This window comes from Cyclopterus lumpus, chromosome 15 (assembly GCF_009769545.1).
Source record: "Cyclopterus lumpus isolate fCycLum1 chromosome 15, fCycLum1.pri, whole genome shotgun sequence".
Lineage (NCBI taxonomy): Eukaryota > Metazoa > Chordata > Actinopteri > Perciformes > Cyclopteridae > Cyclopterus > Cyclopterus lumpus.
Genome location: NC_046980.1, coordinates 12,092,391 through 12,143,347, shown reverse-complemented (window position 1 = coordinate 12,143,347; position 50,957 = coordinate 12,092,391). Strand labels below are relative to the sequence as shown.

General features: G+C 40.2%; 2 protein-coding genes across 2 annotated transcripts; both read right to left on the bottom strand.

Annotated features, from left to right (window-relative positions):
- Nucleotides 1-1,250: 1,250 nt before the first annotated feature.
- On the bottom strand, nucleotides 1,251-9,023 carry bmp5 (bone morphogenetic protein 5). The gene is made up of 7 exons (XM_034552071.1): nucleotides 8,525-9,023; nucleotides 5,821-6,013; nucleotides 2,828-2,976; nucleotides 2,320-2,517; nucleotides 1,776-1,852; nucleotides 1,539-1,649; nucleotides 1,251-1,400 (listed from the first exon to the last, which is right to left on the bottom strand). The coding sequence occupies exons 1-7, from the start codon at nucleotides 9,021-9,023 to the stop codon at nucleotides 1,251-1,253; spliced, it is 1,377 nt and encodes a 458-aa protein (XP_034407962.1).
- Nucleotides 9,024-11,072: 2,049 nt separating this feature from the next.
- col21a1 (collagen, type XXI, alpha 1) lies at nucleotides 11,073-38,945 on the bottom strand. The gene is made up of 29 exons (XM_034552082.1): nucleotides 38,849-38,945; nucleotides 29,128-29,255; nucleotides 28,401-28,961; nucleotides 28,080-28,245; nucleotides 27,771-27,999; nucleotides 26,578-26,751; nucleotides 25,059-25,136; nucleotides 24,136-24,219; nucleotides 22,589-22,651; nucleotides 22,130-22,183; nucleotides 21,989-22,042; nucleotides 21,825-21,878; nucleotides 18,423-18,476; nucleotides 18,271-18,324; nucleotides 18,097-18,150; nucleotides 17,732-17,785; nucleotides 16,447-16,491; nucleotides 16,302-16,355; nucleotides 16,166-16,219; nucleotides 14,619-14,672; nucleotides 14,387-14,458; nucleotides 14,006-14,041; nucleotides 13,327-13,371; nucleotides 12,651-12,683; nucleotides 12,413-12,559; nucleotides 12,238-12,292; nucleotides 11,958-12,149; nucleotides 11,800-11,877; nucleotides 11,073-11,663 (listed from the first exon to the last, which is right to left on the bottom strand). The coding sequence occupies exons 2-29, from the start codon at nucleotides 29,222-29,224 to the stop codon at nucleotides 11,476-11,478; spliced, it is 2,883 nt and encodes a 960-aa protein (XP_034407973.1). The 5' UTR covers nucleotides 29,225-29,255; nucleotides 38,849-38,945; the 3' UTR covers nucleotides 11,073-11,475.
- Nucleotides 38,946-50,957: the final 12,012 nt, after the last annotated feature.

The window sequence follows — 50,957 nt, the reverse complement described above, 5'->3', positions numbered from 1 at the left end:
GCACTGCTCGCACTACCAGCAGCAATGCCATTCCTCAAGAGCATGTCAACAGGCCTCGTGTGTGGACCCCTAGTTTATATCATTCTTGTCAAACATTTATAAATCTGAGACGGTAGTCTGGCAACAGTGTGTAAAACATCCGCAGAACTCCAAACAGGAATACAAAAAGACAACTTGAATTTCAAAAGGTTGGAGGACTTGCAGCTGGAACAGGAACAAAAAGTCCCAAGATTGAATGCATAACTGCATACAGTTGCGGGTGATATATGGAGCAAGAAAAGCTGTGAGGTCAAGTAAAGGCAAAGCAAAAGAGGAGAGTTTTTTTCAAGTGGTACATTTATTAAAATACAGAGCACTCTACATGAAGATATACTTTCCCCCAAACATAAGATAGAATTAGTGTGGCGCAAAAACATTTGCAGTGTTTATGGAAGAGATTTACATAACCATTGTTTAAAAAAATGACATAACTTGCAAAACATTCATAAGTGAACACTCAAACTATATGAGCGTTTCATTCCAGACTGACATAATCCCCGTCTGTGAACACTCTCTTATGAAAAACAAAAAAATCTGGCTTGGAAAAGGAGAAAAACAGTATCAGTGCTGAAAGACTTTAGCTTTGGGCAGTTTGGTTCACATTAGAGAATACTCTCTCTCAGTCATCCAATTTGATTTACAACATTTCCAACAGCCTGTTGAAGTTGTGATCATAGTGCTAATGGCATCATCTTGTGGCTCGGTTGTTTGTTATTTTAACTTTTGATGCTACATTATTCTGTACGTGTCATTATAATTGTGGGTCCATAATGAAACTAAGAGACTAAATTAACATTGAAGAAAAGTGCCAGTTACTGACATCCATGTATAATTTGAGCTCAGTGGGTACTGACAGCACAAACGCATTGTAAAAAGGGAAAAAGAAGCAGAAGGGGAGGCGACCTTATGCACCATGATGAGTCCAGTGAATAGTTAACTCATGAAAGTTATCATAAAGACGTAACTAAGAGGGAGTATATGCCAATGGACACGAAAGGTAACTGATAACTGACGTAAAGTAAAATCAACATTTTGCCCTAATCATTTAAATATCACAATATTCAGTGCTATTTTAGAAAAAAATAAAATAAATTAGGTAATACAACTTTATATACATAATACTGTACATCACATGACACCTGCAATAGATGTGTTTTCCAGCGATTCCCATACCAGATCACATAAATAAAAAATGTTAGTTAGCTAGGTCACTAATGGCATCCACAAGACCTAACTACCATATTTCTGTATTTCTTGAGGATAACGTTTGAGCTGTCATCAAAGTAAAGCACTGATATTGCGTTGAGCTTGGTCGGGGCACAGCATGGCTTTGGCACGTTGTCAGGAAACATTAAATGGACCTATACATGAGAGCATGAAGTAGGTTTAAAAAAGGCAGTGAGTTTCAAATGAATTATAACTGCTGAGAACATTATGGTAGCTTATAACGGGACTTTCATTCCTTTACGCATATGCAATGCGCTCTAAAGAATACTTACCAGCGTTTGCACAATTGCATGATTTGTTGCATTCATGTGTGCGTTGAGTGGAAAAGAGCATTCCCCATCACAGTAAAAGGCAGCGTAGCCCTCAGGTGCGATGATCCAATCCTTGACAAACAAGGACAAGCTTTCTTTATTTAGGACGCTTTATAATCTCAATCAAAAGGCATTCTTCATTGTGTTACTGTCATTTGTCAAATACATGTTTTGTGATGTGAAATACTTTTGTCTTACCTGCCAGCCCAAATCTCGAAAACTGACGTAAAGTTCATGCTTCTTGCAGGCTTGCTTCTGTTCACTTGTGTTGTAATCTGATAAAAGGAATACAAATAACAGGATATTAATAATGAACACAAAGTACATTGGTGTATGTTTTACGGTAGGATGATTAGCACAACAGTGGCATTGAAATATATAAAGCTTGTGAACAAATGCACTGGGAATATATATATATACAGTATGCAGTCCATAAATACAGACCTTTGGAAGTACATCCCACAGTTGGGCTAAATTGTTGTGATAAATTTGAAATAAAATAGGAGTTTTCTTTCCTACATCAGTGTGCAGTCTGGCCAGTAATTGTAAAGATTTCTTGCTGCAGGAAATTAAGTTGGCCAGTCTGACAAATGGATTGACAGTCTGATAGAAAGTGGGCCATCTTGTTAGCAAGGCCAAAGGATGTCATTGCAATATAATCAAGTGATCAGATGTGTGTGGGATAAAAGACGGAATAGTGAACTATCGTAGCATCTTAATGGCATCATAAAAGTGCACCAACCTCCAGTTTTTGGTGCCCTCGATGCTTCTTGTTGATTAGTAGATTTATTGCGATTGTGGTTCTTTTTTTTACCGCCAGCAGCTCTGACAGAGCGAAGCAACACCCCACTGGCCTTGAAGAAAGCAACCAGGAAAGGCTGTTTGGACTGGGGCCCATTCCTCCCAATGATTCCAGCAGATTTTATGTTGATACTTCGACCTTTAACAAACAGAAGGTAAATATAAAGTGCAATACAAAACTAAAGGAAATATGATTTTGCATAATTTGTATGACTGCTTTCAAGGTTAGTCTAGTATCTTGACAAATACTTGGTCCAGCCATTGATCTGTGTTGTGCCATTTGTTAGTGGTAAATATAAAATAATCCACAGATTGTCAAATATACAAGTCCTGTTTATTCAAAGGTCAATGCAGACTTGTCTATTAGCGTTAAACTTCCTGACCTTTTCTATATCCCAAAAGTTACAAGTAAAACCAATTGATAGAAAGAAAAACTTCACTTCACTTGCCATCTCCAGTCTCCACACAGAGCTGCAGCCCTAAGTTCTGCTGTGGGTTCATCACCCAGTGGTTACTGGTGGTCGTGATGTCGAACACTAACCAGCCTCCATCAGATGCCTGGACCTTTTTGGAGTCGAGCAAGAACGTCTCTGCATCACTGAAGGTAAGAGAAAACAAAGAGACGAACATCTGTGTTAAATAAGCTGCAGTTAAAGTGATGCACACTCAAACAACCAGTACACACATGCAAGCAGCAACTGCTATATACAACAAAAAACAACACACTTCTCCACTGAAAATGTATTTAATTTTCAGTCTGTGGGTATGTTGGATTTCTAGATTGTTACCCCTTTTTTCTCGGAGAGATTGCAATCGAATAAACGTGGCCACTTTACCGCTGCATTTTATTAATTATAAAAACCTCAGTGCCTGCTACAGTCTAGAACAAATACAAACCTAAGCACCTTAATGATGCATAGCTTTAATGACACACAAAAAGGAAATCATATGATCCTGTTGGGGGCATATAAACTGGGTCTAAGAGGTTGTTATCAGGTATCAGGTAGACCGGGACATATAAACGAGGTATTGCTGACTGATGACAAATGGATGCTCCGGCCCAAACTCTGAAGCAGAGGCCAAACATCGGAGTGGTTTTTATTACAGTTTTATTGTAGTTATCTTCATAGTTTTGAAACCAACACTCTTCTTCTAAAAACGCCTTCATTATTTAAAACTTGTGACTTGGTGCGTAAAAGTAATTTGGTCCTGTTTGTGTGCCTTTGTACTGAAGCTCTAATCTTTAAAGAATGCAGTGTGGCTATTGATGAAGAAGCAGTGACTTGTAACACACTGCAGAGTTGTGTGGTTTAACGTCAGCCAACATTTCAGAAATTTGACGGGCAAAATAGTTATGAATTATGTATATCTGCCCTTATGTATTTTTAACACAAGGCATCATTCAACCCAAAGTTTAAAAAGCCCCGCTTGCACTGGGTTCCTTTCAAGTGGCATATCGGATAAGGCAGCGCCTGTTTAGTTTTTGTGGTTACATGGAGCTCTTCGAAGAATAGTTCAGGAATTATTCATATGTTTATTACAGGTGTAATAAAACTCAAACCTCATGTTGAATTCCACATGAGGTCAGTCGTTATGATTGACATACGGGTGAACTTCCTCTTTGAAACATACAGTATTAAGCTCATATCCTGTGATAATTTAGTTTGTGTAGGTAAGAATTCACAATTCCCATAGCCATATTCAAGAGGAAAATGCTTATCCTGCCCCTGCATCTGTGATTACTGGATGTACTGTTCCTTGTAAATTGATACAAGTCTGTCTCCTGCAAATTATGTTCATGTGCCACTTTTCTCCATTAACAATTTATGTTAAGTTAGCAAAGTTCAGTTGCAGTGCGGAACGTAGTGTGACGTTGATATAGAAGAGAGAAAGGAGGTCAGGGTGGAGCGTAGTTGTCTGACTTTAAAGGTACCCTGTGGAGTTTTTGACCACTAGTACTGTAGATATATGAAGCAATATGCTCTTTTTAGAGGTCCTCGTTTTGCTCCGTTCATGTGCTCAAGGACGCTGGTTTCACCAATCGACAGTGGCAATAAAGTACCAAAACATTTTGCAAAGTGCCAACCACGACAGTAAAGAAAAGTCTTTGCAAGCACACACGGATGTAAAGCCTGTAAGTTTCACACTCTCACAAAAACTGCCTCTGCAAATGTTTTAAAGGCAAGGAAACACATTCATTAGACCTCAAAGTCAGTATCATAAACCCTTACAATGCCCCGACAAAGGGGTTTTAATTAGCTACTTAAACCAACTAACTAACGGCTAACTTAACCATACTTACGTTAGTGTACAAGTGGAATTTGTAGAAATAACCATCTTAAAACCATTTGCTGTGATACATTTGTGTTGGAAGCTTACAAACTAATAGTGCTCATATACTATTATTTCATTGTGGTTTTCTAAGTTGAGGAAAAACTTGAGCAAAGTGGTTGTCTTAAAATGACATGCTCCAATATTGTCTCTAAGATTTCTTGCACTGGGAAATAGTTGTTCCTCTTGGTGAACACTAACTCAAACACACGATTCCCCATTAAAGCGCTCGTGAAAACTTAGCCTGAGCACTCTTTCCCTTTGAGATGGCAGAGTCCATTGACTTAGACCTTTTCAAAGCCCAGGAGGCCCATATCTCCCCTTCAATCACCCACACACATTTTTGGCAAGCAAATGTGGGCCCACTTTTAAGTACACCCTTGTGTATTCAACTATGTCATGGCTTAAACTTCCGGAATATTGTTAAGACAGGCAGGTGGTGGGCATAACAGTGACCACAGCAGCATCCGCGGGAGCCCCTTCCCCCCTATTGTGGGCCCTCATGGTTTCATCTGGGACCCGGCCAGCTTGGCAGGCAACACAAGACGAGTGATAACTGATGGACCTTCCGAGCTTCATAAGTGGCCAACTTGCTAATGGACTTCTCTTTATCCGAGAACTATATTTGTAAGGCAGACATGGTGCGAATGAAGGAGAACAGAGTTGGAGATAGAAGGGTGTTCTGAGCGACTGGAAAGTTTGAACTGTGCAAGACACTAGCTGTTGAACCATTTGCCTTTTAACTGTGAAATAAGATAACTGCATGAGGCGGAACTACTCATTGGGCCCCTGTATAGAGTGCTGTTGGACTAACATGTCAGATTAGAAAGCAGCTTTTTAATGTTTTACCTGGTAGAGGTGGAGCCAATGTAACTACTTTATATATTGTCGGCAGTTTTATCTGTAATTATTCATCGCTTTTTGTAAGCTGGTCATATGTTTTGTATGTCAAATCTCAAAAACTTCTACTTCTTTAAAAAAGACAAAACCTGTCTTGTAAATTGTTGTATAGTTTAGCACAAAAGGGAAATAAGCAAAAAGCAAGTATACCACACAATTGTACTTAAGTACAGTACTTACTTAGTTACTATCCACTACTGCTACTACTTACTTGTTTTGATATTCCTTGATGACCTGATATATTGTGACCTTCAGAGTAAGATTGTCGTAGCGGGCATGACTGCGGTCCTTATAGATCCGAAACTCTGCAGCAGTCACCGCCTCTCCTTCCGGGATCTGAGTCAGATCAAAACGGAATTCCTTGTAGTGTCTTCGTTGGTGCGAAAAATCTTTATCTTTATCCACTGGGAAAGAAAATATTTTATGATGAATTTCATTTTTTACTCGCAGCAAAGCTCACACTGATCAAAAAATATGACTTCAACTCCTGAACCGCTGCGTGCGTTGCTCTAAAAAAGAAATGATGACAGCATTAATTCACAGAAAAAGAGTAATTTATCACATCTTCTTTCACATTCCAGGTCCAATCCAAACATTTTGACTACCAACAAAAGCACTTTCCAGTTCATTAAATCAGTCAACTGAATACAGGTAGCAGTTCCCAGACAGGCCCTCTACTGTGTGCCTAACGGCATTCTCTGGCTGTGATGAATGGGCTGTCAGTTAAGAAAAACAGGCTGATTTCAATTAAAGACACTTTCGTCTGCTCCTCATGAGAGCAAAGACAGGATTCTTCAATGTCGTGTCAGCGTCTACTCTGACCTCATTTCTGACCTCACACTGACCTCCTTTACGTTGCATACAATGTGCTAGGAGTGTTTAATGACCCGTAACCTGTAAAACTAAGTATTTCTAATATAATGAGTAACATAAGATGTCTTTTTGCTCTTTGAAAATGTTTTAAACAACTTGTAACATATATGATTATTTTATATTGTGCAGCATGGAAATAAATGTGCAGCTGGACATTTTCAAGAGGCTGTATCTATTTGTGTATATATAATAAGGACCCTCAATGCAATGACTTTAATAATCAAAGAGTCTCAGTGTATCAACAATATGAATATGCTGACAAAAGATTCTTTGATGCCACTAACTGTCTCACCCCCCCCCCCCCCCCCCCCCCCCCCACACACACACACACACACACACTGCCTATAGCAGAATAGTGGCATGTGGCTGAGGTCAGGGGATTTTCTGACACCCGTAGTGATACCATGCAGTGCATTTCCCTGATATTTTATCGAGAGAGGACGCCTGTGGTTACTTAGCACAAACAGGTCAGAGGTCAGGTCTGACTTTTACCCACTGAGCGTGTTCCATTAGATTAGCCACAGGCAGTAATCTGAAGCAGAGTTGCCATTGAGGGCATTTAAGTTTAAAATTAAGATTGAATAATAATGACTTCACTCCATGGCAAGGTAGAGCCATGAGCATTGTTGATGTGTTGCATATTAATTGGATTCAGCTTGTGCTAGGACAGTATCCATAATTAGTTGACAAGATTAATATTACTAGTGTGTTTCATCTTCACTCCTCTTACATACAATCTCATATGTGGACTGTATGGATTTCAATAGCTGACTTATTTATACACTGCACGTTCAAATGGTTCCTGTACGCATTTTAAAACTGTATGAAATTCCACATAGACGTTTCTAAAACAGTTGAGGTCAGTAGCTATATTTGAGTGTACTGTAATAAAGACAGAGCCCCATTGAACACTTCACTGACAGTCCCCAGAACGAGAGCAGCGCTTTCAAGGCTGACAGTGTACATGCCCTGTATAGTGGTAAGTGGAAACAGATGGGCTCAGGCCAAGGTGAGAGATTATACTTCCAAGCAACTCTACACAAATTCACTTTTGCACGTTTTGCTCTATAATAAAGAAAATTAAATTCTTAACACTACAATAGCAATAATACATTATCTGAATTATGGAGAATTTTTATTATTTTTCATTTGGGTTTCTGCAATATATTTCATGTATTTAATTTTGAATAACTTTTCATGTTCATTAAAGAACGATAAATGCTACACATAACACAAATATGACTAGACCAATGCTTTATCTTAAGACAGAAACTCGTGAAATAAAGGCATCGTTCAATATCACTCCCCCTTTTACAACAGGAAATAATTTAGACCAATTTTCTCAAGGTCAGACAGTCATCTGATAAGGTGCTCTGAACTGCTGGGTCAAGGGTCGCTGCTACTGAACAAACACAATCATTATACATATCAGCTGCTGTTTAATAGAAAGCAGCACAAATTGGCAAAAGGTCAAAATGTTGGGCCTAATTCTGTTAAATACTAAATATTACACAGAAGACTAAAGCAAATGAACTGATGACTCAATGTACATCTTGACATTTAGATAGAAATAATGATATGAGTGAGATGAACTATACAACTTAACTAGTATGTATATAAAGTTATTTATAGGACAACAACTCAGGTTATTTCAGCAAAATATACATGTGTCAACAGCAATCAGGCCAATACTTATTTTTAAGAATTAAGATAGACCGAACTCTTTGTCTTTTAAAATACGCGATGAAGGCTTCATGCTGCAGTATTTGAGTTCCTTGGTGCATTGGACACATGTTGCACTTAATGTAACACATATTTTGTTTTTCATCACAGATACATGCATTCAGGTCATTTCCTTATTATAGCCAACCTATTAATTCCCTTTACATTGAAGGGAATTAAGAGAAGTTGGAGATGGAGCTTTTTAATACTTTAAGGTTTCTCTGAATAATATCGAAAAGTGGCCTTCATTCCAATTTCGATTAATATTGACTCCGTGACTCCAGGTGCGAAATGATGATTCCCCCTTAAATGCCACTTACCTAAATTGACAAAACTCATAACCATGTCGGCATCATTGAGAAAGTTGGTGTCTTGCGCTGTGGTGAGCGCGGGGCTGTGGCCCAGCAGAGGGGCCGCTCGGTAAGGCTGTGCCACGCGAGAGTACCCGGCGGCATGCTGGGGGCTGTAGTACGCTTTCCTGGAGTGCCCTTGAGCCTTGGCACTGAAGCTCTTCCCGGCGCCCAGCTGCGGCATCCCCTCCTCCTCCTCCACGGCCATGGCGTTGTACAGGTCGAGCATGAACAGCGGCGCGGAGGACGCCTGCTTCCCGGGAGAGAAGGGCCTCGGACGGTGAGGCAAGCCCAGGATGGAGAGGATCTCTCTCTGGATCTCCCTGCGTTCGTGATTGCGCAACCTCCTGTAAATAAAACTGGAGTGCACATGGTTGTCACTTAAGCCGCATTGAGCGCAGGACAGAAAGCTCAAGCAGCTCCACGCAAGTCCTAGGACGGCGCGGCTCAGAGGTGTACGCGCTGTCATCTTGACTAAGGGTTCACTTTGGCACGTTGAAGTTGAACTACATCGCACTCCGTGAGAAAAATAAAATGAGTTCTATCTCTGCCAATAAGGAATCATAGACTTCCCATATTAGACAGAGGCACCACAACTTTCACGGTGGTAACTGAGGAGGCTTCTTTCTTCTTTCTTTCTTTCTTTCTTTTTTTTTTTTTTTTTTTTTTACCAGTCAGCCCTTCTACAAGTGAGGTATCAGCTTGCAGTAAAGTCTCCGCTCCTGTCCAGTGCGCAAGCTTCCTCCAGCTGTATTTACTCCTCCAGGGTCCATCCAAAGCCTGCGCCGCACCAAGTATTTATGGAGTTATGACCCCCGTCCCTCACCTTACTCCTCTGTGATGCAGAAACACGTAGGTACGCCCATAACGTCGAGGGATAACTCGGAGTTTCCAGTGGATGAAATGTGTTGAAATGTGTCAGAAATGAACAGAGGAGAGCTAGACTCGTGCGCCGACTCGCAGTTTTTTTTTTCTTTTTTTTTCTTCCTCTCACCCTTGAGAGAGTGTATTGGGACTAGTTGCCCTCTGAGTCCATCCCACACTTAACTTTTGTTTTCGCATCCACCTCTAGCGGCAGCAATAAACTTCAGCACAGTTCCATGATGAATGTGTCGGCTCAGGAGTGTAAAACGAGACACTTGAAATCCGAGAGCCCGTTTTAACGAGTGAAAGAATAATGACGGAGCCTTTTAATCACCTCAACTTATTGAAGTCCGCGTGTTTATGGGACAGGGCTCCAGCTGCAGTCACCACCAACGGCAAGGATCCTGTTTTTTAATAAAGTGCATGGGCTTATGTTCCACTGGGATGCTATAATATCATTGTATTAGATGTACTAACAAACAAGTGGGCCAACTTGTGCAATATTGCTGCACTAAAAATGATCCCATATAGAAACAGATCATAGAAAAGACAAAAAGAAAAAACATCTGAAATATTGATAAGAAAATAACCAATTCAATACTATGAGCCTCATACTCATTGCAGATTTCCATCTTCATAATTCTAAGAAAAATACCCAAATGAGTAGGATAGAAAAGAATAAGTAAAGTTGACACACGGAGCCCAGAAAGGTTCTCAGAGGAGCACTAAGTAAACCGCATGTTGGAGTTGGATTGCTGGGATAATTAAAAACATAAATACTCTGAGATTTCCATGTGATGGGTGGCTGCTGTCCAAAATGAAAAAAGGAAGAACTCTTTCAGGTAGAAAACGCCTCGATATGCTGGGATCTTAGCACACAGCGCCATCTAGTGTACAAAGCACTTCAATGGTTATTTCCGAAGTTTCACACACACATTCTACAGTTGCACTTGTATTCGTGTTCCCTAGTGCCTGAGTGTCCTTAGAGGAGGACCCAGGCGATGACAAAGTAGCTCACAAAATCCAGGAGAAAGATGAGATCGATGATGTGATGGACTTCTGTAATAAACCCGACACATAAAGCCCAAAGCATAGACCAAACTAAGTTCACAAATCATTAACATGTTTTAATTCTAGTAAGAAAAAAAAGAAAGAAGAAAGATTCATACAAAAATCACCTTTTAACAAAATAATAAAATTACAAAAGCTGTTTAAGACATGTCACGGCTGAAATACACAGTTATGACTCTTTTATAAATAACAAAACAATTCCTGCTACAGTAATGAAAGGTAAGCATTGGGAACACAAATGACATATTTCAAAGTGAAATCTCAGCATGTTCTTTCTTAGACGGTGAAACTTTAAACATTTTGCTTCCTACTTGGAATAAAATGGCATGTGGTTGAATGATTGTGATAAGAGGGACATTATTAAGTTATCTTAATAATACACACTATTATCTGTTTTAAAATATAAGAGTTAAGAGCTTAACAGTAAAACTAAATGCTTTAGGAACACAGCAGGTCACAATCATCTCCAGGAAATCACAATCTTGTGCTGAAATTTGCCAATTTTACACATCATTTATGGTAAACAAGTCATTGAATATGGAATTAATAGATCATAGAACATGTGTGTTTTTTCAACAGAAGATATAGCACTAATCCAGGATGTGGTGAAAATTGAGAGATCGAAATGCAATGAAGCAACACCAGGGGGCAATATGGGAAAATGCACCAGCCACACTGCCCAGAGATCCAGACACTCATGAAGTACTACGAGGTGCTCAGGTCCGAGGTATTAAATGGAGTATATTATTATTTATGTTAAAACCATTAAAACCTCAAAGCATGTTCAAAGATATGTGGATATTGATACAAAATACCAAGAGAGGACAATGTGATAGGATCTAGTTCTGTTGAGTATCTAAGATCACATAACTGGTGATAGGTCCGCTTTGTTTCCATGACGAAACTATAAAGATGAGATCTTCCTGAGAATGTCCGTTTGTTCCACATCAGTTCTAGACTGGTGCCTGCAGTGACACTGCATTGCGTCAATAGTTTGGCCCTTTGCTATAAGGATCCCGCCTCATAATGCTACTGTAGCACATGGATGGATCACACACCCCAGGCTGACCAGGGATGCCAGGATTACCACTTTTACCCTCTAATCCATTCAGACCAGGGAATCCAGGCCGGCCTGTAGGACCTGGCTTACTGTACCCCTGGGGACCCATTGGCCCTGTCGAGATAAAAGCCATGATCAGTTCAAAGATGCACAGTGCTGAAAGGATGAAGTGTTGTTTAATGTATCCCTGCACATTAGCTTCCACCTGGCTTTGTGAGTATTTGTGAATCCGAATAGCCACATGATTTACCTGGAGGCCCCGATGGCCCCTGGTCTCCAATGGTGGTGCGGCCAGAGCTCCCCTTCTGACCCATTAAACCGGGTTCTCCTGCAAACACAAGAGTACCTGTTTGAGCATCCTGCAAAACAGCTTTAATAACACACTGTAGACTTTGATGTTGGTTTTACCTTTCAACCCATTAATACCAGGGTGCCCTGTCCGACCAGAGCGGCCCGGCTGTCCCCTGGATCCACCGAGTCCTGAAGGACCCCTGGGTCCCTGGAGCCCAGTTGGACCTGGAGGACCAGGAGATCCAGGCCGGCTTTGACACGTGGTACATCTACTCTGCTGGTTGCTCAGCAACAATAAATGCAGCTCAGCTAGGATGATTGACAATAACAAAATAAAAAAATCAGATGTGTGGTGAAATAACACAGAAACTCATCATTAGTCTGTAATGATACTCACACTGAAGCATCGCTCTGCAGATTTGCCGAATGTGGCTGTCCGACATTTGATTTGCCTGGAATAAAAATGATGGATCTTATAGATCTGTCTATTCTTATAGATCTTTCCATTGTTAGTCAATGTCAGATGTATCACAATACAAAACAGTAACGTCAGCACAATGTATAGCACATACAGATCTTCCTTCAGGTCCAGGAGGGCCAGGTAGACCACCGTCCCCCTGCAGCCCTCGGGGCCCAGGTGTGCCTGACTGACCAGACTGTCCAGGCCTCCCCACTTGACCTTCTTGACCTTTCTGCCCCGAATCCCCTGCTGTTCCTTTCTGGCAAAAAATACCACCCCAGGGTTAGCCATAGACACAACAATTCAGGTTGGATGGAGGTACAGTTATTAAAGCATTCAGTTTAACAAACCTCTCCTTTCTGTCCCATTGGACCAGTGGAGCCCTGTCAATGAAAGCCAGGATAAGTCATTTAAAACTAGGCTGCACAACCCTCAACGTTTGGTATATTGTAAGAGGTATATAAACAGAAAATCTCACTCTAGATTGATATTCAAACATTTAAATCTTTGTAATATAAGGGTTTAATATGAATTAAAATGTGGAGCAAGTTGGAGTCATGACCAATGAGTGGGTGTAAAGCTGTTGTAGCACCATCTATAGGCTAAATAGCATCACATGTTGCAGTATCACATATGTCATACAGATTTGCTACAAATATGTACCAAACATGGTTTGGATGAGGAGTTGTGCAAAATATCTATATCTATGATATGTTACTAGATGTCATAGTTAAGGAGTTATAAGTGAAGATTTAAAGGGCTTAACAAATGGCCACATGGTGGCGCTATCCACATTTAAAACAGTTTTTAGATTTCCTGCTAACAGAGAAACAGACATGGCCCATCCACAAGGGGAGTAATTAATATAGGAAGTTATTTCTTAAGTTGCAAAACAGTAAAATAGCTTACAAAATATTTTGATTTGATGATTTGATTTTTTAAATTGTATTGTGCATTTCTTTGCACTACTTCCTTCCATTTATTGAAAGTCTTCATCCAACAGCAAAGCGGATCAAAGAAACTCACGCGTTCCCCTTGACGACCATGCTCTCCTTTTCCCCCTTTCATTCCCTGTTGAGAACATTATAAGATCAACGTCACAAAAGCATTTGAAATATTTAGTTTCAAGCGCAAGTCTTGGGTGCATAAAGTACAGTACTATTGTAGATATTACTTTAGACGCATCACACTACTCATTAGATCTGATTACATTAATATGAACACACTTCATTGTTGCATTCAAGAGCCAATTATGTTGTCATGACATGAAATTGATCCACTTCAGCATCATGGAGAAAACCATGATGGAAGTCAGTAGAACGGCAATTATCCAGTGGTACTTCCAAAACACACACGATTGTTTTCCAAACCCATAATCAATCTTGAAGTTTAATTAAAAAGAATATATTCATCAACTAATAGAGGTATGCCTTATACAGACTGCTTGCAGTGATGACTACAACAATTATTGAATAAGTTCCACACTGTGATTTTAATAGTGATTTGGTCCAATTTATTTTAGGCCAAAGTCTTATTATGGCACCCAATGATGATACATTATTTAAAGCTTTCCATGTGCTCTCAACCTCTCAATGTGAGTTATTATTTCTAGAATAACATTACAGAAATCAACATGATCACAGTATGATCTGCTTGTGAGACTAGATAAGCGTTCCCGGCAGTGTAGATTTGTCTCCAATCTTACCATCTCTCCTCTTTCACCTGGATTTCCTCTTTGTCCCTGACAAAAAAAAGAAAGAAAAGTTGTGGATTATTGATTGATACGTTACATTTTGTGGCAGTTGAAAGTACCAAATGATTCACAGAAAACTCACAGTGAAGACTGATCATATCTGGGTAATAAATGTCCAAAAATAACGTGGTAAAGACATTGCTGAGAAAGACTATGTTAGTTCTTGCTGAAACAAACTGATGGTGACATACATTCTTACAACTGAAATTTCAGGTAAACTAATGGACATTCATTTTATGTTTGACCAGACTCGGTTAACCTTTACCACTAAACAGCTACAAATTATGAATTGTCATTGTCATAAATCTTAATCTGAAAAGAAAATAGGAATACCTTGCTGCCCGTCAGGCCGGGGATGCCCGAGTGCCCCTGCTGACCTGCTCTTCCTGGTTCTCCTGCACTCCCCTTCAAACGTATTCAGTTTAAATCAATCATCATACAAAGCACACTTTATGTATATACTTTAGGACATAACACTTCCAAAAATACTTTTCTACATTGTGGATGAAAACATGTTCAGACATGAAGCCACCTGGTTCATAGTCACATTTATATTGAAACATACCTCAGGCCCTGCTGTTCCTTGTGTACCTGGACTTCCACTTTCACCCGTATTCCCCTTGATTAGGAAACGCAACACGTCTTATGTTACAGAAAACATTGCAATGGCATCATATCACCTACTACTGACTGCTGGACTGCAGCTGGTAGTTACACACATATCATATACTTTGATATGATATACACATTCATATACTCTGGCAGCGCTGCACAGCTCCTTCAGCCACCGGCTGATTCATCCCCGGTGTCTGGGGGAGAGATACCGCAGGTCCTTTCTCCCCGCTGCTGTCAGGCTACACAACAAGCTGAGCTGAGCTCCCAGTAGGCCACAAACACTTGAACACTTTGGACTTCGCACTGAACAGCACTTTAGCCCAGTTGCCCAGTTGTGCAATACTAATACGTTTAAGTACTTTTTAAATTTTTTTAAATTTTTGTATACACTTTATTCACTTTATTCTATTTCTACTCTGTCTGTATATATAATATTCTTCTTGTTTTTTACTCTTATCTTAATTCTGTTATTATACTACTTGTTTTTTACTTATTACTGTGAGCAATGCTGCTGTAATCCTGTAATTTCCCCACTGAGGGACTAATAAAGGATTATCTTATCTTATCTTATCTTATCTTATCTTATCATAATTCATTTTCATTCATGCATGCACTAGTTTCAGCATACTTTCACAAGGTTTTAGTGCAGCTTGACGTTTAATAATGTCCAATCGTGTGCTTTCTTTTCCAGTTGAACAAGCCTCTGTAATTGCAGTCTGAAGGTCAGCCATGAAATCAAAAGTATCGCCTGCCTGTTCATAAATTAGCTTTTCACTTGTGTGCCATTTACCAATACACATTGGCTTGGTAAAGGCAGCTCCGCTAATGAAAAGTGATTAGGAGACAGAGCGTCCAGACCAGACAAGCCAGACTGCTTACATTTCCACTAAGATTCCACTGACGAAAGCAGTAGGCGAGATCATCCCTTCATTTAGCGCTGCCGGTGTGTCCAACATATCCTTACTTGTGCTAATATGTATTTTAGAAAGACAGTGACCAAACAAAACATGCAATGCTGCTGACCTATGCAGCTCTGTGTGTCTTCCAATCAACTCGTTAGAAAGCTTCCTAGAATGCCTGAATGTCACCTCAAATGAAGCCACTCTGAGCCTGTGTACATGTCGGCAGCTGTTGGTTGAACTGTACGACATTGTGCCGGGACTCGAGCCATGTCGTGATTTTAGTTGAGTCACTCAACTAAAATCACGACATGGCTCGGCCTGCAGCTTGTCGGTTGCCAATGCCAGCTTTTGTGAATTGATCTGCAGAATTTACTTTTCTGGGCCACAGGTTGAGCCAGTGTGCTAACAGCCCCAGGGATGCAGGAGGGGATAAACTCACATTATATTTAGTGCACAGTTTATCCATTTTTAAGACTTTATTAAATCGTTTTGATGACTGTCAGTAAGATGAAAATAGGTGGTTATTTCTGCACTCTTCATTGTAGCTTTGCATCACTGACAATATGGCTGTTTGAAAAAGCTCAAAAGGCATTACCTTGGGTCCATTTGATCCTTTTAAACCAGGTGCACCAGGTAAACCCGTTCCACCCTGCAGGAGGGTGAAGACATAGTTTTGTAAACTCTTTCGATTCAATATTAACACAAATAGTCTATAACAGCTGTTAACTTACAGATGGTCCACTCGGTCCTGTGAAGCCTCTGGATCCAGGCAAACCATCTTCCCCCTTAAATCATGTCAGTCAAACGTGATCACAAAGAATGATGCAAAACCATTGGTGAGCTTATTTTGAACATACATTAGGAACAGGAGATCACCTTTTGTCCATTCAGGCCTGAAATTCCTGGCAATCCAAGAATACCCTGGGAACAAGGAAACACATTGTACTGTATTGCAGATCAATATACTCAAGAATGCAACACAAGAAGAAAAAAAACGTTACTAAAACGGCATGCAGTGTTTCTAAACTGATATTAAAACCAGCATGAAGGTCTACAGGTTCCAGTTTACATCCTTTCAAAATGAACAAATTACTTCATTGTGTCAGCAACACATGTAGCCAATTGCCCAATAAAAGGAACGGATTGAACTGACATGGTGCACCAAGAAATGTTACACTCTGAGTGACTTGTTGTACAAGAGAAACATGGTTTGGGGCTTTTTGAAAGAATATTTCATTAAATGTCCTTCTTCAAACAGACAGCCGTGTCTTTCACATTTACAAATAAATGGTTTAATACATTGAAAGTGTATGTGGTTCAGCACATGCAGTAAAACTACCCTGAGAAGCCTCTTTAGTTTTTTGCTTTGTATTTTCTTCTGAGATAAATGCTTGCAGGTGGTAAGCGGTTGCCTCAGACTGAAGTTTAAGTAACATGTGTTCTTAATGATGGATTAGACCGGCAGGTAGAGATACATAATACATTAGCCACCCAGACACTCTCCTTATAGGTGAAGAAATCCCCGTCTCCGGGCCGTCATGAAGCACTAACTTCGTCGTGTTTTAACTTGAGGAAGTATGGTACTAATCCTGGCTCCTTGGATACAAGGCTAAACTCTATTGTTCGGGTGGGGGAAAATGGCTTACAGCCTTGTGGAGCAACTGACTCATCTTTTGTAGACCCATCACAACTTTTTGGACAACACTTGTAATCATGATCAGTGGGGTGGCTGCCCAGTTGAAACACTTTCTTCCTAAAACAGATTTGCCAGAGCGCCACAGAATTCCCTCGCTGAGTTACTTTTACTGCCTTAGATTATAGCACGAGCCTGCTGGTTACATAACAGGGTTATCCTGGGATGAACTTCAGGGGAAATACCCCTGATTTACTGGCTGTCAGGGGCACTCTCTGTCCTGCTGACAGTGTGTTAACACACTTACACCATAACACACGTACAGTATCTTCTGTCAGTATAATTTCATGTCAGCTACAGGTTGTAAACTGTAATGTGGAAAGCCACATAATAAAGCTCCCCTTTTTTGTTTCCTACTAATCTGAACTGGTGAAAATATATATTTTATGTTTCATTCACGCAAGTAAAGATGCGACAGCTCAACCAACCGAACACGCACAATGAGTAATGTCTGTGTTTACAACTCACAGGATGGCCCTCCCTTCCATCAACACCAGGGATACCACTGGCCCCAGCTTCTCCCTTTATACATTGGAGAAACAAAAGCATTGTTAATCATTTATTCATTGCCTCAGAATTGTTATGTGTCATGATAGATTTATTAGATAGACATCTAAACTGTGATGTCAAAAGTTGTCAAATGTGGTTTGTAAAAAACAAGGGAGACACCAGCACTGCATGACTACATTTCCAGGGTTGCCAAAGATCAAACAACACAACAGCAATTTATTTTGAAGAGTCTGCACACTTAGCTAACCTCGTGCCTCTATTATTCTCCTAATCCCTGAATGAGCTTTGTAATATACTGTTCTTCACTGTCAAAACAAACAGACCTTTTGACCCGGTCTCCCTGCAGAGCCAACTTTTCCATCTCTCCCATCTAGGCCCTGAAACCAGAGAAGAGGATTTTCATAAATGGTGATAATGACACAATGGCATTATGACACAATGGCATTATCACCATATCACACAAGCTCTGATTTGATTATATAATGTTTTATACATACTGGGTCTCCTGGATAACCTGGTGGCCCAGGAGGTCCCAAACTTCCCTTTTCTCCCTGGAGACATCATGCCATCCGGTTAAATTAAGTTAGTTATAGTCTGATATATTTATTGTGTAATTTTCAGCAGCCATTATAATTGTCTGCATCCTTACCACTTGACCAGCTTTCCCCGGTAACCCTGCTATTCCGATGGATCCTATTGAGCCCTGAGAACAAAATAAAAGATGTTAGATCATCATTAGATGGCCTCCCTTATCTTAACTTTATTACAGTGATGATTTGCCACTAATTTGCCAGCATCATCCATGTTTTTAATCGAGGGAGCTCATCATCAATCAGATTGGCACAAACGATATGAGGCAAGAGCACTTCATAGACCCATTGTAATGTCTACATGGTCATAAATATGCAGTGCGTGTGTGACATTGGTGAGTAAGTAGTAGTTTTTTGTGGGCTTGACAATGGACTGGTTGACCTAATACTAGACATTAATCAAGTATCTGTTGAATGGTGCCAAAATGTGGAACGATGAGTCACTGTATTTTCAGAATAAAAAACAAAAAACGGAACATTACATCATTTGTTTTCTCAGATTTGATTACAAATCCTTCTACAATAAAAAATTATGTATGTATTACTGCTGAACATTTCTATTGTTGCTTCATTTGCTAAAATATTTTATGTATAAAAGTGTCGGCACATTTTTTCGTTCAGTTTGAGTTGAATTCAGTTCACAAACCCCTTGCCTGGAGTGGGTGTTCATGTTTTATTGGTATTAAAACAAATAAATTTAAAAAAAAGAGCGGTGATAAAGGGATCCATGCCACAGACTGCAGTAAAGGCACACTCGTGGAATCCAACTGGTAGTGTTGCCGTGTTATTTGTCTTCGTGCTGCTGTACGTTTTACTGTTTTCTTTGTGTTGTGTTCCAAATGCTAGGCAGTAACATGTTGTGTGACAACATGGAGCATACACATGGACAGCTGCTAGCAGCGTAAGCAGTGACTGGTTTTCATCTCAGGTGTGCAGGAAAGTTGTGATAAGGAGCTTTTACTCACTCCCACAGCTGCGCTATGGGTATTCCTAATGCTCTGATTTCTGTCAAGATGAATGTAGATACAGTGTTAATAAACTACAGGGATTGTTAGCACAGACTAGATGGCCAAATAATTAGCAATAAAATGGCCCTTCAAAGGTGATTAATGACTGCGGTCAGGAACAAGTATCGCAGACTGAATAACCAAACAGATCACATGTTTGGCAAAGGAGCTAATACTACTTCCTCTTTTGTCCTTGAATTATGTTCTGTTTAGCTGACATCTCATGTTTCTGTTCACTAGATCCTATGCCAGGAACATTAAACTACACCCTCGGGTGGTCTTACAATATGGGAACAATTTGGAAAGGTATACGTAAATGTGTTTACATCCATAGAAAATGATATACTCTACAACATTAAGATTCCCTCTAACTTGAAGAGAAGCTTGAGAGGCTCCCTGCTGGTTGAAGACCTCTCGTTCTGTAAGGATTGTTTTGTGTTGCATGGAGCATAATTTAGTTTTCCCAGAATTTTACTTTTGGAGTGTTGTCACTTGGCTTCTAGCCAAATGGCTGGAGTTTGAATTGGGGGAGAAGCCAAAGGTATTTGAGCTCTTTAGTGTTTCATAAAGGGGGATGCTTTTACACATTGTTAACTATGGCTCTATGATGACAATGTTGGTTGGTGAGTCCACGCTAAATAACGTACCACATATTGTGTCATTCATACGCCACTTAGTGAGACCGAGCTGAGTAAACATGTTAACATTATACCATTGTGAGCATGTTAGCATGTTAATGGATTTAGCGCAAAGCACCACTGTAACTTCAAATTCAGGGAGAAAATATGTCTCCTCTAATCGACATTGCTGTCATTTTTTCCAGTTTGTATAACCTTTTTGAACCGAAATCTCCAAACTCTTTAACATGTTTAACAGCTGTCCTTCTTTGACATGTAGTAAGTGATGAAAAGCAGTGCACCCCCTCTAGATGCTCATCTCATTATTCATGATGCCTCAGACCATTACACTAATCTGATGCCTAATTATGCCTAATTATTAATTTAAAAGAGCACTTTTACAAACCAGTAAAATCCTTTCATCATGTAAGCATTACTGGGAATACGATTAAAAAACCATACAGTAAATCCACGGGATCTTCAGCAGTGCAGACTCCAGTTCTGCTCTCTCTCATTTGTTGTGGCCAAAATCCAAAGTATTTCACCTAATAATCTATAATAATCTACATATAAGTATGTTGACGAAGAAGTTTTATAGATCCTGGACCCGTGAGTGAATCTCTAATAATGTGACAGATGGTCCAGGAGGATTTGCTTCAGGTGCAAACAGCTGAGACCATTTTCTAAATAACATTGACTGCTTGAATTGTCTCCCCCCCCCCCGTGGTCACACTGATTACAAGGTAAGGTGATTTGACAGAGGTGATGCAGTGTAGAGAGGATGCATTACCTCATTGATAATAACACACTGCTGGATCATTTGCTTGCTTTTATTTGACAGTGCATCTCCCCTTTCTATTGTGTTTTTTTGCATACATTTCTCCATTTATGTTTGGACGGCTTGTGGCAGCTGTACATTTCATCTCACATGTGCTTTCCCCTTGTGGTTCATATGCTTTTGTCTTCTACGCATTGGTATATATCATGACAGCTGCTGGTAACAAGAAGCATCAACTGCATGTTTTCCAGGCTGTTTGACTGAACAGTGGAAGAGGCAGTTATTCAGCCGAGGCTAGTCTGCCTCTAGATATGGTGTATTGATTTTGTAACATCTTGATACTTTTGATGGACTTTGAGGCTTAGAGAATATCTCCTTTCAGTTGAATGTGAAAGGTTTTTTGCTGTCAGGTTTCATCTGATTTTGAAAAATACATGTGTACTCCTTTTTGTTGTGTATGGTCACACATAAGGTTTTACTTCTTACTGACATACTGTGTATTCCTCTCTGTGGGCATAAGATCTGTTTTTTAGACTTGGGTTTTCTCTCTTCATGTCTACCTTGCATCTCTACCTCAGATCTTACTGTAATGAGGCTAAGGAGCAAAAGAGGTGTAAGTGAGGTAAAAAAAAAATACACAATATATTGGCTCAACAGTGTTGTGTTTGTTTGAGCTTTTCAAGCAAAGGCCAGAACAAAAGTCAGGAAATATGAACACATTTAAAAAGTCTTTGATGCCCATTCTGGTGTCTCTGCAACATGCTCTTGTCAGACAGTATAGAAGTTGTATTTTCTTTACTCTCCCAGGGGATCTGGCTTTATATTCATAACATATGGTTTCTAGAGTGATTAATGTGATGGTGTTCAAACGCTTCAAGTTAATGTCTCTAGCAGGGATTTCCTGTTAATCCTACATTTGATCTCATAAAAAGATTGACCTTGACAATACAAAGTGTGTATTTAAAAAACACATTCAGCAATTGTACTCACTTGTAATGCTTACATTTAATTTTATATTAATAATGTGTATTTTCAAGTTTAAATTATTAACAACCCCACCTTCTCTCCTGGTTGTCCAGGCGATCCTGGTAATCCAGACACTCCTTTCTCACCCTGAAAGAACAGACGTGTGTTACAAAATAGTTCTTCAGTGGTTACAAATCAGTGCAACAGCATGATAATGGAATTGTTTTGGCCGCAATTGTCCTTTTTGACCTTCCTACCAAAACACCGGGCTTCCCTTGCTCGCCTTTGTACCCATCTGACCCGCGTGGACCCTGACGGAAAAAAAGGAAGCGGCTTTAAATTCTCTATTCTAAATTCTAAATGTAATGTTCAGGTAAATCAACTGGAATTGTCTTTACCTCCACTCCTGGTGGACCAGGCAGCCCTGGACTTCCTCTAATGCCCGAGATACCCTTAAAATAAAAAGAAGATGAGAGATACATACATTTGGTTAAACATTTGAACCCTCTCAACTGTGTGCATGATCTCTCAGTGAGTCTAGGCTGCAGGGTGAGTTTTTGATTATGTGGTAGAACATGTGGTTTACTTTGGGATGTTTTTCATCAACCAAATTACGACTGTGCTGCCACAAGTGGTATAATCAAAGTTGTTTTCTATTTATCCAATGGAAAAAGTAAGTAAATAAGTATATTTACCACTGAAGCGGTTCCGACCACAATGAATTAACAAGCAGCAACTGTCATGACTTAATGGATGCATTAACTCAATTGATTCTGGTCTTCTCTCAGATGCTGTTATGACAGTGTTGTTGGCAATTAAGATCTGTATATTTGTATATTGAACTATGAAGTACTCACAGGCTTACCATCAGCACCAGCAGGTCCAGACTGACCCGGTTTGCCAGTGTTTCCTTGCTCTCCCTAAAGAAAGGGAAATGAGCTGATGTAATGATGTGAAACCCAAAAAGGTTCTTTGGACATATTTCTCTGTCATGCAACCTCAAAGCAGCAGAAATTAATCCAGAGAGAAAGGGAGTGTTGTTTTGATGTATTTTGCTGAGTTAGTTTATCTAATGTGAGATGCTCTTGGACACTGTGGGACTATAAGGAACATCTGCAGCCTGCAATGGTCCCAGTATGGATCACTTCGCTCGGCTTCTGCCAATCGGCTTGTAGCTCCTTCACTTCGAGCTAAACACTCAACAAAATCACGACTGTTTGCTGTGCTGGCTCCTCATTGGTGGAACGAGCTCCCCATTGACATCAGGACAGCAGAAAGTCTCTACACCTTCCGTCGCAAACTAAAAACACATCTTTTTCGACTATACCTTGAATAGGGAAGGTAGAGCCGTAGTAGCACTCTAGTAGCACTTAAATGTCCCTTACCGATAGCACTTTGTAGTTTGGCACTTTAGTAGCACTTAAATGGCACTTACGGATAGTACTCTGTAGTTTAACGTTATTGAAGAAATTGTACTTGCTTAATTCTTGTTGTTCTGAGTTTGGACTCATGGTTTAATGCACTTATTATAAGTCGCTTTGGATAAAAGCATCAGCTAAATGACATGTAATGTAATGTAATGTATTAGTAAATGTAGTAAAAGAATAGCTGTGATGTTCTAAACATGTCTGAACCCAGGTTGTATTAACAAAGAGTCTTGTTGCTATGGTAATATATCGCTGAGGTCCGTGTGTCCGAGGCTAGTGTTATTTGGTTGATACCGCATGATCGATAAAAAGGGAACATGTAGTTTTTATTTTGGTCATTTCCCACTCTAACCAGTGTTAATCGTAAAACGTGGTCTGGTTTGCTTCAAGCAACAGTACATTACAACAGGATCTTACAAGGCTTATATACTGTAGCTTACTTACAACTGCAAGCCGCAATTTGCCAAACAGGAAAAAAAGAGGCTATTTGGTGTTTCCATAATTTGTAGTTTTCAGCAGATAAGTGTGTATTTAAGAGATTAAAGAACTGAAAGCTCCCACACAGCACCGGCTGGGTTTGACCTATCGGTAAAGTGCAACCTCATGTGCGTATTGCTTCTCCGACACAGCATGTAGACATTCAGCACTCAATCTCTCAAGGCTGAGCTGCGAGTGCTCTGTAGAGAACAGAAGGGAGTTTACACCTAAACCAACATCGCTAATTATTCTGTTCTAATTTTATATCAACAGGATTCCACCGTTTAAAGTAAATATTTAACCAACTGTCTGAACACTGAAGATGAGCTCTGTGTTAAACCAGGAACAGACTTGGTTCTCTTTGCATTTATTTATGCAGCTAATTTAGCTTAAAGGATGACTTTCAGTTTGGCGGTTTGTGCTGAATATAGAACAATAAAATAACACAAGACAAAGAATGAAAGATAATAGAAAGAGGAAGCACATTTTTAATAACTGACCTTTATTCCTGGAAGTCCAGTGTCTCCAGGAGGACAAACACAGGGCTCTTGAGTTGGTTCGGTATAATCAGGACTGTTGGAGCACTGTAATAAACAAAGACTACATTGAGCGTAGATACAGAGGCAACATATTAGAGTTGCAACAATTAATGGATTTAATGGATAGTCAATAGACAGGAAAGTATCTGGAGCAATTGTTTTTCAGTTTTTTTTCTCGATGAGAACATTCCCTTCCTACTTCTCAGATATGAATATTTGCTCTTTTCCTTAGTCTTCTGCGATTGTAAACTGATAATTTGTTTTTGTTTTTTACTATTGGTTGGACATCTAGAAAATGAGCAATTGATCAATTAATGGTCCAATGTTTGTACAAATCCATTGTTACAGAAAGCTGAAAACTCATGAATACATGAACTAAAGCTTCCTCACAAAGTTTACCTTACCTGCGCTGTTCTGAATCTAATCTGTGTTTTACTTTGAATAAGCAATGTACTCTGTAAACTGGATATCTTTCTGGTTTTAAGTCAAACAAAGGGGTATCTTGTCAGAAAAGCATTTGATCCTTTGCGGTGGAATACTTGGCAAGCATATGTAATTTTAGGCTACTCATCTTGTCTCATCTTTTGATATTTTCATCCTCACATTAAAAACATTAACTTGGCACTGACTTTGTCATTATAGCGGTTTCAAAGCCAACATAATAACGGGCCACTGCTTCACAGTTAAAGCCAGCAGACAATAAAACACATGTTTGAAGCTGAACCATGGGTCCTCCTCCAACAAATTATTGGATGTATGAACAGATGTGACTTGAAAAGAATATGCTGAGTTTACACTTTCACTACACAATACTGCAATACACTGAGGTTGAACAAGGTGAGAAGAAGTTATCTTTTGAACGCCAAGCAGACTCTTGTACTTACAACTCCAGGTATTTCACACGCAGTCTCTCGGTTACTCTGCTCGGGGTCGCAGTAAATGCGAAGTTTCTGGATTTCAAACTGGACAAGATTTAAAAAGAGAAGAAACTCTTGTTAAAAACACAACCTCCACTGTTGGAGCCTCTAAATAAGCCTCTAAATAAGCTAACAAAACAAACCTGGCAGTCATTTTGCAACGTTTAGTTTTATCAGTTTTATCAGTGCTTTGCCATGCACTAATGAACTGAAACTGCTATTGTACAACTGTTAAATTGCCTCGTTGGGCATTAGGCAGCTACATGTTGCCAGACCTCCCTCAGTGCTGGAAGCGTTTTGCAGCGACGTTACACTCTTCTTCCATTATTTAGTATTTTGTTGATGTTGGTGGTAAAATGGCTCCAGAATGTCCCATAGACTGTTTTCCTCCAGTTACCAAGTGAGCATGACATAGGATTTATATTATTTTCAGCTTCATGAAAACATTAGTACGAGCTGGCAGCATCAATCAATGATAAAAAAAATGGTTTGCATTTTGTTCATGATAATGATGGTTTGTAGCCTATTTAGGTTTAAACACAATACGATTGTCTGGTGTGGTCTGTTGGTCCATGCTCATTTACAGTTGTTTAAAAATTGCGCTGTATACCTTTAGAGGTCCTATTACAAAAATCTGTTTCCAGTTACAAGTGTGTTTATGCAGACATGAGACTCACACAAGTGCAGTGACTGTTAAATGGCTTAAAACTACATGATCCTTATAACAATGGATCAGTACACACAATAACTGCTTTTAGCTTTACTGATGTAAAAGTCATGAATGATTTTTGTTCTTCCTTTCTCAATCAATGGATTTTCTGCACAGACCCTCTCTTATTATTTTTCATGGTACATCATATTCTTGTGTGATTAAATTATATTTATATATCATATGTTGCTTGATATACATTATAATCTACAACTCGTTGTACTGAGGATTGTAGTATAATGCAACATATGCACTATTTACATTATTTTACATGTATTTTATTTCGTTGACCATCATTGTGGCCCCAAATGATAACAATGACAAACCCGCTAAATTGCTCACATATGTGACAGGTATTTTATATGTTCCATTTGTGCAATTGTTTCATAATAAAAAGTGTAACATATTAACAATTAGAATAAAATGATTTTTTTGTGCAAATTGTTTACCATATCGTTATCGTTACATTAAAAATGATGTATTTGAATTGCACTTTAAAGCCTATGCAGAGCAAATAGTAACATAGGATAATTGATTGCAGCATTTTTGGCACAACATTTTGCAATTGAGAAAAATAGAACAAAGATTAATAAGACCTACTGGAGAAAAAGTCAAATGTTTGCCAATGATTTTATATCCACAGCGTTGAGCATATCTCTAAGGAGGCACCAATAAACGGTGTGAGAGTGTTTAAAACATATATCAGCGCTGAGTTTGCTCAACTACTCATTAAATAAACTGTTATAAAAATAGGGTTCTTGATGTCAATAAACTTACTGGCACTGTAGTTTCCTTTCTGACATATTTTCCAACTTGGGTTTTTCCGTTGATGAAAATACCGACAGGGGGCTCCAAGGATCGGGTTTCAATCTCCAGGTCATCAACATAAAGAGTAACATCCTCCTCGGTGACCAGCAGCCGCAGCTGGTGCCATCTCTCATCAAACAGCTTCTTTTGTCATAGAAAAAAAAACAGGAAAAACATCATTAATGTAAGTGCTAGATGTGTGCTGATGAAGACATTAACAATCTGCCCCCTGAAGGGAGTGTTTACGTTGCTGTAATTGTTGTTCACAGCAGAAAGCAAAGGCACTCAGTTACTCATTACACCATTTTGATGTGTTCAGCCCTGGACTATAACAATTAGTCATGGTTATGAAGCATATACAAATACTGTGGCTTTTTCAATCTTAAGCTCTGACTTCCTTATTTGGTAATATTGTTTGTTTTTGCAGTTTCTGAATAAACTGCAATTGAGATAATCTTGTGTCTGTCTATCTAAACGAGTTCAATTATATGTAGTACTTCTTCAAAGTTTTTATTATGTTTATCATAGAGATGGCCATTAGCTTTTGTAAAGGATGAATAGGCTTTCGAAGCTCTAAAGGCTTGTACCAGCCGTCTGGATGTCTGAATAGGAGGATTAGGATTGGTTGGTTACATAACAGGTATTATGTGTGGTTTAAAGAAAGTAAACCTTTGGGGGTGCACTGATTAAAACAGTTTCAGGAGATAATGAAGAGAATACCGTTTGAATACCATATATTACCTGTATTAGTGTGCTTTCTCTTGGACAAGTTACAAGTATTTATATTCTGAATTATAGCATAAATGCATCAATCAGACACTTAGAGACGTATTCCAGCAATTTAACTTTGCAACTACATAAAGATGGGAGACTCACAAAAGACAGGTTGAAATAAGAATGGTTGAAATCTAAGCGGCAGAGGCCAAAATATCCTAAAATTTAATATCTAGTAAAAAGGATAAAGTTACGACATTTCTGTCTGGTAAACACCAACATCGTCATTTTCTCAGGCTTGAAAAAGCTCCTACACAGCCCAAGAAGACTTTATACAACTGTGTCGCTTAATAATACTCTCTTTGAAAAGTTAACCGATCTTACTTAACGTGTACAATCTGTGGCATTCTAAGATTGTTTCAAAGGAATAAAACAAATTTTTAACGTACCCTTGCTGTGTACTGGGAAAATAGAACCGTTTGAGTTCCACTCGATGCCTCACTGGTTGTGGTGAACATGACGGTGCCCTCCACTCCATTTAGAGTGACCGCCATCTGCGGTTTCCCTTCACGCGTCTGTATTCTCCACAGGTCCCACTCCTCTATTGCCACTGATCCTTTATACCTCAGTGTGGCCACAAAAACATATGATGGAGGCAGGCCATCAGGAAAAAGGGTCCTGGATGAGCAAATATAAAAGCCAGTCAACTTGTGAATTCACTGGTGATAATGAAGAAAGAATGAAAGCAAGGTGATTACCGTGTGGCTGCACTCAAGTCGACACGAGATGTCACTTCATAGGCCTTAGTGCCATAATACGTCCCTTGTATCTTCTTTGTTTTTTTAGCCAAATTTAAATGTAACAGAATATCAAAACCCTTCTCATCGCGAGAATCTATGGACATTTTTGCTGGACAAACAGTCTCTGCAACAGACAAACACAGTTAAATGGAAAAATAAACAAACAGGGATCAGTATAGAATAATGGATGAAGAGATACCACTCTGAGGCCATTATGAAAGGGATATTTGACCTCTTAACAACACTTTCAGTTCCAGACACTGATCAGCAGTTGCTTACCTTCGCACAGTTTTTGTCGTATGATCTGTATGATCCTGGAAATACCTTTGTAGTCCTCAACAGAGAAGACATAAGTTGAATATGGCTTGGTCGCAATGTCTTGCAACTGGGACACTTCTGTCTCTGGCCCGACACCGATTGCAAACAGGATTACTCCTTTTTTTCTTGCTACCTCTGCGGCTTTCAAAACCTCATCTTGAGACTTCCCATCTGTGAGGACAACAGCAATTCTGGAAATGCCTAACGGGCCACGTTCGGACAGGCCAAACAGTTTGTCTGTTGCAAACTTAATGGCGGTCCCTGTCCTTGTGTTTCCCCCCATGTACTCAATGGACTCCATCGCTTTGATGAGGTCTTTGGTGGAGAAATGCTTCCCCAGTGGTATTTCTAGAACGGGGTCATCGCTGTATTGGACGACTCCAACCTGGGTAAACTTCTGTCCAATGTTGAAGCTTGTTGTTATGTTGACAAGCCAGCGCTTTACGATTTCAAAATTGACATCTTGAACACTCCACGAGCCGTCGAGAATAAAGACCAAATCGCATGGTGCTGTCCTACAACCTGAAGCAGACAGGAAATACACAGTCGACAGTTTAAAATAATGGTTTTAAATCCTATCTAGTTTGAGGGAATACTTGAAATACAATGCATTTACAGTACATGAAACCACCAGTATGGACAATAAACAAAACAAAGTGTGAGACAATGAAGACAGAAGCATTCTTACTTCTTATGTCTTCATCTTGAGCTGCACTAAACACATGGAGAAGCATGAAGCACAGGCATCTTAAGACACAATGCATCGATGTTGCTTTGTAACCCATTATGCAGCTGTACCAAGTTCCAAATGTGCACCTACAGGGAAAAGGAAACACATGCTTTGTATTGCAGAGAAAAAGAAAAAGGACAATGCAAGCATTTGTGACATGTGGTCCCTATTTTTGCCTTTACAGAAGTTAATACCTCAAAACTCAAGTTCCACACGTGGAGTAAGTGATTATAAAGGCTGCGTTATACCTTAAGTAACATGAAAAATATGCATTTTTCAAACAACAAATCATTCAAGCATTGTATAAACATGCAAAAAAGCAGCATTTGTGCATTGATTTAAAGTGCGCTCTATGTTATATGAAGGTGATCTGATTAAGCTTTGTATGAATGTGTATGACTCAAGCAAGAAGTCCATGCATACATTCACACTTTAATCATTTGTTTCATTTTCAAACATTTTCCATATTGATTTTGTTGTTGCAAGTTATTTTTGATTAGGTTTTGTGACTCAACTGTTTTGTTTTTTTTACAGCAGGACCGGTCAATATTAAGATTTGTCATCAACTGAGCTGTGCATTTTGCAGAAACGTGTCTATCTCCAGGATAGGCATTAGTACAGAGGAGTGTGCACATTTAAGCTGACTTGGTGCAAATAATACTGTGTGCATATTGCATTTAGGTCGGGGCCCAAGTGAAGCACAGAACAGACAGAGCAGTCCATCCATTGTTTGTGGTAATTCAAATCTTATTACGAAAGGTAGGGTACAATGCTAAACAATGAATCAAAGACATAACAAAATAATCTTAATACTTATAGTTTGTTTATTAAGACAAGAGCTTAAAACTGGGAGGCAGTGCAACAAGATTGACACCTTATAAATTTGATATGGTGAATGTCCATTCAGCCCTCCCCTCAACCGATTCCTTCGCACTTATGCAGCCTAACTTCGCCACTGACACTCTTCTCTCTACGCTGTCGTCCTCTCTTGACTCTCTCTGTCCTCTTACGACTCGAAAGGTCCGCAAGTCCTCTCCGGCTCCGTGGCTGTCCGAACCGGTGCGCGCCGAGAGAGCCACAATGCGAGCAGCGGAAAGGAAATGGCGTAAATCCAAACACGGCAGTGACCTGCTTGCCTATCAATCTCTTCTCTCCTCCTTCTCTGCGTCCATCACTGCAGCCAAAAGTTTGTTCTATCAATCCAGAATCGAATCCTCTTCATCTAACCCTAAAAAGCTCTTCTCAATTTTTTCCAACCTCCTTGACCCCCCTGTTCCCCCCCCTCCCTCCACCCTTCTACCAAGCCACTTTGTTGACTACTTTACAAAAAAGATAGACGACATACGCTCTTCATTTACTAATCCATCTTCCTCAACTACACCTCCAGTAACTTCACCTTCTTCCCCCTTGTTTTCCTCTTTTATCCCCCTGTCTCCTAATCAAGTTCTTACCTTAGTAACCTCTGCCCGCCCAACCACCTGCCCCCTTGACCCCATCCCTTCTCACCTTCTCCAGTCCATTGCTCCTGACCTTCTTCCCTTTCTCACCCATCTCATTAACACCTCCCTCTCAACCGGCTGTTTCCCCAACTCTCTGAAGGAGGCAAGAGTCAACCCTCTCCTGAAGAAACCCACTCTCGACCCATCTGAAGTCAACAACTACAGACCTGTCTCTCTCCTTCCCTTCCTCTCCAAAACTCTAGAGCGAGCTATCTTTAACCAAGTCTCCTCCTTTCTTCACTGTAACAACCTTCTAGACCCCCACCAGTCTGGATTCAAGACAGGCCACTCAACAGAGACTGCCCTCCTTGCTGTCTCTGAGCAGCTTCACACTGCTAGAGCAGCCTCTCTCTCCTCTGTCCTCATCCTTCTAGACCTTTCCGCTGCCTTTGACACAGTGAACCACCAGATCCTCTTGTCCTCCCTCCAGGACCTGGGTATCTCAGGCACCGCGCTCTCACTCTTCTCATCCTATCTCACCGACCGCTCTTACCGGGTAACCTGGAGAGGATCTGTGTATGAGCCTTGTCCTCTGACTACCGGGGTCCCTCAAGGTTCAGTCCTTGGTCCTCTTCTCTTCTCTCTGTACACCAACTCTCTTGGCTCTGTCATTCGCTCGCATGGCTTCACCTACCACAGCTATGCTGACGACACCCAACTGATCCTCTCGTTTCCCCAATCTGAAGCACGGGTAGCAGCACGAATCTCTGCCTGTCTGACCGACATCTCTCAGTGGATGTCCGCACACCACCTGAAAATTAACCCGGACAAGACTGAACTTCTCCTCCTTCCAGGAAAAGGCTCTCCCACCCACGACCTATCTATTAACTTCAACGACTCAGTGCTGGTTCCGACTCCGACTGCCAGGAACCTCGGAGTGACGCTCGACAGTCAACTCTCCCTGACTTCCAACATTGCCGTAATAACACGCTCCTGTAGGTACATGCTGTACAACATCAGGAGAATCCGACCCCTTCTCACTCAGAAGGCGGCACAGGTTCTGGTCCAGGCTCTGGTCATCTCACGGCTGGACTATTGCAACTCCCTCTTGGCAGGTCTTCCTGCTAATGCCATTCGACCTCTACAACTCATCCAGAATGCAGCTGCTCGACTGGTCTTCAACCGACCGAAATTTACCCACACTACTCCGCTCCTCCGCGACCTTCACTGGTTACCGGTGGCCGCCCGCATCCGCTTCAAAACACTGGTACTTGCGTACCGTGCTGCGAACAGATCGGGTCCGGTCTACATCCAGGACATGGTCAAACCGTACACCCCAGCCCGTTCACTTCGCTCGGCTTCTGCCAATCTGCTTGTAGCTCCTTCACTTCGAGCTAAATCACGACTGTTTGCTGTGCTGGCTCCTCATTGGTGGAACGAGCTCCCCATTGACATCAGGACAGCAGAAAGTCTCTACATCTTCCGTCGCAAACTAAAAACACATCTTTTTCGACTATACCTTGAATAGGTAGCACTTAAATGCCGTAGTAGCACTTAAATGTCCCTTACCGATAGCACTTTAGTAGCACTTAAATGGCACTTACGGATAGTACTTTGTAGTTTGACTTTATTGAAGAAATTGTACTTGCTTGATTCTTGTTGTTCTGAGTTTGGACTCACGGTTTAATGCACTTATTGTAAGTCGCTTTGGATAAAAGCGTCAGCTAAATGACATGTAATGTAATGTAATGTAATGTAATATGAAGTCAGTACTATACTTACCAATATTTTTAGCACTGTTTTTGGTCTCTACCAACCCCCGAGAAAGATCGCTTGCTCTTTAGCTGCTAAGTGCTCCACTATGGACCAACTACTACTACCAACTGGAGGCTAACGTCAGTAGAGCAGGTAGCAGGTAGAGCACAATGGATTTGCCAGAGTTAATGCTGAAAACAGCTGCAGGCAGTTGACACTGAGGCCATCAAGTGCACATCCTATCTGCCCATGTTTGCTTTTTCCTAAGTGATATTCACATCCTACCTCCCACTGCTGTGGGACTGTGCTGCACTGCCCACAAATCCCTCATTCACTTACTTGAGCAACAAAGTTATACTCTGAGCTCTGCATCCAACCTTCTTGTGGCGCACTTTATCTTTCCAGCCATGCCGCACATCGACGCTACACCTAAGCATTTTCCTTTCAAGCCTCATCCACCACACCCTCACATGGCACTTTCAGCTTTACTAAGTAAACAACTCACTGAACTTCTGACCCAAACTGCTCTTAAACCAGTGCTCACTGTTTCCTGTGGGATTATCAGCCGTTTCCTCAAATCTGCTGCCATTTGCCAATCTCTGCCAGAATACTGTACAACACGACTCACCAGAAAAGCTTCACTCCTACACTTTTCCTCCCTAATGGATCACACCAATTAAAACCTTCCTTCAGCAGATGAGTTCATTTCAACCAGTTACCATCACATGCTGCTAAATGACTTACAATAGTTATTATAGTACATGTTGGGAACATGTTAGAGAAACAATTTGTACATATGAACAATCTCTTTCGGTTTGTTCCAATATCTTTCAACTACTTCCAGCTCTTCTTTCTATATCCCTTATTTATCGAATCAGGAATTGACTTAATCAGGAATGATTTTGCTGCATGTTTACAGCCCTTGAGGCTCCTCACTCTACACCTGCACAGCCACATACTTGCTGAGTGCTGACTGTTGAAAAGCTTCTCCTATGCTGCAGGAACTCAAAAAGCAGGTGTCCAAACATAGCAGCTGATGTTCCAATATAACCTTGATGTTATGTGACTGTCAGATAAATGATGGTATTCTGAGATCCCTGGAGTAAAATATCTACATATGGCATATGCTCTATTTACCAAGTGTTTATCTATACATGTGAGTTTCTTTCCTGCTCTGCACTGCTCTCATACAGCAGTTACAGCGAAGCACCAACCCTCCAGGTCCCCCCCCCCTCTCAGGTAAACATTGTGAGCTCTGTCAACACTTTAGCTGTAGTTTGCGCCGTTAGCCATCTTGCTGTGAGACACCGTCTCTTCGTCGATATCTTCAGGGCCGTTAAAAGCTGATCGAAATTCTCCCAATCTCGGATCTTGCACCTTTAAGGTTAGGGACATTTGTGGTTGTGGATTCTTTGTGGAAATTGGGACATTTTGCATCGATATATATGTTGTACCTATTCATATGACTTTGGTGATGCCCTCACTTTGTATTTTCGCGCTGTCATCAGGTACAAAATACTATGTGTTTTGGTTTATGACCAAATACCTACAAAACTTTAGCACTGTAGCCAGGCTGACAGAGAGTCACAGCTCTGTGGAACCGTGTATTCCTATAGACCTCAGTAGTAAAAAAGATGGATGGATGGAGGCAAGATTGATGATCTCTTGCCCTCAACTACTGCCGATCTGTCATCAAGAGGAGTGGCCTTGGAAACGGCTGTATGCCCTGGTGTATATTTGGATAGCTTTTCTCCCATTAACCTAGACCAATTGTCCTCAACGGTTTCTACTTTTAAACCGTCTACCTGTCTCTTAGACCCCATCCCAACGAGGCTGCTTAAAGACGTGTTGCCTTTAATTGGCACCGCTCTGTTGGATATTGTTAATGTGTCTTTGCTAACAGGCCATGTACCACATTCCTTCAAAGTAGCTGTAATTAAACCTCTCCTGAAAAAGCCCACTCTTAATCCAGAGGTGTTGGCTAACTACAGACCGATTTCTAACCTTCCCTTCCTCTCTAAGATCCTTGAGAAAGTAGTCGCAAATCAGTTGTGCGACTTTCTACATCAGAATAGTTTATTTGAGGAGTTTCAGTCAGGATTTAGAAAACACCACAGCACAGAGACAGCACTGGTGAAAATTACAAATGACCTCCTAATTGCATCAGATAAAGGACTCATCTCCGTACTGGTATTATTAGACCTTAGTGCTGCGTTCAACACCATTGATCATGACATCCTATTACAGAGACTGGATCAGTCAATTGGCATTTCAGGTACCGCACTAAGTTGGTTTAAATCCTATTTATCAGATCGATCTCAATTTGTATTTGTAAACGATGATAGCCTCAATGACCACCAACGTTAATCACAGAGTTCCACAAGGTTCTGTGCTTGGACCAATTTTATTTACCTTATATATGCTTCCTTTGGGCAATATTATCAGGAAACACTGCATAAACTTTCATTGCTATGCAGACGATACTCAATTATATCTATCGATCAAACCAGAGGAGACCAACCAGCTCGCTAAAATTCAAGAATGTCTTAAAGGCATAAAAACATGGATGACCTGCAACTTCCTGATGTTAAACTCAGACAAAACTGAAGTTATTTTACTGGGCCCTGAACACCTCAGAGAACAATTATCTGGTGATGTGGTTTCTGTAGATGGCATTTCCCTGGCATCCAACACCACTGTAAAGAATCTCGGCGTTATCTTTGACCGAGACTTGTCCTTTAACTCCCACGTTAAGCAAATCTCAAGGATTGCATTTTTTCATCTACGTAACATTTCAAAAATCAGGCACATCTTGTCTCAAAAAGATGCAGAAAAGCTGGTTCACGTGTTTGTTACTTCCAGACTAGATTACTGCAACTCCTTATTATCAGGCTGCTCTAATAAGTCTCTTAAATCCCTCCAGTTGATCCAGAATGCTGCAGCTTGTGTACTCACAAAAACTAAGAAAAGAGATCACATTACTCCTGTATTAGCTGCTCTGCACTGGCTCCCTGTAAAATCAAGAATCACATTTAAAATGATTCTCCTCACCTACAAAGCCTTGATTGGTGATGCACCATCATATCTTAAGGAGCTTGTAGAACCATATTGCCCCACTAGAGAGCTGCGCTCACTAAATGCGGGGCTACTTGTGGTTCCTAGAGTCCTAAAAAGTAGGATGGGAGCAAGAGCCTTCAGTTATCAAGCTCCTCTTTTATGGAACCAGCTTCCACTTTCAGTCCGGGAGGCAGACAGTCACCTCATTCAAGAATAGACTTAAGACTTTCCTCTTTGATAGTGCTTATAGTTAGGGCTGAATCAGGTTTGCCCTGGTCGAGCCCCTTGATATGCTGCTATAGGCTTATAGGCTGCTGGGGGATGTTTTAGGATACACTGAGCACCTATCTCATCTTCTCTCTCTCCTTATGGATGAATTTACATCTCTCCATTGCACCTTATTAACTCTGCTTCCTCCCCGGAGTCGTTGTGACTTCACGTCTCATAGGGTCCATTGGACCTGGAGGTGTCTGATGCCTGATGAGCCGGCCTACCGCGTTGGCCCTGCTGATGCCCCGCCCCCCCCTCCTCTCTACCTCATTCTGTTTCAAGGATTGGAGTTCCATTCATACATTGTCATATTCATGTAATGTGTTTATGTAACTTTGTAAATGCTGTTCATTCTGTACACATGACATCTATTGCATCTGTCCATCCAGGGAGAGGGATCCTCCTCTGTTGCTCTCCTGAAGGTTTCTTCCCTTTTTTCCCTGTGAAAGGTTATTTTTGGGGAGTTTTTCCTGATCCGATGTGAGGTCCTGGGACAGGGATGTCATATGTGTACAGATTGTAAAGCCCTCTGAGGCAAATTTGTAATTTGTGATATTGGGCTATACAAAATAAACTGAATTTAATTTAATTGAAAAACTAACACCATCCTTATCACCCTCAGCGTTTCTTTTTGTTCAATTTTAACGATTGCATTATTTAAAAAATCAAGCAATATCATGCGTATGTGCCAAACTAAGATGGTGAACATGGTTTAAATGATACCTTCTGATCATAAGCGGGTTGACATTGTCATTGTGAGCATTTTAGCATGCTGACATTAGCATTTAACTCAAAGCCAGGATGGCTGTACACTCTGTACAACCACAAGAGGGCCATTTTAAGCTATTTCAACTAATTGCCAAATCTGTCCTGTTTCTTGGATCTGCCTTGGCACCAACTCAGATATTGACCACAGATCCTACTCAGATTTAAGTGCAACACATGACAACATGCAGTTTGTCCTTTAACATTGATTAATGTCTAATATACAGTATATGTCAAATGAAATGCCTTGTTGCTGCTGTATTTTACAAGTTTATTTCAGTTACAGGTGAACAATGATATCATTGGATGTGTTGTCAAACAACACGTAGTATTATTGTGGAGTATAATGATGGTTATTTTCATGCTCGTGGAATTGGAGATGAACTGAGATATTAAGAACCAGGTGAAGCATTAAAAGTGTGTGTTTACATTGTGCATGTGAGCAGAGGGGAGACAGGGTTTTATCGATTGTTGTTTCTGTGGTAAATCATCTTCTTCATTGTTCACCATGTGAACTAAATGAACTGCTGACATCCTAAAAGAAGGGAGTTGCAAATGAAGATATGCTGCGTACAGTAGAGGAAGCAGGACTTGTGGAAGGAACTTGATAGGAAGGAACTGACCGTACTCCTTATTCATAAATAGCTATTTTTGATTGTGAAGGTCAATGAAACAGTGGGTAAGACATAACCCTTGGCCTCCCAAAAGCTTGTATTCCTAGGCAGCAAAAGAGGGGTCACACTCTTTAACATGACTGACTTTTTCCACCGTGTAAACTCAGCGTTGCAGTAACACAGTTGAAAGACGCGTTTAGGTGCCATAGTTCTGCAAGACCTTTTCTTCAGAATTTTTCCCCACTAGAGAGCTGGAGGAGGTTGTTGGAAAACCCCCTCATTGGCAGGGTCCAGTCAGGATGACTTTCCCCTCGACCGACTTTCCCCAAGCAAAGTGTTTCTACACCTCTGCTCGAGCCACATGGAATTCATTTACACCATCAGACAGTGAAATTCCGGCTGTGGACTTTGACCAAACACATGTTATAATGAAGAGAAGCAACCTTCGTCCAGGAATAAAGACACAACAATATGCATGCTATGCTATAATGCTTCCAGATGAAATGCATGCATAACATAGCAGAATTAACAGGTGCATTAGTGTTGTAGGTCCAGACTCCGCTGATCTCTGATGTTATTGGAGCAGCACAGAACTGGCAGAACTGTAACTCTGTGAATATAACTACCACATGGCATGAGTCGGTTGAGTCAGTTGTTTGTCGCAATACTTTGCAAACTTAATAAGATTTATGTAAGACGTATTCACTGTTTAGTTACAGCTGGAAATGTCATTCAGGAAGCTGAACTAATAATGTCTCCCAATTCACTAGATAACGTTTCACTTGTTTCGAGTGGGCGACACTGAGTCATCACACAGATTTTAAAAACTGTACCACATATTTTGTGCTTAACAAGTTATACTTCCCTTCCCTGTTTATATTTAGCAGGCAATCATAATAATGTGTTTGAATTATGGAGCTCTGAAAGAAAAAAAAAATATTTTCTATTTGTGTTGTACCAGTAATTTATGTAATACAACTGCATGCTTTAACTCCACTTGACCTGCTGAAGTTTTTCTTATCTGCTGTAAATGTTGCAAGAGGAAGTTGTTTAATTTCAGAAACAACAACTGCTGTTCATACTGAACAGTTGCCAAGATCAGTGGGATGTATTCCTGCAACATTCTTCAAGCAACAAGGGAAAGTTTTATCAGTTGTTTTTAGGAATCTGTTCTACTAATCCAAATACTTCAATACTCTGGTAAGACATCTGCTCATATAGTCCTCATCGCTGTCCACTCTATTCCTGCCTCTATTATTGTTTATATGCTATTCTCACATCTCTAAAAATAAAAGTATGTATGAGTACAATACATGCACTACTGTGGTGCACTGCAGTATGCTTGCACAGATTCAAGAAATATTAAAGAAAAAATATTTTTGACGAGAAGTGGAATGGCCAGGAAAAAAAATCTTGCACTGATTCCATTCATCCTTTACACGACAGTAGCAAAAACAAGCTTAATGTCTTCAATATGCGACTGCGGCAGCAGAGTCGAGGACACTCAAGTAAAAGTTGACACTTGCAAAAACTTTTCTTATCTGAACACATGGAAAATATATTTAATACAATCAAATCAGCCCAACAAATTCACATGAATGATCAAACTGCCTCCACAGATTCCAATACTCAAAATATAAATGTATATTGATCAAATAAAAATGACAGTTGCATCGTAATACATAAAAAAACACACACAAATCCTCTAACTGCATCATAGAATTTCTAAAATGCTGAAATACAATAAGTACAAAAAATTAAAAGTAAGCAAAAGGTTACCGGTAAGCGTCCAAGCCCTTGTGTGAGTTCCTGTTAATCCTCTCATTCAGAGCCAATGATCAATACTGATCACAGCCATGGGTTTACAGAAACTAAATTTTGAAAGAAGTGCACATGTTTCTCTGCTGAATGAAAGCCTGCCCTGTCTTGCAGCTCTCTGTCTCCTCTGTTTCTGCCCCCCCTCCCCCCGCCCCCTCCACCCTCACTCCGGCCTTTTACTGGCCTACAGCCACCCCCAATTACCATGGGTGGAAAGAGAAGCAGATAAGGAGAGCATGCAATAGTGAAGCAGACAGCCCATCTCTGACAGTCCAAAAGGAAAATAATCGTAATACGCACTGCCTCCTTCCAAGTGTTGAGGGTTTGCATCGAGTGTGGGTTGCTAGGGGCATAACCAGAGAACATGGAGTGTTCTGAACACAGAACACTCAGCCAACTAGCTCGAGTATACTGAGACACAAATACTGCACTGCTCATCGTACCTTCAGCAAGTCCTCCACTACTCCTTTTCATATTCCACTTCACACCCAAATGGCCAGCAGATTATGTTCTCACAAGTCAGCAATGAACAAGGTGTGAAAAGTACTGCAGTGCTGTTTTTGCACAAACAGCTGGAAGTCATTAGAAATGCAGAAATGAAATGACAATCTGTAGAGCAGGCCGATCTCAGTTTGCTCCACTCGAACAAGTCGTGTCATGTTTGTGCTCAGTGACAGCTTGCTCTGCATCAGCTCAATGTTTGCACGCTCTCTTAAAGTCTGAGTGTACTGCACCCTGTACTGTACAACGCTATTTCATTCAGGACAAAAATAAGGCTTGGTTGTTCACTACAGTGAGATACAGTGAGATACAGGAGAGTATCTACGATTGATTGTATCAATATTTTTAAGTCATCTTCAAAAGTCAAAAAAGAAATTCATTTTGAAAAGTCATGACATTGGCAGTTATGGGCTGTTTTTTGCTCCTATGCCATTTTTCTCTCCGCGGCCTTGATTTTCACTGCAAAAAACAGCAGGACCATGCATATAAGATAATACTCAACATTGCATTTTGTGCTGCATAAGTTATCATAAAAAAGGAAAAATTAAAGTTGAATTTCTTTGATAATTTCTTTTACAAAGATTGGCAAACAATGGAATCTATATCCAACATTTAAATAAGTGTCCACAAGTCTTACTAATGCTGGGGGGAGAAATGGCGGCTCCACGTCTAATACATAGTGAGTTATTCCGATTTTTACAACATACTTCCAGCCTCTCCTGTCCTCTCATCAATGCACTGTGCTCAGCAGAAGTTCCCTCAAAGATTTATGGAATTGTTGTCTTGTGTCTTTTGGTCTCAGCTGAATCAATCATGGCTTCCCAGCAGAAGTTAATGCTTTTTACAGTATCTGATTACTTTAAACGGTTTATTTGTGGCAATATTATAAATAAGACTACAGAATACAATGTTGTTGATGTAGTATCACAATTCTTAGCTTAGATTCGGTTGCTTTTTCTGATGTAAGAGGACTATCGGAAAGATGAAAATCTGATGAGAATGACGTTCTTTACATCTTCTGGGTATGATAAGCAGTGTAGTTTTGCAGATTCTTTAAAAAAAACTGTCTTTTCCATCCCGTCGGCGGATTTTGGGGTTCAGAGGGTTGAGTCAGATAAATTAGAATAAATAACCTTTTCAATACATTAATTATAATATGTCATATTCTTTATACATTTAGAGAAAGTAAGCTTGAATCTTTATTTGCAACCGCTTGGACTATGAACATGCTTCTCACGTGTTAATAATGATAATAATGATAATCCATACTAAATAAAATACTGTATCTAACAATGTTATACATCTGAAGAGGGCCATTCTCCATAGATAACTTTTACTTTTGATACTTTAAATAGATGTTGTCGCTAATACTATACGTATTATTATAATGCAGGACTTAGAGTGTTTTCAAATTGGTTATTGCTTCTTTCTCCTTTAGAAAACATGTATTTGCTGAACATGTATTTGCTGAAATGATAAATAAAAACAATCAACCGTTGATGTGTTAAGAAAATAAAGCTTGCCTGACAGGAAGTGCTAAAGATGTCGTCTGACACCATCTCATGCTGATTGAGTAGCCATGGTTGGGTTATGACGGCCTTGTTGACCCTGAGCCTCAGCACACTCTGCTGGATCACATGGGCAAAAGCTGAGTTGGTGTAAGAGTGGACTTTCCCATGCTGACTAATCTTCTGTCTCCATGCACCGGCCTCTGGTTTATAACCAACATGAAGGAAACCCAGAAAGTCCCTATGCTTATTTTCCTACAATAAGTCAAGTAGTTGTCTTCTGAGGCTCCAAATTGATCAACGTGACTGTGGACTGTGTTCAAATCTGGACATTTGACAATAATTACGTTTAGGCGTGAGCTGATCAAGATTGCATAATACATATGCTCGGCTGATTAGGCCCATGAGAGGAGAACAGGCCACACTGTTTGTATTGCACCCTTAGTATTTGAAGAAAATTGAAGCAAATCAGATGTCATTGAAATAAATTGCCACAGTATGATTGAGTAAATTAAACACATGTAAAGACAGTTTTGAAACTTATTACTAATTAGGCAAAATTAAACAGCTCATTATCTTTTGGGAACAGGTGAAATAATTTGTTTCCGTAAAATGTGTAATTGCACTTTCTAAGAAATGAAAGAAGGCTTCCAAAACAAAACAGCTATAATCAACTTTTGCAATCAAATCCTAACAAGGCTATGAGCTCAGTTTATTTTTTATTGAATGGGCACATAACATTACTACCACAAGCACAATTATGGTCTCAAACATATTTTCTTGTGTATTGGTACAGGCTCCAAGACTTGATGAAAAAGTCTTAAAAAAAGAAAGAAGAAAAAAAAAGTCTAATTTAATTGTTTTTGGAACCACAGGCCAGGAAAGAACATTGCACCATAGCATAGTAGTTTGTGCATTCCACATGGTTTTGTTTGAAAATGGATGAAAAAGTGTTCAAATGGATCAACATCGGTGCAGTAAAATCAGTGCAGAAATGTCGAAGAGCTTTAAATGTTTCCCATTTAAATCCACACAACTGATGACGACAAACTAATTTGTTATAACACATTTTCCCACAGATAATCATGTGGGAAAAAGACAGATCAAAGGGGCTTGAAAGCTTCTTTTCTATTTGGCTATTCATAGCTGTGAGTTAGTTACTGCTCCCATGATATGGCCCAACAGCCTCCGGCCAAATGAATAAAGGCCTTTTCACAGATTCTTGCACTTCCCTTTAACTCTTTTCCCCATAATCATGAGAGAACAGCTTTGTACAAAACTCAACCTCAGATTGTTTTATAACTGAAAGATCAGTTTTAAATCTGCTGTTCAACTAAATTAATCAAATTATTAAAACGAATATGCAATTGTACATATACACAATAATGAGGAATCAGTTTAACCAGAACCAGAAAATGCTCATGTCTTCACCCACAGAGCAGCATCTCCTCCTGCCAATAAAAGATTGTGTCAAAATATTTCATTAAATCTACATTTGGGCATAATAGCATGTATGTGTATACATATACAGTATATATATATATATATATATATATATATATATATATATATACATACACACATATATATACACTATGTGATAAATACACACATATATACATATATGTATATATGTGTGTATTTATCAATGTCACTGTTAGAAAACACATTTAGCTTCTTGCTTACATCAACTAACATTTACAGTGTCTTGCAGTTGCTCCGAAACTTTGTAAAGACTTGCCTGAGGACAACATAAACTCTCTCTCTGTAATAACCTCAGATTGTGAGCCATCCCTTTGAAGATCAACCGTCCTGGGTCAATTTAATCAGCTAACATGCATTAAGCCGTATTTATCTTGATCACTTGTATGGTTTGCTGCAGAGATAAATAGTGAGCATGTCTGAAGCAAGTGGTTGAGCCCAGAAAGAAAAATCAGAGGATAATCGTGGATTAGTAATAGTTTCCATGACAGAGGTGACCGTAGCATCCAGAGCAGCAAGGCACACATGATGCTGCAGTCGCAGAGGTGGGGGATGACGATCTACAGTCGATGGGCAAACAAATGTGGGCCAGGAAAGACCCTGAGAAGAGCCACATGAGTTTCTCCCTTTAGAGGTGTTTCTCCATTAGACTAGAGCTGTGGAAAACAATCATTATTTGTTCTCATCTCTTTAAGTGCTTTCTCTCTCAGCATGCATTGATCACAAAGCTCTGGACGGGGCGTTGGCCCCGTTGCACAGCTAACACAGAGAGACAGACGCGGTCTCCATTCCACTTGACCGGCACGATTTTCAGCTGGAAAGTTGTCACAAGCCAGGAATCAGACCAGCTCTGTGTTGCTGTGAAGCAACGGCGCTACAACAGTATCTGCCGAGCACTGTTTGTTTTTCATTGCTACAACAACGTCTCAGAGAAGCGTAAGCACAGGTTCTAGGTCATAAAGTTCTACTGTTTACTGTAAACTCATAATAATAAACTCATGTATAATCCATGCAATCCAATGAAAAATCACTGTCGGTATGATTAACAAACCGTCCGCATGTGGAGATGCACGGAGCTTCGTCATATTTACACCTTCCCTGATTCTATTATATGCACACCATTGCATCCCCGATCTCAAAATAGCCAATAGTGAGTCTGAAGAAATTTTACTGGAAGTTGCTCACTGGTTGCATCCACCAACAACGTTATTTAATCTTCCACATGTATTTTTAGAGCATACACATTAGAGGCCTTCTTTGTGACCAAGCTAGCTGACGTACTAGCTAACTATTCACATATACTGAGAAGGCCCCTCTAAATTTTTGATAATACAAAGCTTCGTTTTGGGGTCCTTGTGGCACTCAGACAATTATATTCCATGTTTTTACAGCCATTCCAAAAGTAATGATTGTTAATACAAACAAATATTGTTGTGCAAGTACGCGTCATGTGATACTGCAACACGCTACACTAAAATCCCCGCACAGATCCAGAAGCTGGATGCAATGCTGTTTGACATAGCACAACATTTATAACTTTTCAAATCCTACATTTGGGGGCTTCAAGAGAACGTTTAGTCTATATGCACTGCGTTACATGAACAAGTTATTTAGTTATATTTTTCAAACAGCTACCCCCACTAACTGACTCAGATCCCCAGGACAATTTCAAATCCACTTGCCACTTTTATTTTAAAATGACATGTGTATTTACTTGTTTTAAAGCTGTTTAACATATTAATATATATATTTAATATATTATTTATTTATTTTTTAAATTGGTATTGTTGTTGTTTTATTCTATGTCTATGTTTATTGTTATGCACCTTTCACTCCTTTTCAATTACTCGTATGTTCAACGTACTTGGCAAATAAACAATTCTGATTCTGATATTCCATGACGGACACTGTATAACTGTGATCATGGTCACACAATGGTCTTAAAAACACAAGTATATTTTTTACATTTTTATTATAAAGAACAGATGTTTAAAGACAACTTGTAAAATCAGATTAAATAAAACTATGAATAAAAATGCAGACGGCCTTTTTATAAATACATTTTGTTACCACTCTTCAAATCACATCGGCGTTGTCTTCGGTAACCTTGTAGATCAACCTGCTCCCAGAAGTTCAGTTGGGATGCATATTTACATGGAAATTTAAATTTATTTGAACAAACATACATATTAACAAAAAACAATCAACCATGATTTCCTTCTTTGGGCTCAAAATTGTATTCAGCGTCCACTTTTCTTTCCTCTATGGACGATTCCTCAACCTCCGGGGTGCTGGCTGAGGGGTCTCGCTGGTGGAGTTCAGCTGAGCACACCCAGAGGTGAGGCAGACACCTGGAGCTCCTCTGAGACCTGCGTGGCCCCCGAGTCCAGGCCGGCCCACGTGTCCCCTCTCGCCCTGCTTCCCTGGCTGGCCGTTAAAGGCTCTGCCAGGACGTCCACGCTGACCTGCGATCGGGGCAAACGCGTTGTTTAGTCTCCATGGCTCTCTGTCTGACTATGACTATTTCACAGATTCCGACAACAGAGAATTTACTGAGAAAAAGTGTTTCTTTTTTTGGCAAATATCACACTCCTCTCACAGTCACAACTCTCCTCCCTCGCTTCCTTGGAATTGAAGCACAGACTCAGCTGAATATAGTTTGTAAAATGACGCACAGACCCACATGTGGACATCTATTATGGCCTCATGTTATTAACCAAGTCATCAAACAATAGTATTGCATTAAGTATTTTAAAATAATTTACCCGTTGGTCCCTGGTCTCCAAAGTAGCCAGGTAAGCCATAACCCTTGGGTCCTTTATCACCTTTCTCTCCTTTGTCACCTGCAAGCCAAACACACACACACACACACACACACACACACACACACACATTGGTCTCGTCAGCAGAATGGCCGAAATGCTATTCCCCCAGGTGTGAGCTCCACTCAAGAACACGGCATACATGTTGATTAAAAACCATATGTGTTACTGAGATCATTGTTAAATAAACGTTTAAAAACACCTTGTAAATATTCTAACCATGAATTAGAACTGAGAATATACACATTAGCCTATACCAGCTTTACAATATTTGATTCAGCAGTTTAGTAAAGTGCAGTTCATGATGAAAGGTATATAAGGTAGTCTGTTCTTTCCATTGGTGGAAAGAAATGAAGGAGATCAAGTCAAAACCCTTGATACATACACATATATATATATATATTGAATCAATACATCAAATGACTATTTAGTGACCCTCAGAGAAATATCCCCCTCAGCGCTACCATGCGTATCAGCGTCTGTTTACTCATGTCTTAGTACTCTAGCTGCTCAGCACTAGACAGCAGACAGAAACATGAGCAACTAGCAAGTAAACATTGTGGAGGATTTAGTCAAACAGTGCAATGTTGTTCCATGTCTGCTGGATGTGTAAATAGGTGGTAATAGGTGATAATATGTTAGTGATATGTTTACAGCTTGTTCTCCTGCCACTAAGTGGCCAACAGAAATCAATGCAGGTTCAAGTAAAGGATCCAAATTGTTTTTCCACCACTTGTTTTTCCTCAAAACAATCTGTCCGGTTTGTTTTTCGCACCTGTTTCTCCTTTTCGGCCCAGTTCCCCGGCTTCTCCGTAGAATCCCGGCAGGCCCGGTTCTCCATCAACACCATCATTACCAGAGTCACCCTGACAACATCATCAGAAGGAAAATACATCGTTAATCTTTTGAGTTTACTGTGTAAATCTTGCTAAGTTGTTTTTCCTTCTTTTCAAGTCATCAATTTAGGTTTCACAAAAAAACATTGTACACTACCAATACATCACTGTTCATGGTTTGGCATTAAATGCCACACCATGAGGTTTACTGGCCATAATCTAATATAGTAGATTATTTTGTATATAGAGCATTTATCAGCCTGAGAGTCATTGTGATTAAAGAAGTTGTGGATCATGAATTGCTTCTACTGTGTATAATAATGTGGAAAAGGCTTTCCAATCCAACGACAGCCTTGATACTCTCGAAAAAAATATTCAACACAGACCAAGTGTCTAGTCTGTGACTCCTTATTTGTCCTCATGGAGACGTGGAAAACCGTAATGTTTTCATTCCAAGCTTTTCTGCCAAATACTTCAGACCTCATCGTCCAGTCCAGACCGTTGCAATGTGTTTGTATTTTACTAAGCCAGAGAGACAAAGGCGAGCAATGTATGGAGAATGTTCTGCACTCCAGCAGTGTGCCTCAGCTAAAGGTCCTAAAAAGGGGTGAATCCTAAAGCAATGATCGTTGCCGGCGGATTCACCTTGAACAATGAAAACCCAAACAGTGAAACTCACAGGAGGTCCAGACGGTCCTTTCGGTCCGATGGGACCGGGGGCACCCGTGGGCACGTCCCCATACAGAGGACAAACTGCAGCACAAGTCCTCTTCACTGAGTTGGCAAAGGTGGACATCTGCTCCAGGATCACTTTCTTACAAACCTCGATCACGTGTTGAGCACTGAGGGTCGGGCCCTGTGTGACAAATCATTACCACATCAATCACTGGAAGGGACTCAACTGTGGGACATGTAATAAGCAGTGTTACAGGATGGGGCATGCTGGACCAATGGCTGCCTCTCAGAGGAAATGCAATGAAGAACCGAAGCCAACAATATTTCCTGAGGCTCATTATGGATTTATAGCCACACTAAATGAAACCCTTGCTGTGAGGCACGTATAACTACAGGCTAATATGGAACTCTTTTGACACCAAAGCTGTTACCAAACACCATGTGTGTACCAGTCTGCTGGTGCAAATCGCTGCTGTTTCTGTGCCATCAGTCACAGATAGATGAAGTGTTAATTATAGTAGAGACTGAAGAGCAGTACTATGAAACCGTAGCTCTGTAATGTGTGTGGGATCAGTCACATTAAACATACAGGCTTGTATTTAACTTACTGGTGGACCCGGGGGCCCCTGAAAGCCAGCTAGTCCTCCTTCACCTCGAACCCCCTTGACTCCGACAGGACCTGATCGTCCAGGTGGGCCCGCCGGGCCGCGCTTCCCCCGTCCTCCCTGAGGACCCTGCACAGCCCTGTCGCCAACCTAGAGGCAGTGCATCCATCAGAATACAATGAGATATTTGTTTAGCATGGACTCAAACTTTATTGAAAGCAGTAACAGCTTAAAATGCTTATTGGGTCATATGAATAATAAAGCATAGTAACTAATAGTCACATAGACAGTGAAGCAAACTAGCAAGTAACAGAATCTCAGTGGTAAAAGTCAATTGTAAAGATGTGAAAGTGTGAACATAAAAGGACAAATGCAAAACCTACAATTGTAGAAAACACTTAAGAAATGTGTGATGTTCATTGTGGTGCAATTGCGGGTGTCACTGCCCTCATCACATCTACAGATGCTCTAAATATGTCTGGAATGTAATTTGATGGATTGTTAGATTTTTCAGACTATTCAGTTTGCAAACTGAGAATGTGATGAATGTAGCATGAACTGTTGGAAGTCAGGCAGTAATGTCGTAGTATTACAAAGCACACACCCACATGACAGCTCTATTTAGTGAACCAACTCATCACAGCCAAGTTACTCACTTAACGTCACTCAGCTCATACCTATTCCTTAATGGAAGTAAACAGGGTGTACCAAGACTTTTGAGTGCTAGTATGTTCTAGAAATCTTATTATATTTGTCAATGAAGCTCTGACAAAATAACCACAGCTCACCTTTCCTTTTGGGCCCTTGACTCCTTTTTCCCCCTTAAAAAAAGTGTTCATGTTAGGTTTGGCCACAAAAAACAGCAACATCAAAGTGTATGTAATGATGAGCAGAGAGGATGGAATATATTTAGGTAGTACCTGGCCACCTTTAACGCCTTGGATTCCCTGGATTCCGATATCACCCTGCACAAGGCAAATACAAAATAAATTGTATTTAGAAACTAGCAAGTATTTGATATATAAGGTGTTCTCTATTCATGTTCTGCACTATGAATAGAGCATCTATCAAATACACACTTTGATGCAGAAGGTAATTTAAGTCTCTCAGACTGGACACCATACAGTTTTTTTGTATTGAATTGTACGATTGTACCAGTAAATATTTCTTGAATACATATTTGTGGTACTAAATGGTGATTTTGATGTCATTCAATTTCTGATGGGTAATGGATGGGTGAAGATACCTTGGACCCTGGTTTTCCAGGCACACCCACGTGTCCCTGTGAAGAGATGACATGGTTCAATGGTCTGAGAGAAATGAACTAGTGTTTGGAAGAGTTAAAAAGATTCATCTGGAGCACTTACAGTAGGTCCCGGTGGGCCAATAAATCCAGGTCTTCCTGGCTTCCCAGCAGAACCCTTGTAACCTCTTGGGCCCTCGAGAATAAAACATTCATTAAACCAACCTAAGGGACTGCTTTATTCTTTGTTGTCTTCCTTTAAGATGGCAAACTACTTTACGTACAAAATTTATAATGTGCTTGTCTTCTGAAAAAGTGACTTACAGTTCGGCCTTGGGGACCCATCTCTCCTGCAGGCCCAAGGGAGCCTTTCTCTCCCTGTGAAAGACATAAACCACAACAAATGTATCCGCCAAAAACAACTCAATTGTACACATTTGCCGTTATTTACAAAAACAAACAATAACAGCAAGTTACCTTTGCTCCACTTCGTCCAAGTTTTCCACTGACACCTTGTAGTCCTTGATAAGCCTGTGAGGAATAGATAACACTTAACATACCACAATTGCACTGCTTCTGAACTTCATCAGTAAGATATCATTATCAGCAGAACATAATACCTCTATTCCTAGATCACCATCTCTGCCTGGTAGGCCCAGATCTCCAACAATGCCCTAGGTAGACAATATCCTAATTATAAAACAGACACATGATGTTGGGGGTGTAAGAGAGCACTCAGGTAAGTCAGCAGTGAATCACCTTCGGCCCAATGGAGCCAGCTCTGCCCACAGGTCCATGGATCCCCTAGTTTTCACAAGTTCAGACAAAAAAACACAACCATTAATAAAAAGCTATATATTTTTTTTATTTATGAAAATCAAATTGAAAAATCAGGAACACATCATTTTCATGCCAATGTGAGTCAATTGCAATACATACAGGCTTCCCCTTTACTCCAGCAACTCCCCTCTCTCCAGGATCTCCCACAATACCCTGTCAAATCATAATTCAAAGCATCATAAGTTATCATTGTATGCAACACAGTGACTCACCAACTCATGTTGATACAATTCAGATCTCAACCAAAATCCAGCCACAGTGACTTTTGTAAGCCAAAAACATAGCACTATTCCAATGTTTTACCACAATTATTCTCAAAATAATTAAGAGTGTCTCATCCTGGATTATTGAACAGACAACAACCCACCTGCTTTCCTCTTGGCCCAGCACGAGCTGTTACACCAGTGGTCCCCCTTTCTCCCTAAAAAATCCAAGCATGATGGAATTCAATCACAATATCTAGAATAAACATGTTTGCTGCTGCTTCAAGGAAGTTTGCCCTGGGGATGAATAAAGTCATATCTAATATAATCTAAAAATAAGACAGAAAAGAAAATATGAATACCTTAACTCCTTGAAATCCGGGAATCCCTTCGTGTCCTTTGCTGCCTTTAGCACCCTTTGAGGAGACCAAAATGTTATTAATACAATAATTACCTTGCAAAGGGGCTTACCACTGTGTCTGCAAGGTTAACTCACAACGTCTCCCAGGTTTCCTGTCTCTCCAATGTCTCCATGTGGTCCGCGTACTCCCTTTAATTAGTCAGAATGCCAACATTAAGGGTTATCCATAAAGTTGAGCAACTTTAACAGCAAACTGAACAGAAGTCCAATGAAAAGTCTGTAACTTCATTAGCTGGCTGCATAATGAAAGAGGTATAATTAAAGCCTGAACCAGCGCATGAGTTTACCTTAAAGCCCGCTGCCCCTCTTAATCCTTTCAGACCCTTAGGACCCCTCTCTCCCTGTTAACACAACATGTCATTAATACAGATTTATAACATTTCAGGATATAGAAAATGATCTGTGTGATGAATTACCATTTGGCCCCAGAGTCCTCTCATTCCTTTCTCGCCTTGGATTCCTTCTTCACCCTGAGGACATGTGTGAGGTCTCATTAATGCGTTCTGAGAACGAGGCACACTGAAGTGTTACCCTGGTAGGAGCATAATGGCAGATCTTACCTTTTGGCCAGACTCGCCAATGTTGCCATAGTCTCCTGTGTTTCCCCGGATACCCTGCAAGACATGTTTTACTCAATCAAGACTGCAGCTATTTCTTTGTGAATCGACCATCTCGAGAAATAAGACCGTAAAAAAAAGCCTGTTTCTAGAGAGAAACTCACTATTAACTTCTGGGACTTTAAATACATAAGACAGAAAAATATGTTCAGACATGAAGTTTCAACTAGCCTGGTTCTGTCCACGTCCAAAGCGGTCCAAAAATGTCCAAAGTCGGACAAGGTAACAACAATAGTTAACATATTACATATTGTTTAAGCAGTGCCAAACCTGTGTGTAACATTTAACAAAAATACAATGAAAATATGACAATGATG

Bases quoted from the DNA above. Each gene is read 5' to 3' on its own strand.
- bmp5 (XM_034552071.1), bottom strand. From the start codon at position 9,023: ATGACAGCGCGTACACCTCTGAGCCGCGCCGTCCTAGGACTTGCGTGG. The intron at 6,014-8,524 runs GTAAGTGGCATT...TTTCTTTCCCAG, and splicing joins TATGAGTTTTGTCAATTTAG to TGGATAAAGATAAAGATTTT. The intron at 2,977-5,820 runs GTAAGTAGTAGC...TCTTACCTTCAG, and splicing joins ATCAAGGAATATCAAAACAA to TGATGCAGAGACGTTCTTGC.
- col21a1 (XM_034552082.1), bottom strand. From the start codon at position 29,224: ATGGGTTACAAAGCAACATCGATGCATTGTGTCTTAAGATGCCTGTGC. The intron at 22,184-22,588 runs GTGAGTACTTCA...TTTTATTTTAAG, and splicing joins CTGGTGCTGATGGTAAGCCT to GGTATCTCGGGCATTAGAGG. The intron at 12,293-12,412 runs GTATGTGCTATA...TTTTTATTCCAG, and splicing joins CTGGACCTGAAGGAAGATCT to GCAAATCAAATGTCGGACAG.